At 30.8% G+C, this 72,089-nt stretch overlaps 7 protein-coding genes across 8 annotated transcripts; 4 read left to right on the forward strand and 3 right to left on the reverse strand.

The window, feature by feature from the left end:
- The first annotated feature begins 1,192 nt into the window (after nucleotides 1–1,192).
- On the forward strand, nucleotides 1,193–1,534 carry LOC130815670 (protein synthesis inhibitor I-like). The gene has a single exon (XM_057682179.1). It carries the CDS (start codon nucleotides 1,193–1,195, stop codon nucleotides 1,532–1,534), a length of 342 nt encoding a protein of 113 aa, XP_057538162.1.
- Nucleotides 1,535–4,517: 2,983 nt separating this feature from the next.
- Nucleotides 4,518–6,866, forward strand: LOC130799632 (repetitive proline-rich cell wall protein 2-like). Its single transcript, XM_057662795.1, has one exon. It carries the CDS (start codon nucleotides 4,548–4,550, stop codon nucleotides 6,735–6,737), a length of 2,190 nt encoding a protein of 729 aa, XP_057518778.1. The 5' UTR covers nucleotides 4,518–4,547; the 3' UTR covers nucleotides 6,738–6,866.
- Nucleotides 6,867–10,101: 3,235 nt separating this feature from the next.
- Nucleotides 10,102–20,501, forward strand: LOC130799646 (uncharacterized). 2 transcript variants are annotated; one of them, XM_057662816.1, is made up of 13 exons: nucleotides 10,102–10,321; nucleotides 11,236–11,385; nucleotides 11,456–11,579; nucleotides 11,753–11,834; nucleotides 13,597–13,693; nucleotides 13,854–13,956; nucleotides 14,045–14,178; nucleotides 16,778–16,955; nucleotides 17,557–17,711; nucleotides 18,234–18,443; nucleotides 18,958–19,305; nucleotides 19,439–19,565; nucleotides 19,996–20,501. In XM_057662816.1, exons 2-13 carry the CDS (start codon nucleotides 11,281–11,283, stop codon nucleotides 20,145–20,147), a joined length of 1,815 nt encoding a protein of 604 aa, XP_057518799.1. In that variant the 5' UTR covers nucleotides 10,102–10,321; nucleotides 11,236–11,280; the 3' UTR covers nucleotides 20,148–20,501. The 2 variants fall into 2 exon arrangements, with proteins under 2 accessions (XP_057518799.1, XP_057518806.1); XM_057662823.1 differs by lacking the exon at nucleotides 11,236–11,385.
- A 735-nt stretch (nucleotides 20,502–21,236) lies between these two features.
- Nucleotides 21,237–35,634, reverse strand: LOC130799638 (ABC transporter G family member 35-like). The gene is made up of 22 exons (XM_057662804.1): nucleotides 34,861–35,634; nucleotides 33,036–33,245; nucleotides 32,597–32,681; nucleotides 31,872–32,031; nucleotides 31,700–31,776; nucleotides 31,411–31,464; nucleotides 30,321–30,411; nucleotides 27,814–28,115; nucleotides 26,587–27,185; nucleotides 25,629–25,789; nucleotides 25,396–25,505; nucleotides 24,564–24,717; nucleotides 24,369–24,479; nucleotides 23,972–24,144; nucleotides 23,540–23,872; nucleotides 23,167–23,457; nucleotides 23,000–23,083; nucleotides 22,773–22,906; nucleotides 22,457–22,684; nucleotides 22,195–22,366; nucleotides 21,856–22,110; nucleotides 21,237–21,745 (listed from the first exon to the last, which is right to left on the reverse strand). Exons 1-22 carry the CDS (start codon nucleotides 35,211–35,213, stop codon nucleotides 21,473–21,475), a joined length of 4,410 nt encoding a protein of 1,469 aa, XP_057518787.1. The 5' UTR covers nucleotides 35,214–35,634; the 3' UTR covers nucleotides 21,237–21,472.
- A 16,786-nt stretch (nucleotides 35,635–52,420) lies between these two features.
- LOC130799659 (1-aminocyclopropane-1-carboxylate oxidase) lies at nucleotides 52,421–56,212 on the forward strand. Its single transcript, XM_057662835.1, has 3 exons — nucleotides 52,421–53,154; nucleotides 54,221–54,578; nucleotides 55,446–56,212. The coding sequence occupies exons 1-3, from the start codon at nucleotides 52,595–52,597 to the stop codon at nucleotides 55,704–55,706; spliced, it is 1,179 nt and encodes a 392-aa protein (XP_057518818.1). The 5' UTR covers nucleotides 52,421–52,594; the 3' UTR covers nucleotides 55,707–56,212.
- A 4,259-nt stretch (nucleotides 56,213–60,471) lies between these two features.
- Nucleotides 60,472–61,821, reverse strand: LOC130799668 (peroxidase 44-like). Its single transcript, XM_057662847.1, has 2 exons — nucleotides 61,535–61,821; nucleotides 60,472–61,411 (listed from the first exon to the last, which is right to left on the reverse strand). The coding sequence occupies exons 1-2, from the start codon at nucleotides 61,751–61,753 to the stop codon at nucleotides 60,659–60,661; spliced, it is 972 nt and encodes a 323-aa protein (XP_057518830.1). The 5' UTR covers nucleotides 61,754–61,821; the 3' UTR covers nucleotides 60,472–60,658.
- Nucleotides 61,822–65,439: 3,618 nt separating this feature from the next.
- Nucleotides 65,440–67,252, reverse strand: LOC130799676 (peroxidase 44-like). The gene is made up of 2 exons (XM_057662860.1): nucleotides 66,950–67,252; nucleotides 65,440–66,461 (listed from the first exon to the last, which is right to left on the reverse strand). Exons 1-2 carry the CDS (start codon nucleotides 67,175–67,177, stop codon nucleotides 65,709–65,711), a joined length of 981 nt encoding a protein of 326 aa, XP_057518843.1. The 5' UTR covers nucleotides 67,178–67,252; the 3' UTR covers nucleotides 65,440–65,708.
- Between the last annotated feature and the right edge of the window lie 4,837 nt (nucleotides 67,253–72,089).

Here is a 72,089-nt window from a genome sequence, read left to right on the forward strand (position 1 = left end):
ATTTTTTGTTAATTAAAATTAATTTATCATTAATTTATTTTCCTTAGATATATTTTTTTTTTTTCATAATTCACTGAATCTTGATTTTTTATTGAATGATACTGCTTGCTCTAGTAGAGACTAGGCATAAGCTAGATTTATAAAAATAAGGTGATTTTTAAAGAAAATATTATATGAAGTGTTTAATATTTTGTTTTTTAATGTAATGAATGTTTAATATTAAAGTAGAGATAGATTAATATTATTGGAGTTCCGATCCTTCTTATAATCAACAACTTGTAAAAAAATAAGTTTCGATTTGTTTTAGATCTATTACTATATATTTATTTTGATCAATTTTAGATTTAATTAGACCTTAAAAATATAAAAATATAGTGAAATATAAACAATTAATTAGAACTATACACATTTGGGACCTATATCCTAAAGTAAATCTAAGCCTAAGTTTAAAATTTTCCAGTTCAATAGATTATCTAGATGTACACAAAATGAATAGATAACCTAAACACAGTGGGTCGGTTCCAAGCCACTTAGCAGGCAAGGATAAAGTGGGCCGCATTATGTCGTCTCGTCATATCTAGGGTTAGTCTCACGTCTTGCTGTGGTGTTTAAAAATTTCCGACCCACTTGATTCTACCCGCCAACTCGCATTTTAATGGACTGGTTAATTTATTAAAAATAAAAAGATATGGGTCGGGTACCCGACTCGTCTTAACCGGTTCGTGTCATGGGCCACAATATACATTTAATCGGGTACCCGTCGACCCGTTATATTTGAGAAAAATTTATATTTCTAAAATATTAATGTTTCTTGCCATGTTACCAAATTTTAACTCTTTACTGATTGTGCGTCAGTCCCTCATTCCCTATTCATTTCATACTTTTTCGTTATCTTATTTTGGCTATATAAAAAAATTTATATAGCAAATGCTTATTGTGCTAGTTGTGTGACATATTAAAGTTATGCCTAAAAAAAATCTGACACAATTAATAATCGGGTATCCGGTGTTTCGACTCGACTTATTCGGGTATCCATTAAAAAGGTATCCGACTAACCCGGTAACCGCCTTTTCGGGTACTTGAAATGTCGGGTACCCGCTAATGAATACCTCTACTTGCTATGTGAGTCTTGCTTAAAATAACCTCTAAATAGATTTGACATATTCATACACTTGAAAATTAGGTTTGAGCAATGGCAAAAGGAACAATTACGTTAGACATTGCGCGAAGCGAACATGATTATAAAACCTTCATCCAAAAAATACGCGACAAAGCAAAGGACGGTAAGAGACATTCCCATGGTCGTCCAGTGTTACCACCAAGCAAAGGCGCGCCCGTCGAAGTTATCAATGTTCAATTACAATTCAACAATGACCATCAACTAATCGTGAGAATTAGACGCTACGTCTTATATGTGATGGGCTATTGCACGAAAAATGGTCAATGGTTCGAGTTTAAAAATGAAAATAACGTTCATACGATTTCAGGATCTCAATTCCTTGGCTTTACCGATAGCTACAATGATATGATTTAGAGGATTAGAATCAGAATTAAAAGTCGGTTACAACAAAATGATCGATGTAGTTGAGTACCTTTCAAATACAACAGTTACCCAAACAGATACGACTATTAAGTTTTCTATGTGGTTACTTTGTGTTATGATAAGTGAGGCTGCTAGGTTCGATAAACTATTAGATGTATTTTCAAATTGCATGCTAGAAAAGAAGGATGTACGTTTTGAATCATGGATGAATGATTTAGTACATCATTGGGGAAGTCTTTCGATGAGATTGCTACAAGATGATGCATATGCAAAAGGAGTTTCCTTCTTCCTGAGGCCGGAAATGGCAACTTAAACAAGCTCGTAGATCCACCACTGAATATACGTAGCAACGATGATGCTAGTCGTTGCCTAGGCATATTACGAGGAAAATATCCTCCTTCGCCTAGTGCCCAAGAATTTAAAGCAATATTGTACGGACCCTCAAGCTCTCTTCAGAGAAATGTCTCCAGAAAATGATGTCCAAATTAATGTACGAGTATATATACATTATCATAGGATGTTGTATTGCTAGTTAGTTGTTTTAGTTGATCCTATTATCTAAAAGGAAAATAAATTTAATATTCTATCATTATTAATATATGATTTTATATCTTTATTCATCTAAATAATTTTTGATCGCTTTTAATTGGATCTTTAAGTTTGTATAGCTGTATTAAAATCCTTTTTTTATTGCGTGACGTATTTGCATTAATAAAGGAGTCACATGAATCAATATTAACATGTATATTAGCTTTTTTTTCGTAAATTGGGAAATTTTATTAACAAGAAAGGCCTCTAAGAAGAGACCAACAACAATAAAGGGACATCAAAATGCACCTCTCCGGTATAAAAAACTCCATAGAGAAAAAGCCATTGAAAAAACATACAATGAAGGACGCCCTTTAAGAGAAAGTGGTCAAACCACTATACACACCAAGAGTGGTACAAAAAAAGGCCAAGGCCAAAAAGGACCTACACTTAAAGGTGAATCACAGCCCAACACACCAACAAAACTAAATTTCAAAGCAAAAAACGTCATACACCTTGAAAGAGCCGCAAGACGCCCCCCCCCCCCCCAAAAAAAAGTCTTGGACAAAATTACTAACATACACAAAGACACTAACCCTAGGGAGCCCTAACCCTAGATTCAGTACAAGACAAAAGTACTAACATACACAAAGACACTAACCCTAGGGAGCCATAAAACTCTGAAAATACTACCCACCGTCAGATCACCAAACCGTCCAAGCTCATCAACCAACTTTGAGTATAATAACTTAAAAGTACTTTGGATGAATAATGATATAAAGATTAGACTTTTGTATATTGATCAAAAGCTGCTATTTGTATTATCAAATAGGATAAATGAGAGATTTAAAATTTTAATTTTCGGATTTAAAACTTTCATTGTTAAAGAATATAGGTGGTAGACAAATATCCTCTTCGTTCCTCTCTGATGTTCCCATTTGATTTTTGCATGATTTTCAAAACATATGTTACATTTAGTCGTTTAAGGCTCAAAATCTATAAATGCATTTCACATGAACATATTTAAAATTTTATACGCCGAAACAAATTTAACAAGATGTCACATGAACATATTTTAACCCGTAAAAATCAATAAAAAAATATCCACAAGTTATCTCTCTCCTAAACCATAATATTCCTTATAGGAACTTTAATAGAAAATGATGAGAGTTACTCCTTGGCTTGTAATTAGCAAGCCACATGATGTAAGGAAGGTGCAAATACAATACACGATAAACACAACGTTGTTTAAATCTTATTCTCATGTCAAAGTTGAATTATGCATCAATTTGCATTAGGTTAAACGCTTGGTTATAAGTATATAAGTTATAGCTCTTTAATTGTAATTGTTTTAAAGTGTTATCTCATATAGGTCAAATTTTCATGTTAGTATGAAAATTTATAGTTTTCCTAAGAATCTTTTTTAAACTGAAAATTTTTTTTAGCTATATTTTTCTTTATAAATATGGGTTGTCTTTTTTTTCTCTTTCCATACTCTGACAAGTGCTATTTCATGAAAAGTGTTGTCAGATTACTTCTCTTACCTCATGTCATGCTTACTAGCTTATTGCGGGAATTCTGTCCCATTGAAATCATAGCATTATGTAAATTAATATAAGAACTTTTAAGAATAAATATTGCAATTCTAATCTGACAGAAATAGAAAGTACTTATTACCTATAGAGTTACAAGGAAAATCATCATGTACATCATTACTGAACACCCAATCCTTTATCCTTGGACCTTCGTAACTAGCATATGTGTTATTGCTCATCAACCTGCATATAATAAATAGATGTATTTGATAAATAATTTTTTTATTAATTTTGTAGTTGACTTTTAACTTTTAGTTTTTTTGTTGACTTTTAGGTTTGAGCTTTTTGGTTAGTCAAATAGTTAAAAAAATAACTTAAAAATATTTTTTAAGCCAGTAAAAATGACTTTTATTCCAAAATAAAAATATTTTTGTTGACTTTTGGGTTTGAGTTTTTTTATTAACTTTTGACTTTTAGACCTACTTTTTCTTAAATAAAGAGTCATCGACCAATAACTTTTTTTATCAAGCGTCTCCAACCATCACTCATTTACTAAACAAACTCAATATCGAATTAGACTATTGCCTATTGGCTTCACATAAGGTAAGGTAGTTGGGAATTTTGGCAAACATTAGACTATTGGCTTTAAATAATGAACCAAAAGTAATTTACTTTTCAAAGATGAAGTATAAACTATAAACGTACAACGAGTTTGTATTGGAACAAGACTTTGGATTCACGTTGTGATGTCGTGCGATCAAATACACAGCCGGACGTGAATACTTGTTATGAATATTAGTGGAACACACATTCTTAATTACCTTCTTCAAATTTTGAGATGGTCAAATTCTTATTCTTATCTTATATAAATCCATTCTCGACGTAATTCTTTCCACACTCATCCAACAACATATAAATCTCCTTGAATCATAGCCATTTCTATGAAAATGGCGGTCCAACGTTCCACTTTAATGTGTCTACTTCTATTATCAATGGTAGCTATCTCATCTGCTAGTGAATATCGTACCTATAGTCCATCACCCGAGTCACCCGAATACACACCATCTCCTGTTTACAGTCCACCTTCAGTTTACGAGTCTCCAAAATATGAAAAGTCCCAGGATTATAAATCACCTGAATATACACCATCTCCACCATATAAGTCTTCAGAATACAAGTCACCTGAATACGTAGCATCTCCACCATATAAGTCACCAAAATACACATCATCTCCACCATATGAGTCACCAAAATACAACTCACCGAAATACACACCTTCTCCAGAATATAAGTCACCTGAATACAAACCATCTCCAACGTATAAGTCACCTGAATACAAGTCACCAGAGTATACACCATCCCCTACATATAAGTCACCGGAGTACACACCATCTCCTAAGTATAAGTCGCCTGAATACAAATCATCTCCAACATATAAATCACCTGAATACAAGTCACCAGAGTATACACCATCCCCTACATATAAGTCACCGGAGTACACACCATCTCCTAAATATAAGTCGCCTGAATACAAACCATCTCCAACATATAAATCACCTGAATACAAGTCACCAAAGTATACACCATCCCCCACATATAAGTCACCAGAATACAAGTCACCAGAATACACCTCTTCTCCACCATACGAGTCACCAAAATACAAGTCGCCAAAATACACGCCATCTCCACTGTATGAGTCTCCAAAATACAATTCCCCAGAATATAAGTCACCAAAATATACACCATCTCCACTATACAAGTCACCTGAATACAACTCATCTCCAACATACAAATCACCAGAATACACATCATCTCCACCATATGAGTCACCAAAATATAAATCACCAGAATATAGGTCCCCAATTTATAGCCCATACCCAGTGTACAAGTCTCCAGAGTACAAAACTCCAACATATAGCCGATATCCAGTGTACAAGTCCCCACAATATACGCCTTGTGCATCATACATATCTCCAGAATACATCTCGTCTGAAGTCTATGAGCCTTTAAAACCACCCACCTATGTCTATGCCTCTACTCCAAAATATAATTCTCCATTATACCCATCATCTAATTATAAATCACCTGTCTATAATCCGACTCCAGTTTACAAATCTCCATCGTACCACTCAACACCGGTTCACAATCCGTCCCCAATTTACAAAACTCCTTCTCCAGTTTATAGTCCAACACCTGTCTATAAATCCCCAACTTATAGTCCTTCACCAATTTACAAATCTCCCGTTTACAAGTCACCATCTTACTCTCCTTCTCCAAAGTATGTTCCATCACCCGCCTACAAATCTCCAATTTATAGTCCTCAATTCTATAAGTCCCCGATTTACAACCCATCTCCGGCGTACAAGTCCCCTAAATACAAAACTCCGACTTATAGCCCATATCCAGTGTACGAGTCCCCACAATATGCCCCATGTGCACCATACATATCCCCAGACTATAACTCATCTAACGCGTATGAGCCTCTGAAACCACCTACCTATGTTTACGTCTCTTCTCCAAAATATGATTCTCCTTCATATTCATCGCCCATTAATAACCAGTCTCCAATGTACAAATCTCCAACTTATAGTCCATCATCTGTTTACAAATCTCCAGATTATAGCTCCTCACCAATTTACAAGTCCCCAACTTACAAGTCACCATCTTACTCTTCTTCTCTAGAGTATGTTCCATCACCAGCCTACAAATCTCCAGCTTATAAACCTACACCAGTCTACAAATCCCCTAGTTACAACCCATCCCCAATGTACAAATCTCCAGAATATAAATCTCCTTCTTATAGCTCTCCAATTGTTTATCAGTCGCCATCATACCCATCACAAGAGTATGTTCCATCACCGACATACAATCCTCTAAAACAGAATCCATCAATTGACTACAAATCTCCAACCTACAAACCTTCACCAATCCATAACTCTCCTGTATACATGTCTCCGTCGTACACCCTATCTCCGGAGCATGCTCCATTATCTGATTATAAGTCTCCTATCTATATACCATCACCGGTTTATAAATCTCCTGATTATGTCCCATCACCAACTTACAAATCCCCCAGTTATAGTCCATCTCCAGTTCCATCACCAGAGTATGTTGAATCACCAAAATATTAATATTCAGTGTACGCAATACAACCAACTTACTAATCACTTTTATTTTCTCTGTTTATTTACATCGGATTTTCGTTTTTTTCTAATTACTACTGGTTACTTTACTAGCATGGCTGTATTATGACTATGCATCAATGGTATTATATTTGTTGTAAAATCTTCACATATTTGAAAGAGTTTTACGTATAATTTACTTTTTTTCTATTTTAAATACAAATTACTATGTATTTATTTATCAAATAAATAGATGTTATAGGCTCATTTAAGATTCCTATATCATAGTTACTTTTCTTATACAAGGTTTTACATATAATAACATTATTCATAAGAAATATTTAACATAATTGTAGATCTAAATATTCACATGTAATGAAGCACATACAAGTAATTGGGTGATTATACCACTAAAAAGTGAATTGTACTAATTGAATAGTTTTAGGTGTGATACTAAGACACTAGGAGAACAAAGAGAAACAACACTATTGAGTTGTTCATAAAACTCAAATTGAACAGCTAGTCTTTTAAGAGATCGTTTTTTTTGAGAGACAAATCTCAAGCCCTGCTCATTAAAAGATTAATGCCTACTTACCCTATTCTTCTTAACTACTTACATTATCCTTGATGCTACTTACCGTATTCTTAATGCCTACTTTTAATATTTTACATGTCTACTTACATCATTCTTAATCCATACTTACAATATTTTAAAAAATATATAATAGGCTGGCCCAAATGAAAATGGTCTCTCAAAGAGACCGTCTCTCACAAGAATTTGAGTATTGAATTTATGGTTGTTTATATATTATTAAAAATCCTTTTTAGGAGTTTATTTAAACATTTTAGGAGCCTTAAACCAAGACTGAATTATGAGCTCTTAAGAAATGAATAAATGATCATTAAGTTACGTTTGACAAAACATTATTCTTTGATAAGACAAACACAAATAATCCAATCAATCGAGAAAATGCTATTAATCAACAATGCTAGTTATTTGAATTCAATCAAGAGTATAACCTATTTTAAACATATTTCAAATCTATTTATCTATAAATACTTGTACAATTACTAGTTGATATATATTTTTCTTTTTTTCATATTTGGTATAGAAACATTAATAAAAAAAATGATACATAAAAAAATAAGAGAGAAATTTCCCAAAATAAAAGTGTTGAATAAACATTATTAGTAAATGAAGTACAAAATATAATAAAAAAATATAAGAAAAGATTTAGAATCATTACACACAACTTAGAGACTATCTATTTATAAATATAATTGTAGCTATAATGTAATTCAATATCTATCTATAAATATAATATAATTGTAGCTATAATATAATTAAATCAATCACTATTAATTCACTTACAATTGCAAAATTAAATTTCGTAGTTTTTGGTTATCAATCATTTCCTTTTTTTACATCCTTGATTTTGACCTTTATTGATTTTATTTTTAAGTTTAAAATTTAAAATTTCAACATAATTTTATTTTAATGTATTGCTTAATTTTCTATTTTTCACTTTTTGTATGTTTTAATTTTTGACTTTTCTTTTTATAAAATCAATCAACAAATTATATTTAAGTCCATTATTTTCATTAAAAAATTATGCAAAGTGCTAACTAAACTTCACGTGGCAATGAGTTTTTGTTATACAGTTTATTATGATTTGATACTATGATGTTGACAAAATATATTAAGTTAAATTTTGTACTACTTTTATTTTATTTTATTTTATTTTTTGAGTTAAATCTGTAAATAGATATAGCTAGCTCAAATCAAGCTCAACCAAAATCTGGAGACAGGCGGAAAAGGAAGCATAAAAACTTTCTCGTGGGTAATATCAGTCTCCCATCGAGCAATTATATTAGCTACAATATTACCTCAATTCTCAAATTACTCATTTTACATCATCTCATATTTCATATTTAAAGTTTTATGTTTTCTCATATTTTAAATAATAATAATAATAATAATAATAATAATAATAATAAGAATAATTTGCAAAGAAATACCTTAAAAAACCAGTTTTTTTTTTTTTGTAAAAAAACACCTTAAAAATTTTTTTTTGTAAAAAAACACCTTTTAAGAGACTTTTTATTAAAAAAAACACCTTAAATCAGTTTTCGGTGACTTTTGTCAACTTTCAGGCGTTGACTTTTGAGATCAAATGGCATAGTCAACGCCTGAAAGTTGACAAAAGTCACCGGAAACTGATTTAAGGTGTTTTTTTTTATAAAAAGTGTCTTAAAAGGTGTTTTTTTACAAAAAATTTTAAAAGGTGTTTTTTTTTTTAAAAAAACAGATTTTATAAGGTGTTTCTTTGCAAATTTTCATAATAATAATAATAATAATGTAACTTATGAAAAAAAAGGAAAAGTAAAAACCCCTTTAAAAAAGGGTGTTGCTAAACTTCGCCACCCTTTTCATTTTTTCGCCACCCCTCTCCAAATGAAATTACGAATTTGCCCCTGATTTTTTAAAAATTACAATTTTACCACTCATTTCAAATTTTTTATTTATAATAATAATAATAATAATAATAATAATAATAAAAACAACAATAATAAAATTAAATAATAATAATTATTATTCAAAAAAAAAAAATTGAGTCGCCCAAAATTGGGCGACTGAACCATGGTCGAGTCGCCCAGATCTGGGCGACTCGACCATGGTTCAGTCGCCCAATTTTGGGCGACTCAATTTTTTTTTTTTTTTTTTTTTTTTCTTTTTTGGAAAATAATAATAATAATAATATTAATACTAATAATAATAATTTATAGATTAATGTGGTCTATTAGCTCAGTTGGTTAGAGCGTTGTACTATTATTATTATTATTAGTATTATTATTATTATTATTATTATTTTCCAAAAAGAAAAAAAAAAAAAAAAATTGAGTCGCCCAAAATTGGGCGACTGGACCATGGTTCAGTCGCCCAATTTTGGGCGACTCCACCATGGTCCAGTCGCCCAGATCTGGGCGACTCGACCATGGTTCAGTCGCCCAATTTTGGGCGACTCAACTTTTTTTTTTTTTTTTTTTGAATAATAATTATTATTATTTAATTTTATTATTGTTGTTTTTATTATTATTATTATTATTATTATTATTATTACTTTTATTATTATTATTAATTTTATTTATTATTATTATTTAATTTTATTATTGTTATTATTATTATTATTATTATTATTATTATAAATAAGAAATTTATAAGGAGTGGCATTTTTGTAATTTTTTAAACTACAGGGACAAATACGTAATTTTAGGGGGGAGGGGGGTGGCGAAAAAATGAAAAGGGGTGGCGAACTTTAAGGATTGGGTTAAAAAAAGCATTTTATATGTTAATGAGAGACCCATTTTCCCCCTCCTCTTATCTTCTCTCTTCCCTCTAGTGAGAACCCTAAACCCTTGCCATCACTTGCCAGCAACCCTGCCTTCTCTACCTCCACGTGAACCGCCAACCACCGCCATCATCACAGCGGCCTGTCAGCACCGTCAGCAAACACCAGCCACCGTCGGAAGCCTACCACCGCACTTAACGCAGCCATCCTTCACTACTTTATTCTTCCTCTTCCCATATTGAGGTATACCTCTTACTAAAATGAATTTTGAGTTTCAACTTCTTAAAGTGTATAATTTTAACTAAATTAGATATGTTGATTGTAATTGTGGTATGAGAATTGTTGTTGGGATTTTTTAGTTGAAAGGGGTCATTTTGCTAGGAATTTGTTTGAGTTTTGTAGAGGAGTAGTGGGAATTTCTTCTGGGTTGTTATGAAATTTACGGTGCTGCTGTTGGTGATTGGTTGGTTTCCGGCGGCCGTAGGTTCAGCGTGGTTACCGATAGGAGTGGATTAGTTTCTCAATAGGAATATTTTATTGTGTGGGGTTGATTATTAGGAGTAAATTTATTCGAGTTGATAGTTTATGGGGCTATCTTGTTTTGGAATTAGTAAGCATGTTAAGTGCTGTTCTAGGGTTATTTTGGAGGTGGTTTGCAGGTTGAAAGTGTGCAAGTTGAGGAGCAGGGACAGGGAAAAAAATGCTAATAATCTTTGAGCCCGCTTTATTTTACATCTTTATTGATAATTTGTTGGCCTAAAAATAAGTAATTTTTGGGCCTAATCCCTATAAAACAAGTAATTTTGGCCCAATATTTGTGGCCGTTAATTTAGGAGGCCTTGTTTAGTCTGGAACCCTGCACGTTCTAGAATCTCTTCTAGTTGAGATCCATGTTTTTCCCTGATTTGGAGTCTTTATCGAATGGTTTGATAGTGCTGTTAGAAAGTTTGTAGATGTCCAGGGTGTTGATGTGTTCTGATGTTCTTGGTGTCTTTGACCTATGTCATTAATGTTGCAGCTACTGTGCTGATCTTTTGTTGTATTTGTGTTGCTGTATTGTTGTTGACCCATTGTTCAGTGTACATTTGTCCCTTGGACTAAAAACTTCTTGCAAGTTATAAATTTTGATGGTGGGATTTGTGTATTTTGTTTATTAGGGAACAGAAGCACTGTTTTTTTGAGCCTTGAAAATTGCATTGGAGATGCCTGCATTTTCTGTGGCAAGTGCATGTAGAGCACCCACAACCTCTAGTGTCAGTCCTAGATTTCTTTATCCTTTTGCTTCTTCAAAGTCACGCTTTCAATCGGTAACAAAAACTCCTCTATTTTACACTACATATAGTTTTATGATTGCCTCTAATGTTGAACTCATTTTAGACTGTAGTAGTTTCATCTCATTGTGGATTGTTGGAACTCAAATTGAACTCTTTGCAAATTAAAGCTATGGCACTGTCTGAATCCATCTCTACTTCAGAATTGGAGTCTTCCTCTATTGCTTCAGGTGCTTAATGCTTTTACCTTTCTTTTGCAAGTGTGAATCTGCTTTGCTCTGTCTTTGGAGTTGTAACTTACTTTTAAAACAATTTTAAAAAATTATTAGTGATCATATATTTGAGTTTGGTAGTGGTTGTGATATGAAATTGTGCATATAAGTTGACATGCTTATTATATTAGGCTCAGGGATCAAACGAGCATTGATTTCCCTATCCGATAAGAGTGGTTTAGCTTTGCTTGGAAGCGGCTTGCAAAGTTTGGGGTTAGTGTTTCTTTGCCCCCTTTTTTTTTTTTTCTTTTTTTCTTTTTTTCTGTTTCCTCGTAGATTTAGTGTTTGTGTTGTGATTAGCATTGACTAGTGTTTCTCTATCCGTTTAAGTTGTTAGTGTTTCTGTTGGTAAAATAATACCGTTTCATGGTTCAGGTAATTAATTTACCAAATACCTTTTTGATCGCTAATATCTCACATTTGTTGTCTTACGGCACGCTTCATAATTCTTAGTGAAAATGGCTTATGTTACTTGGACTAAATTATTGTGTTGAAATTAGATACTGTGTATGACACAAATACATAAGTTTTTTTGCTTAGTTTTTTTTTGGTACTTTCGAAGGGTCACACTGAGGTGTGGTGCAGGTTTTAATCTTGTATCATTGTAGGTCAATTGATTTTAAGTATCGTGTAATGTAGATTGCTTTGTTTGCATGGTATGCCATATGCTAATATCTTTTCTCTTTTAATAATAGTCTACTAGTATTATTAATTCCAATTTGCCAACCTCTTATGCTGTAATTTTTCAACATCTTATTTAGTTGATTTCTTAGGATTGAACTTTTGGCATTGTCATTGTTATGTAATTGATTCATGAGTACTGGATAATTTTCAGTTGGTTTGACAAATAACATGAGTCCAAATTGATTTTCCTTTTTTGGTTTAAGATAAAACTGTTTTGGTTGGAAAGGAAAAATGGGTTGCCTTAGTTTTGGGAGGAAAATGAAATACATGATTGTGAAAAAATCTTGTCTCCTACATGTTTTTATATACCAAACTAAACTGTGGAAAGAGGGAAACAATAACTTTTCATGCAAAGCATAGCTTTAGGTCCTTAAAGTCAATGATCTCAATGCTTTGGAGGTGATTGACTAATTTATGTACTCTTCTATGCTAACTGATCCTTTTTTTTTAATTATTTTTTTTGAAGTTTAGAAAAATTAAAATAATGCAACTTTTATGTTAAAATCAATGCAAAATTTGGCACAGTTTACTTGGACACGATACATGTGGCAGCCGTATCCATGTTAGCGTGGAATACATGTTGGTGGACTTGATATCACACTACCTTACCTTATATTTTGATGATAAATGAGCGCTGGCTGTTGCTCTTTTTAGGCTTTGTTTCTTTCAAGTTTGAAAGTGGCACAATGAAAAGTTGGCTTATAATTCAAGTCTCAATCATTTATTTTTAAATAAATCATTGTTCATAACATACTAAACTTTTACATAAATATTTCTGTGTTTGTATTCATGTCCAAATTTTGACAGTGTTCTCGTGTCCCAAAACTTTACAAGCCCCACTCTCTGACACTTGGATATATGTCCAGTTAACTTAGATTTGTGGAATGAGAAGTGTCTTGTTTGTGGTTGAGAGTAATTGAGCAATTTAATCTGAAAATCAATCCAATTAACACCGACTACCTTATATGTGTATATACAAGTGGAATCCAGATGTATATATCTTTGAAATTTTTAAATGTGTAAATGTAACGCTTTCATGGTTTTATAGTCAAAGGTTTTGAGAAACACAAGTAACTTAAAATGTGTTGAAGATGGATCAATGGAATGAAAGACTAAAAATTGGGTCATCATTATTTCTATAATTGTTGGGGAAATTTTTGGCTGTATTCACGGAATCTACATCATTTTTTAGCAGTGTTTGTTTGTTAGCGAGACTTGAGTTACCCGGTATTTGATCTTTAGTTGAAACCTTCTGAGTAACTTGATCATGGCAATGTTTTATCTTCTGTAGATTCACAATTGTTTCAACCGGAGGAACTGCAACTTCTTTGGAAAATGGTGGGGTTTCTGTGACTAAAGTGGAGCAGCTAACATGTTTTCCTGAAATGGTGAGCCGCTTGTTTGTTTTGTGTGATGTTCTTATGCTTTTGGTTTTGACAATAATTTCTCGTCTTGCTACTTGCATGATTTGATTGATTTATGGGTCTGACAAGGTAGTATTACTACGTTTGAGATTATGATGAACAATTAATATATCTCTTTTTATAGCTTGATGGCCGTGTAAAAACTTTGCATCCTAACATACATGGTGGCATCCTTGCTCGACGAGACCTTAAGCATCACATGGATGCTCTGGATGAGCACGGAATTGGTAAGTTATTCTTTATTTCAAATGCTGACTATTTCCTTCCCTTTATTGTTTCCACAACTGACTTAGCGGAAACAAAAATTGTATGTAGGAACCTTTGATCTTGTTGTTGTCAATCTATACCCCTTTTATGATAAAGTAACTTCAGCTGGAGGTGTTCATTTTGAGGAGGGCATTGAGAATATTGATATTGGTGGACCTGCAATGATCAGAGCTGCTGCGAAGGTAATCATCCAACAACAACATTATTACATTGCTTTATCCCAATGTCATTGACTCCCGCTTAGGTAGAGTTTGGGGGTTAAATGTACGCAATATTACCCTTATTAGTGATAACAAAGAGTTTTCCGATTGACCTTTAGTATCAAACATTGTTTGCAACTTTAACTTGATAAGAAGTGCACATGATTTTATGATTAATTTTATATAGTCCATAATATTTGTGCCGAAAAACTATAACCTTTGTCTCACCAAAATTGAAATGAGGTCAAGCTTTTTCTGTAACTGTTGCTTAAATGCTTTGTACTTATTTTATGAAAATTATTGTTAATGATACCCAAACTCAACCACACCATAATACAAATTGCTGCACCACACATGATAACTCCCATCCAACAGAATGTGCCAGCTCACTCTCCTAACAACTTTCTGTTATGGCTGCATTGTACATTCATCTGTAGGATGATTTCTGTTTTTCCCTTTCTTGTTTTACAAGCTTTCATCATTGTATATATATATATATATATATATATATATATATATATATATATATAGTGTGCTTCTTTTATTTCGTATGTAATGTTCATTTACAAAACACTCAAAATTGTATTAAAGCTTCTGCTCATGTATGAATAAAAGTATGCACGGATTCTTATTTAGCCTTCTGTCCAAATTGATTCATTCGCAATATTCTTGATGTTGCTGGTTTAATTCACATTTTAACAATTATCAATGTTTTGTTGTAAACTGTTGGCTGTTGCTTAAATGCTTTAACTTATCTAATAAAAATATTTTAGATTAGTAAAAATTATTTCATGTCAGTTAAACGAAAGAGGGCCTTATATGCTCTATTGTAGGGTTAGAATGTAGGGCATTTAAAAACGAGCGCTATAAGAATATGGGAGTGATTCAGTTTGTTATGTCAAGATCAATGTGTGGGCATATGCTGAGGGATGGAAGGAAGTGAAGAGTTGCTGATAATATGAATGCTATTGACTCTGTTGGGTTAGGTATGTGCAAGGCAACCAGAAAATGCTCTAATAGGGAAAGTATGATTGACTATGAAAGAGGCCAAGAGAAACCAAAATGATTTGAATGGCATGGGTGAAGAAGAATTTGGCGAAACTATATAGAATTAGTTGCAGCATGAGTTGGTTTGTTTGGTTCATATAGCCGACACCATCTTTTGGGAATTCGAGATAGGCTTTGGCCTTGTTGTATGATGTTCACCCCTAGACCCTAGTTTTCCCTCCACGATCTTTTTGAAAAGAAATCACTATATTTACTTCATTTATTATTGGGAAATTATCAATGGTATCCTTGCGTTTTTGCACTTTATCTTTGGTACCCGTGTTTTTTCGATTATCATGGTACCCCTAGCATTTGATGCTAATTACAATGGTGACATTATTCAAGTTTTTGCCGTTATCTTGCCGTTAAATCCTTTTAAAAATAAACCATGGTCAGTTTGTTTGAACCTTCTTTGAACCTTGAATAATGTCAAGATAACGGCCAAAACTTGAATAATGTCACGGTTGTAATTAGCATGAAATGCTAGTGGTGCCATTGATAATTGAAAAAACACAGGGGTACCAAAGATAAAGTGCAAAAGCATAGGGGTACCATTGATAATTTTCCTTTATTATTTAGAGAAATGTATATACTGTCCAGTTCTTTGGGTGTGTCTTAACCTATTTCCCGGTTAATATATTATATTCTGCTTGTTTGTTGCTAACAATGTGCAGTGTCTGCTTGTGCGAGCAGGGTTTTCTTTGTAGTTTAAACTTTAAATTGCTGTCGACCTTTTTTAGTTTATTTTGTTTGCTAGAGAAGATAGTGAATCAATCAAAACACGTGTCCATCAGTGCATGAGCTGAGATTTCTTGAAGGCAATGCTTCTCAAAGATCCAAAAAAATTTCTATCTCTTTTCAAAATGCAAACAAAAGGGTCCCAAAATACTTTCTGTAAATCAAAACATCCTCAAAACATCTTAATATGTTATACTCGAAGCATAACAATTTGTATATTATTATTGATTTCATATTCTGGAAAGGTGTTGTTCACCAAGTATAACAATTTAAAATTTTGCGGAGTCATTCACATCGTATGTTTAGGAGACTAATTTTAGCTATTTTTGAGATCTTGCAGTGTGCCTTTGTAACCTCTCCATTTCAATAGTTATCATTTCGGATCCCGTATCTCAAAAATATTAATCGCTTACTGGTGTGAATAAAATGTCAGCTTTTATGTCTCTCTGGAGTCTCGAAGTTTAATAAAATCTCAAAACTCATGGCTCCTCCTCTAGCTTCGAGCAACGTCTTATCTGATCTGAATTTTTTATCATGTGCTATGTGGCCACCTTGGACTAGTGGTTTTAACCAAAATTTGCTCTAGTTATACTTATGCACTACTCTAAATGATGGTTTTGAGTGTTTTGAGCTGTCTTTGAAGCACCTATTGGAATTTTTAGGGCGAAGACATACCTTCACCTCTATTTGATGTTCTTTCTATATGCTTTTTAAATTTGTATAATTGTTCTTCTAAATTGCAATTTTCCTATAGACTTTGAGCACTGGTAATTTTGACTGCTGATACATTAAACAGAATCACAAGGATGTTTTGGTGGTGGTCGATCCGCAAGACTATCCTGCACTGTTAGATTACCTGAATGGGGGTCAGGATGATGTTCTGTTCCGTAGGAAGCTTGCCTGGAAGGCCTTTCAGCATGTAGCCGCTTATGATTCTGCTGTTTCCGAGTGGCTGTGGAAGCAGACTGGAGCAGGTTTGTACAATATCATTTTACCTCTTGCTGTCTGAACAACTCTTTCTCTTAAAAGAGCCATAAATGCAAAATTTTCAAGTTTCTAGTGAACTGTATCATTTTACCTCTTGTTGCCTGAGACTCTTTAACTTTGAAAGCAATCAGTTGCCTTCTCCAGGGTTTCAAGCAAAATAAGATTTTTTTCTATAATACGGTTAATACTGCTTGCATCTATCCCCTTAAACTGTCTATGTGGAGCTTCAGTAGAAGCATTGAGGGTATTGATACAGTGCTGTATAGAGAAGACTTTATGTTGATAAGTTTTCACATCTAGTTATTGATAATCTTATCTGTGCTCCTTATTCTAGATGTCTCTGATATCCTATTATACTAGGTAAATGGAAGAACATTTACAGAATTTTGAGACCCTTATGGAAAAACTTATGTGCTACTTTTGGCTAGCATTTAATTTTTATGATTTTAGTTTATTGATGATATATTTTCACATAGCATAAGCAGAATGCTTTAGTCATGCAAAATGTGTTATATGTTCGGATAGTAAAAGATTTGAGTCATCTTTTACTATCATTATGGACGAGACTGATGATTCTTTTCTTAACAGATAAATTTCCTCCCAGCTTTACCGTACCACTGTCCCTTAAAAGCTCTCTTAGGTATGGAGAGAATCCTCACCAAAAAGCTGCATTTTACGTTGACAAGAGTCTCGCTGAGGTTAATGCTGGGGGTATTGCTACAGCTGTTCAACATCATGGAAAGGTAAGATCACCAAAAAGCTGCATTTTGTTTCAGTGTCTTGAGATGATTTCCTCTTGACTAGCACCAAATTCCTTACAATGGGTGTCTTAAAGAATGAGATTCCACAGTGTTGAGTGTTTTGATAGACTAGTTAGCTACCTGGATGAAAGTAATATAACAAGTGATGCTGTAGTTGTCTTATCATCTAAAGAGTGCTTGGATATCATATAAAGAACAAGGAGGGGAGTGAAGGAAGGGGAAGGGATGGAAGAGGAGGGGAGTGAAGGAAGGGGAAGGGATGGAAGGGGAGGGGAAGGAAAGAAGGTGAGTGAAGACTGGAGAACTTTCTTCCAATTCTTTTCATTGTAGAGGGATACATTTCTTATAAAATTAATAACTTCACCCCTTCAATGTCTCTCCCTTGATTTCGTTTATATTCCCATTTGTTTTCCAAATGAAGTAGATATTACCCTTCCATTTCCTTTGCCTTCTTTTCGCTCGATTTCTTCACTCTATCTGCTCATGTATTGTTCCTTGGTGCAGGAGATGTCATATAATAACTACTTGGATGCTGATGCTGCTTGGAATTGCGTTTCTGAATTCAAGGATCCTACTTGTGTTGTGGTAAAGCATACAAATCCATGTGGAGTAGCTTCACGTGATGACATCATTGAAGCATACAGGCTAGCTGTCAAAGCAGATCCAGTTAGTGCCTTTGGTGGCATTGTAGCCTTCAATGTTGAAGTTGATGAGGTAATCACTATATATATGTTTCTGGTGATTGTGTACATCTTACTTAAGCACTGTCCAATGATTGTGTACATCTTACTTAAACACTGTTGGATGTAAGTTTCAAAATTCCTGCGGTCATGTGAATTGTGTCCAATCTGCTTTAAAGATTGGTTTTTTAGGTTAAGTAGTACAAAAAATTCTCTGAGTGAGAAAATCATCTCCACCTAGAAATAATAGGCCACATCTTTATTTTAACTAGGATGCTCCCAAAATAAAGTGGTTCAATTTCTGAACTTGGTAAACTTTGAATCGTTTTAAGGACACCCTTATGTAGTTTTTTTTCAAACATGTTTGTACACTACTTTTCCTGACTATTTTCGTGCTGTGTTAAAGTTGAATGGAGCAGCTTCTGTATTAGTACTAAACTCATTTGTAGTTACGTCTGTCTTGACTTCCCTGAAACTCTCAAAGCTGTATTTCTTGCTGTCCTGTACTTGTTCTTAATATCATTTGGATTTTTATGTTTACTCTGAAGGCTCTTGCAAAGGATATTCGCGAGTTTAGAAGCCCTACCGATGGTGAGACTCGGATGTTTTATGAAATTGTGGTTGCACCCAAGTACACAGAAAAGGGACTTGAGGTACTTCGTGGAAAGTCAAAGACCCTAAGAATCCTTGAGGCAAAGAAGAACGATGAAGGAAAACTTTCTTTACGGCAAGTTGGAGGTGGTTGGTTGGCTCAGGAATCTGATGATTTTACTCCAGAGAATATACAATTTAAAGTTGTCTCTGAGAAAACCCCGACAGAAAAGGAGTTAGGTGATGCACAATTTGCCTGGCTTTGTGTAAAACATGTAAAGAGCAATGCTATAGTGATTGCAAAGGTGAAAACCAATAATCTTTTTGTTGATTTATGCACTTTTTTTAACTGGATATTTTTCTAGAGTTGAGTTGCAGAACACTACAACTTTCAATTCATGGTAGCTTAACTTGTTCATTAATGGTTCCTTTCCACAGAACAAATGCATGCTAGGCATGGGTAGTGGGCAACCAAACCGTCTTGAAAGTTTAAGGATTGCTATGAGAAAGGCCGGAGATGAAGTCAAAGGAGCATCTTTGGCCAGTGATGCTTTCTTTCCATTTGGTAATTACCGCTTCATATGACTTCAATCCTGATTAAACATTCCTGGCTTCCTGCTAAGTTTGTTTTCAGTTTTAACTGCTACTACCTTGGTTATTATTACGTATAAGTGTTGATGATACATTACGGGCTTACTACTAGTATTTGGAAGTACAAGATCAATAATTTTCGGTCGGTAGATGATTTGAGTTTACGCCTTTCACCTAATGGGAATGTCAATTCGTATTTTTTAGACGAATCAAATAAAATCCCACTCAACTGTTTTGACTTATAAATTTAAGATCAAATACAAACCAAAAGTGATTAATTAATAGTGTCAAATTCAAAACGGGACATTTAGGAAGGATAGAAGGGAGTAAGAGTTACGCCTTATTGCCTTTGACGTAGTATGAATATCGGTTGTTTGGCTCAAATTGTGATGTTTTGTTGACAGCGTGGAAGGATGCAGTAGAAGAGGCTTGTGAGAGCGGTGTAAGCGTCATAGCAGAACCTGGTGGTAGCATTAGAGATAAGGATGCAGTCGACTGCTGCAATAAATATGGCGTCTCACTTCTTTTTACTGAAGTGAGGCACTTCCGACACTAACCGTGTATCTAGATGGTCTGTAGATGCGGTTGCGCTTTCTCGGCCCACAATCATTGAAGGTTGTCATGCCCGGCTAATAATCTTTTGAGCTACTTGGAGAAGTGTTGATGGACCAAAATATGATATTTGTCATTTGGTTCAAGACCGTATTGATTTTGGCTTCTTCAATTATAAAGGATGTGTTGTAGTCTATCCATCTCAACAATGAGATTGCTCTCTACCAAATTTTCTGTTCCTAAAGTATAAATTATAGAGCATGAATCGGATTCCAACAGAAATAAGGTATTTATACTTCCTCTGTATTTAAACGTATTATTTCTCAAAAAATTAAGTATTATTCGCAAAATCATTATATTTAGTTTTTTGGTGATTGATTTTCTTAGATTATGATGCTAAAGATTTATAATTTTTAATTTTGGATTGTTATGAATGTTAAAATGATTAATCATAGTCTGTGCAATTATTTATAGTTATAGATTGTTAGCTACTAATAGCCGATTAAGAACATCTTTATTATCATTAATAAAAAAATATTGCATACATTTGACTCATATCTTGGTTAGTTGGTAGCTTCTCTGTAGTAATGGAATAGAATTCGTGGTGACTTGATTTTAGTCTAATTTCGTTGGAAAATTGGAATTGAAATTGCTTTGCAATATGCATGAAGTTGTAGGATTAAATTGCTAAAATGAGAATTATGAGCCCTAATTTGCATATACAATAGAGTACAATCTTTTTAAACTATTGCAATTCTATGATGTTCAATAATTTGTCAGAGAAGGTCTCATTTTGAGATGTGCTTCATGCATGGGTTGTTGAATACAAATAAGCTTTTGTATGAAATTGTTTCAACAACTCGAATATGTCAAAATACTAACTTTTCATATGTTTTAACACCAGCTTTAAATATCTTAAGCACAGGTAATGAAGCAAGTGTTTATTAATTTTCTTTTTTTTAATAATTATTGGGCCGGCCCAAACAGACGTGTCTCTCAAAGAGATCGTCTCCCCCATTAATTTATTTGATCAATGATATTTGTAACTTTTGTGGCTCTATAAATGTAGTAACAATTTTTGATCCAAAAATGATATCAAATAATCATTTACAATTTCACAATACATAATGCAACACTACTAAATCATAAAATAGGGAAATCCATACATATAATTTCTATATTTCCCTACACCATTTTCTTCAAACTATAGGCTATATAATACTACAAGATTCTCTGCATATTTACAACTTTCTCTCTTGAAAATATATTATACTTCAATTAGGCTAACAAGTAATAGTGTTATTTTATACATTTATTGTCTAACACCCTCTACCTCATTTGGAAGTTAAGTGTCCTAATGCAGTAGGCATACAAGAAGGCAAAGAACACTGTGAAACCCACCAAAACCACAGCAACTGGACCCATAAAATCTGGATCATACCCAAAATGAACTTGAATATAATCCTTTATCATTGGATCTTGTGGAAATCCCGTACCTTTAAGCGTTTGCGTTAGATCACCGTATTGCGACACAATCAACCCGTAAACTGTCCACGCTACAGGGCAGATCCAGTAGTACCATACCCACCATTTCGGTATTTTCTGAAAATTCGTAACCAATCAAACCGATACTTATACTTAGTAACACACTTTATTAAAAATTTCAAATTTTTTTTTGCGATGTTTCATAGAATGTCGATTAAAGGACTTACCGGTCTAGGAATGAAAAAACCCGAAAAGAGGTTGAAGAGAGCGTAGAAAGCAGCCGCAAAGACGGAAGCAACTTGGTGATTCGGTGTGATCGAGACCGTCATCATTCCGTAGTATGTAAAGTATAGGAAGGAGAATAATGTTATGAAGAAGAACCAAAAGAATTTTCCAGCAGTCCATTGGAAACTCATCATAGCATAAACTATGATCGAATAATATGCTGCTTGAATGAATATGTAAGGAACTTCAACAACCACCTGCAGGATTCGGAGCACCAGATTCACATCAGTAAAACTATATTTGTCTCGAATGATCATCGAAAATTTTGTCGAAATTCAGACCTGTGAGATAGCATATGGCAACGCAGAATACATTCCTGCAGCTCGCTCTCTGTAAAACACGGTTCTTTCGACAGCAACGACTGGCTGAACTGTTCCACAGTTGCAGATTCCGACAAAGAGTACAGCAGCATACATGGCTCCGATAACTATGTTTAGACTATTCGCATTATCCCTGTCAATTTTACGAATAAGTATAAGTGATCAATATTCGTCACATGAATATGATCCAATCCTAAAGACAAATACCGAAAAGAACACTTACAAGTTAGTTCCAACTTTCCAAAAGATAGCTCCAACGATTAGAGCAGCGGACAAAGTGAAGAAGTATCGGACAAGATTGTAACTCGGACTTCTCCAATAAGTCATCCATTGTTTCCAAAGACACGACTTGAATTGACCCCATGTCGATTGTGCATATTGAGTCGGGAAATACAAGTCCTTTGCTCCTGGTGGCGGTACGCTTAGTTCCTTTACGAGAGCCTTGTTTCTTCTGCTCGAAAGTAAAAAATACAGGGTTAACAAATATATTCATCGATCAGTTTAAACTAGACATATTTCTGAATGATTGATGAGCTTACTGGTAAAGCGATGATGACTTATAATGCTCTGCGAAGTCCATTTCTAGCCTTACTTCAGCAGCAATGGAGCTCACTTCTAGCATCCATGTCGCGGGGTTGTACTGATCGGTAATCTTAGGAACTCCAGGAATCGACTGCAATCATTCGAACCATTTATAGCTTAGAACTTATTCACCTCAAATATTCGACAATTTCCCGTTTGAGTTAAAGGGCAAGAACTTATTCACCTCAAAATACTCGACAACTTTGTGTGAGTTTCGACCTAATGGCCCCGAGTAGATAACTTGTCCTCCTCTTTTCATCAAAAGTAGCTGAGAAATAAAAAACGTACATGTTTAACACGAGAGCGTAAGAAGAATAAATTTTTTCCTGTCAAACAAACGAGAGAAATTACCTCATCAAAAGCTTCGAATATATCAATACTAGGTTGATGAATCGTACAAACAACAGTTCTTCCTGTATCGACTGTGTTTCGTACTGTCCTCATCACAATGGCAGCGGCCCTAGCATCAAGACCAGAAGTTGGCTCATCCATAAATATGATTGAAGGGTTTGCTACAAGTTCAACAGCTATTGTCAGCCGCTTTCTTTGTTCGGTTGATAATCCTGTTACTCCCGGTAACCCTACAATCGCATCTTTAAGGCCGTCCAGCTCTACCAACTCCATTACCTCCTCGACAAAAATCTACAAATAGAAGAACAATTTTACGAGTTTTTATCTGTGAAATCAAAGTGAAGAGGACTGGGTCCTATGCACGAGTTCTTACGAGTTTTTCTTCATTGGAGACTTCTTTTGGGAGCCTGAGGAAAGCCGAGTAAATCAAAGATTCTTTAACTGTGACTTGAGGAGAATGGATATCAGTTTGTTCACAATAACCCGAAACTCGAGCAAATGTTTCTTGAATCTTGGGAAAACCGGAGATTCTTATATCGCCTTCAATGTATCCCCCAGTCTTTCTTCCAGCTAAAACATCCATCAAAGTGGTCTTTCCAGCTCCACTAACACCCATTAGAGCTGTCAAAACTCCTGGCCTAAATGCACCGGTCACTTCTCGAAGAAGTTGAAGCCTATCTTCTGATACACCTTGTTCCTTCATTTCCTATTAGTACATAGAATTAAATTAGAGAAAGTTTAGAAACACTATAACTGAGTGTATATATACTTCATACAAGTCACGATACCGTAAACGATCACTCACCGGAGGCATATCAACGAAGTAGCTCACATCATCGAAGGACATAGCAAGTGGCGTAAATGGGAGAACCATTCCTCTCTTAGGAGCGACACCATTTGCAGCTTCGACAGATGAATCGTTTCTACTGAATCCATTGGGATTAGATCGACTCATGATTCTTTGAAGTGCCAACTCCCCTGTAAAAATTTTTGAAATACAACACAATTATATCAATACAAGCCCGTCTTGATTGCAAACTGTCTAGGAATCAGCTCAACCAAAAACTTAAGCTAATGGTTAGGACCCTATAACACGTTGCCTTAACACGAGAGCCCTTGGGCCATCAGTGTGGATAGAACACAAAGCTACAAACCCTCTTACTCGTAGGATTCTCTCTAGAGTATGTAGTTGATGATCTTACTCGTATTATTTCCATCAGCAGAGGATAATTTCTTGGATCTTTTCTCTGGGTGGTCATCTTCCATATCATTTTCATCATCTTTGGAAATGATTGCTTGTGGCTTTCCAAGTGCTATTACATATTCACGCGAAAAACATTTAGCTAACGAATGATGAAACTATGTTTACGAAAGTATTCGAGTAACGAGACTCTTACGATTTAGGTAAGTAAGTGCAACAGTGAAAATCAGATTGGAAAGAACTATAAACCCAACAAGGCCTCCAGCTCCTATCCAATACCAATAACTATATGGGAACACATTGAAGCTCTTCAATACTTGTACACCTAAAGGAGTTACACCATCTGATGCCTGCAAATTATTAAGAATGAGATAACATTTAGTTCCTCCGAGTCTTAAGTTGAAAGTTTTACACTAGCACTTAGGACGTGTTTGGAAAATCAGTTTGGCTTTGTCTGCTTTTTGATTGGTCAAACTGTAAAAAAAAGTGTTTGATAAAAAACTTCTAACCAACTGAATGAAGTTGATGTGCGTAGCTTTCTTATTAACTTTTGACTCTAATCCACTTTTTCTTTAATCTAACCGTCAACAACCAAAATTAATTTTTACCAAACATCACCATAACTTGTGATCTATCGTAATCAAACAACTGACTTGTTAACTTGCTAATACTGTTAGAGTATATAACATATCCTGGGGCCTCAACCATCAGTATAAGCTTTTGGTTGAGTTGGTTTCTTAACATGGTATCAGAGCCAACGTGAAAAGAGGTCACGGAATCGAATTTCAACCACATCTCAAATTCAAGTGGAATATTTCGCACCAGGTATGAAAATCGGAGTGTCTGTGTTGTATCCACACATCTAACCCAAATGGCTCTCGTATGAGGGGGGTGTTAGCTTGGGGCCTCAACCATCAACTTATGCTTTTGGTTAAGTTGGTTCCTTGACAAATGCTTCCAGCCGGTCAAACCAGCCAATGACCATTCGCCAACCAGATAAAGGAAGACAATGTTGCAAGAAAATTTACCAATTTGTTCATCCAACGAGGAGCAAACATCTCATTGACAGCAAGTGCGTTAAATGCATAGGACAAAGGTGACACCCAATATCCCCATTGCAACCAATTGGGAATTTGACCTGAATTAATATGCAAATACACAAGATAATGTGAGAATTAATTAGCATGTTATTAACCAATAATGAGTTGTTAAAACACAAGATTAATTAGAAAATTGTGATGATTAAGAGTTGAAAACTGACTTTTAGGAAGGATGAAACCACCAAGCATGAACATAAGGAGAACAGAAAGAGCTCCTCCTGTATTTGCAATGATCATAGTCCTACACAAACCAGCTGTAACACGAAACAATCCAGCAGCCATTTGTTGGATAAGGAACACCAATAGCAGTTGCTTGAAATACCTATAACATAAGTATATCACATCTTCAGTTTTGTTAATCCATGTTTTCAATGCCACTAAACAATATATACCAGCTAAACAGCCTGTCAAAACAATCCGCCGTGGGGTTTGAGTCACATCATTTCAAATCTGGTTAGTTTCGAGTCTTGTCGTGTCGGGTTTAGTCGATCCAACAAGTCAATTTTCAAAAAAACTTCAATATTTTTTTGTTTTTATAGAAAAGATTTCTTATAAAAATAGATCAATATGCCGATTTCAGACTAGAATAAAGAAATGTTGACTAAAAATACAACAAATAAAGGAAAATTAGTAAATAATACTCTCAACTGTTGTTTATTGACTCAAAATACCCCAACTATTATTTATCCCTATATACCTCCAAACTTAACTTTGCATACCTTGAACTATTGATTGACTCAAAATACCCTAAAACAGTCGTTTGAAAATAATGTGCATAGTGTTCAATGTTAATTATCTCAATACTTGGGATTACAAAGTTAAATAATAATTGGGGGTATTTTGACTTATTGATCAATAATTAAGAGTATTATTTACAAATTTTCCAAAATTAAATAGAAATATTGCGGTCATGGAACTAAATAGTTGACAAAATTAAGAAATCAAGTTAAAATAGTAGTGTTTGACCTAGTTTTATCAATATTTTCAGGTCAGATCATTTTTGTATCATGGGTCAAAAGTTCAAAGTTATAACGGAAAAATTTAGTGCATTTTGGGGTCAAAATTTGACAGGACTAATGTTATATGAAAAGAAACAAAAGCAGGAAAAGTAAAAAGTACCTGCTAGCTTCAGGAGCAAATCCAATGGAATAGTAGGTAACAGAAGTCCAAACAATAGATTCAAAAATAGAAATAGGAATCCCAAGACAAAAACTTGGTAACGTAAAAGTCCAAGCAGGATGAAAAAGAAGATCCCTATGTTTATAAAACACAGGAAGTCTCTGCATGATCACAGCCATTTCAGCAAACCCATTAAACATGTTTATAATCAGTGTAAATATCAATGCTCCCATGTACAAAGCTCCATCAGCTTCATTCCTAGTATGCATCCTTGATCTAATAAACACCGTTGATGTAATCGCCGCCACGATCATGATTTGTATAGCCTTAAAGATGTACACAAATGGGTTCCTCTTAATAAGCATCCATTCCTTATCAAAGGATGCTTTTAGGAGTTCTTTGTATGGGACTGAGTATCTGTCGTACACTAATGCTGCCTTGTGGGATTGGGCCTTGTCGTATGGGACTGAAAGCTCGTTGTCTTGTCTTAGCCCAACATGGAAGCGTTTGAATCGGGTCACGAACTCGGATACGGGTATGTACTTATAGGGCTTGGTTTTATCGGCCCAATATTGTTCTTGATCCTTCTTTGAAGTTACCTATATATATAAATAATTAAATACATATACACCAATTTTTTCTTAATTTCGTTCAAATTGCCATAATCAATCAATACTAATATACTAAACACAAATTCTTAAATTAGATGGTTTTTTTGTGAGACCCTCATTCTTGGGCTGACTCTTGTACATTTAGTGTGTTGAAGTTATTACTTATAATTTTAAAATGATCATTTAGAAAAATGAATTAATTTTAAATGAAAATAATGTCTTTATCAAAATTTTAGTATATATTTTATTAAATTCTTGAATTTAATTAAATTCGTTTGCACGGGGAATAATTTCGAGTTTTTTTCAACTCAAAAGTTTTTTTGGAGAATCGGGTTAGGTCTCAATTGGAATCGCATCTAGCCCTTTAACTTATCTCAGCCTATCCAATAATAAGAAAACACAAATTCTCAAATGAGACGGTTTTATGATGAGACCATTTCTGTTGGGCAGAACCAATATATACTTATAGTTGATCTTAAAGTGATCACTTCTATTTCTAAAGTGGTCAATTAGCAAAACGAACTGATTATATGGGATCCTCTCATGATGAGACTGTGTAATTTGAGAATTTGTTAAAAAAAAGTAATTGGGATATGGGCCTTGGAATATGAGGTACCTCTTGAAGGAAATCAGCAGTACCCTTTCTTTCAGGGCAACGGAAACCACAAGATTCAAAGAATTCAACAACATGTTCTCTTGGGCCTTGATAAACAATCTGGCCTTCTGATAATAACATGATATCATCAAAGAGTTCAAAGGTCTCAGGAGCAGGCTGAAGTAAAGACATTAAGATTGTTGCATCTGATAAATGGGCTATTTGTTGCAAACACTTTACTATTTGGAATGTTGTGGAACTATCCAGCCCAGTTGATATTTCGTCCATGAATAATGTCTTTGTTGGCCCCACTATCATTTCACCTGCCATTAAATATTTTGGATTTAGAAAAAACCCGATTTCTCCGAAAAACGCATTAGATATATGAGTTAAATAGCCTAATTAATACAAAATAAAAAGAAAATAAAAATATAGGCTTCTTGGTTTGAGGTCATCTCTTTGAGAGACGGTCTCTATCACAAGAGTAATTGAGGAAAAATTGTTAATACTACTCCATTAGTTTTTATTTTTTATTTTTATTTTTATTTTTTATCATAGGTTTGGCGAAGGGAATGTGAGATTTGATTCTTGATTCTAGGACCTTATCTGCGAAAAATGATACTCCCTCCGTTCTTTTTTTATCTTCCACTTTGGATTTTTCACACATATTAAGGAAGACAGAATCTTTGGGTTGTAGTGGGTATTATTTTAATCAAATAGTAGTGTGAAGTAATGATTGTATTGAAAGTATGAGGTTGTAGTGGGTATTATTTTAATTAAATAGTAGTGTGAAGTAATGATTGTATTGAAAGTATGAGAGAGAAAATAATTATAAATAAAAGAAAAGGGGTACATTAAAAGAAAAGGGGGGGTTTTAAGAGGTAAAAGTGGGATAATAACTTTTTAAAAATAGAAAGTATTCTAAAGTGGAAAAACTTTTGAAACTACCCGTTATAGTAATGTGAAAGATAAAAAAAAAACGGAGGGAGTATATATTTTAATTGAGACAAGATATGATTCTCACTACTCTATTAGTTTATAGGACTATATTTGTAAACTAATTGAAACAAACTTAAATGGAAATAAGTAAAATTTTATAGGAATAAAGGGAATAGTATTTTTGTTTTCATTTGTTATAATTGTATCAATATTAGAGTATTTGACAAAATTACATATTAATTTTTATAATTTACTACTAATACTTATTTATTCCTATTTTACTTGTTATAAATAACTCTCAAGTTTGTATATACTTCTTTTCTTTCTCTACTACATATTAGAAAACGTTAAACATAAAAAAAAAATGAATTCAAAAAGCATTTGTAATTAAAGAGAAAATAATTTATTATTTTAATATAGACTAAACAAATTAATTAATCAAATATGTTCAAAAAGTCAAATTAAACTATATTATTTTCATATGAAAAAGTAATTATTCCATCTATTGGTTTTGGACAACCTAACTCAATTAGCTATAGGAGCAAATGTATATATCAACCACCCCAACTTTTTTGTTATTGCTATAAGAGAGCTACTTAATAAATATTCAATTTTGAACTAGTAAGATTTGAGTACCTAATTAATACCACTAGCCTTTAATTATTCATATTTTTATCCATAAAAAGAACCAAATAAAAGTAGCTACTTTTATCTAAACAATGTTAACTATTTTTCTTAATTAATTAGTAATGGAGATTTACAATCAACTTTTCTTTAATTAACAAAACAAAATTAATAAATAAAATTTATGTCTTTATTTTTGTGCTTCTAATTAAATGATTATCCAAATGTGGACAAACATAAAGTTTGGCATTGGGATAGAATTAGTGTTATCATCATTTTCAATTTTTCATAGAAATGGTTGTTGAGAGTTTAATATTACAAGAAGTTGATTACCAACGTCATATTCTTATAAACTAATAAGATTAAATTTCATGTGCAACAATTTCTTGTTAATCAATTGGTGATAAAAGACATAATAATTTTTTAATCTTTTGTGGCTTAAAAATTAAATTTTATTGGCTAAGCCGAGTTTGGTATTGAGTAATAAATAATTAAATATATACTATTTATCACTAGCGAATAATATTAGTATTTTCGCACTTTCTTTTATTGCATCTGAACCAAAAGCGCTTGTAACTCAATGAATAGAGCATCTGCATGTTGAGTAGAAGGTTTGAGGTTCGACCCCTATTGGATGCAGGTATTAGCTGAGAGGGTTTATCGACTGCGCACATTCTCTTTACTCCTTCCTTAAGATGAATATGTATGATTTGTCGGCATCTTTCAGAAAAAAAAAAAAAACCATTCACCCGAACTCTCTCTTGTTCGGGATACAAAAAGTGTACTTTACCTTTTTTTTATCCTATCTAAATGGTCAAGGGTTTAGGTTGTCCATAAATTTAATTATAAAATTTAATTCTCATTGATATCAATTATTTGCTAGGTTAATTTTATTGTAATGAAAAACAATCAATAAAAGTGTGAAATAGAAGGGTGTATTAGTACTAGTAAGTAAAAAAGAGAACCTGTAGTAACACGTTTCTTCTGTCCACCAGAAATACCACGTTGCATTTCATCACCAACAAGTGTGTCACGACATATATCCAGCCCTAATATCTGTTCCATTGATTAATTAAATTATTAAAGAGTATAAATTCCCCATTATCCAAATTATATTACTAATTAGTTGCATAAAAATCATTCATAATCATCTTTAATAATACTATATATTTTCATTTAGACTTTTAGGTTTATGCTAAGGACCTACTACTTGTTCACAATTGACATTCAAACGGTACAATTATCATGATAAATTATAAGGTGTATATTAAAATATATAATAATATGTTGTTAGAATATATATTATTTATTTGAATATGCGACTTCTTGTTACATTGGCTTTTAATATTAATAAAATGTCTAGAAATTAACTCAATCTAAAATTTAAATTGATGATTGAAGTTTTAAAATATGTTAATTATTAAAAGAATTTTTAAAATATACTCCTATGAAGGATAATGATATTAATGAGATTAATTTGAACTTATATATTCTAAATGCATGGCAATTATTAGAATTATTAGTTTGATATTAGGCAAAGTTACGTAGATCTATGATCAATAAGTTTAATAAATAAAATAGATTTATTTAGTAAATAATTATACTACAAAAAAAATTTAAACTAATAATTTTCATAAATAAAATATTTATAAAAAAGTTTAATAGTTTAACTGAGACAAGATTCAATAATTTAAATTATTAAGGTTGAGAAAGACGTGGATTTGGTGGCTACCACTCCAACTTGCATGAAGAAGTTAAGTGAAAAAGAGTTGTTTACCAACCCAATATTAGAAACTGAAATGAAATTGTGTACATAACACCTACTTAAATATAAGACCAGTGGAAAATATACTGAACATGCAAATCCATATCTAGCCACATATAATAAGATAGTAGGTAAAGTACTATTTTTGACGATTTTGGTCAAAAACATTATTACTTTTATGTTGATTTTGTCGACCTAAATTTTTGGATTTTCTATTAAATGGGACCATTTATATTTAATTACCAAACAATATTATCCACCAAAATTTTAATTTATAACTGAGCCCTTACTCTAAGTGTATAGTCCACAATAAGATTGCTTTCTACACCTTCCATTGCAGTTGCCTGAAAAAGATGTAAAACCACTACGCATTAATAAATTTAATATGAATTAAGGAAAAAAAAAATGCAACAATAATATATATAACATATTTTAGAACTTTAATTATTAATTGTATTTAATAAAGTTGATGACTTAATATGGTATCAGGGTACTTTTGATTGAGTTAATTCCTTTAAAAAAATAAATAAACTTGAAATATTTCAATTAAATAATAATCAAATATGTTAGAGAATATACCTTCATAAAAAGGTCGACTTCAGGATCGGGTTTTAACCCATGTTGTTTTTCTCTCCTTGCAAGTTCAGATAGGAGTTCTACGTACAAAAAAGTTTATAAATTTTTGAAAGAATATTAAAATAATGAATTAAATTTTATAGAAATGAGAAGTTAAGAGTTAAGGAGAAATTACCATATCGAGAACCAACTCCTTGGCAACGAGCTGAAAAATCCAAGGTTTCTTTGACAGTCATAGATCCAATGTGGACATCATTTTGACTAATGTAAGCTGATGTCTTTTGTGGTACAAATTCATCTAATCTATGTCCATTGTAGGTCACCTCTCCTTGCACCTGTTCCAATTCAAAAGAGTCGTGTTACTTTTCTTTCTTTTTTGATTTTGAAATCTTTCTTTGGAGTATATGATTAATTAGTTTTAGCAGTCCATCTGTTAGGAATCAAGAATTTTAATAGGAAATATTAAATAAAGGATTATTAAGTAATATTTCTCACACCATCCAACTAATTTATTTACTCAACTTCCAATGATTTGTCACTTAATAATATATGTACAATATTCTATATCAAGAATATGATATTGTGACCTGATTTTTAAATTGTATTGATGTTGGTTTGACTAAAATTTTATTTATTAAAAACATTTAATAATACATACGCATAATATTGTACATTAAATTTAAGAATATTATATAAGAAAGCGTAATAAAACATATTATTAATATATCTCTAAAACTAAAACTGTTCAAATATCTAAGTATTTAAATTTTGATGTATATGTCAATCACAAGTTACTGTTTAGAAAGCTGCAAGATGGAATTGCATGTTAAAGAAACTTCCAATTAGAAAGCAAAGAATAGTATATATAATAAAAAAAAAAATGGTCATGAAAATATGTACCTTTAGAGATGGGTCCAGCTTTCCAGCAAGAGCTAGCAAGAGAGTGGTCTTTCCTGAGGACGGTGGCCCTAACAATAAGCACATCCTGTATCCAAGTATAGCAAACTTTTTTCAATATCCTCAAAAAACTTTTTGTTTACTGCTCACTTTAAATTAAATTTAAATAATTTGTAAATTACAATCTTAAAGTTTAGGCATTTTGCAAATTACAGTTATAATTTACTTTTACAAATTATAGCCTTAAAATTTAGACGTTTTGCGAATTACAGCCAATAAAGTATCAATGTCTACAGCGTTCAAGTCAAATTATAGAATTACGATCACTTAATTTAAAATTCCGACTACTAAAATGCTCGAAACCCTGTGATATGGTTGATGCTTTAGTAAAGTTTGTAAGAAAGGTAATTTTCATGATCAATTTGTGACCTCTCTAGTATACCTTGATGGTTTGACTATGCCTGATATATCTTTGAGGATGGTGAGTTTTTTCCTCTCAGCTAATTTAATACCAATCATACCAATGATTGCTTCTGCGAAATTTCTAGCTGCATTTGGTAGGGTGGGAAGAGCTCTTGTACCCACATAACAATCTGCTTCAATTGTCAAATGTTCGAATCTTACTTCAACCGTTGGCAATACTATCCCTACCCTGTAAAAAATATTTTATTATTAATAAATATAATTTCAAATAAATATTAAAAAATAAAAATAAAACATAAATCGTCCGCTCATCAGAATCCGATTAATACCATTAATATCATCATACTCATTATTATATTCTACTCATAAAAACTATAATTAAAATGAATACAAAAAACAATATATTTTGCTTTTAGGAAAAACATTAAAAACTTTCTAGTGTTCCTACTACAAATGCTTTTTCCAAATAAATGATATGAATGAGAGTCGATTTCAATTTTTAATTTTAATTATATAAACAACTTAATTTAATCAATTAATAAGTTGCTACCAACTTATGAAAATTTTAGGTAGTCTCAAGTTTTTATGATATGAGTTTAATTCTCACCAATTATAAAAAAATTATTTTAAAATTTTCATTATTTTTAAAAATTCTCTAGGTAGCCTATTTCGAAACATACAAAAAATTTAATTGATTAAATTGATGGAAGTTGTAGTAAGTGAGTAGTACAAACAACAAAGTGTAAACAACCGCCAGCTAAATGTATAAGTGAAAACGGTACGCGGAAAGCAATATAAGAAGCAGACAATAAGAAAGCGTAAGACGGATTCCTTGAACATGCATAAAATCTTGATAAATTTAAAAAGAAACATACAAATCTTTTAATTATTAGTTGGTATTTTTATAAGATTAATAATCATGATAACTACAAGTCGTATAAACGTCAATGACATTGGTCCACCATATATGTATTATTTACAACTTAATCATGTTTATCATTTTATATTATGTAATATATTATCTTATTGATAGTGCATTATCTGTAATTAACCCTTAGCTTAAGCTAATGATTCAGGTTCTTTGATTTAGACGTGTAGATGCAACACCAATTGGGATGGGTGAGATTCGAACGTGTGACCTCTTCTCACGTTGGACTTTGATACCATGTCAAGAAACCATCATAGCCAGAATATTAGTTAAATACTCTAACACATATTCATTATAGATTTATCATAATATAATCAATGTGTACTTATAGATTTACACTACATTATGGATTGACATTATATAATTTAAATAGAATTGAACTAAATTCTCATTTACTATTGAGAATACTTTTTGACTCATGAATAAGGGTACTCTAAATTACTAAACCATAATTTAATAAAATATTGTATAAAATCAATAAATTTTTTCAGGGGTGAAAATCATTATCCTCTATCATAATATTTAATAAATTAATAGGCCAATTTATAATTCTCTAACATCTTAAATTTCTAGGATTAATTAATATTAAATTTAGAAAATTTAATAAAATAAAAAAAATTAACATTAATTCAATTTTTCACACATCTCTTTACATAATCCCATTTTAAAATTAATTTTAATAATTTAACCTTTGTCATATATTTGCCCACTATATATCTAATTACTAATAATAGATAATAATAATAATAATAGGATATGCCGCTAGCAAATTAAAATAAAGGTTGTGTTATTCGATCATAGCGAACTAAGGGCAAATGTTAAATTATTGGAAAATAATCTAAATATAAAATTATTCACAATAAACAAGCATAAAGATTGGATTATTAATATCAATTTTTCCTTTAATAAAACTTACTTATCAATTCTATCTTTGAGCTTTTTAAGGAACTTTTCATTATCTTCCTCAGCAACTCTGAACAATCTATCAATGAACTGAATTCTATCATTGACATCAAGTTTCCTAACATCAACTTCCTTAAGTTGATTTTGAGTATCAGCACCATAAGATTTAAGGACACTAGTCCTTAACCTATTATAAGTGGGTAGTTTTTCTAAGGCAGCCCATTTTAAAGCTTCTTCATCTTCTTCATGTGCTCTTGTACTTCCTCTTGTTTGACTCCCAAATACATCTTCAACCCCCCAACTTGAACTCATTTTCCTACTCAAATTTCTCCCCCAACCTCTACTATTCTGCCTATTTCCCTCCATTTTTATTAATTTCCTGCTCAAATACCTTAAATTAAATTGTAAAATAAGATAAAAAAGAGAAAATTAATTAATTAAATATTAAAATCATGTAAGAAAAAAATGATGGGTATATATATTTGTTCTAGCGGACGGATTAATTTATTTGCTTAAAGGTGTCACCGGATAATAACAATGGCGTTATATATATAGTCAAGTTAGGATGGGAGTTGTTGGGGAGTAAAAGTAAGCTATTTCTGGGAAAGAGTAGAGATAATTTGTTGTTAATTAGAAGAGGTAAGTAAGAAAAAGTGAGTGGAAAATAAGAGGATCGTAAGCATATTTATGCCTTACGTAATTTCTCCATACAATTATCGTGTGTACGTGCCCCTATGGGGATATAACATTATTTATTAATGAAAACGATTCTATATTAGAGTTCGAATAATGTATTTCAAACTTTAATATTGTCAAGATCGAAAGTATGAGGTTTTGTGACAAACAAATTAAGCTATCAATGATATCGATGTTTGTAGGAGAAAGTAAAGCAATAAAACAACACAAAAATTTAACGAGGTTCACCCAACTTAGGTTACGTCCTTCGGTGTGTAGTATCTCTTATATTATCAAAGGAGTTCAAAGAACGATCAAATATGGAGAATTACAATAGAGAAGAGATATAGGCTAGTGTTTGGCTTAGATGTATTTTGTGGATGATTACAATGTGTGAATGATAGCTCTCTATTTATAGGAGAGAACTCACTAAGTAACATTAAGTACATTAAAACTATGAATAAATGATAATGAAACATCCCCAAGTACTTGAAGAGTCAAAAACAGCATACTAGGAGCATCAGAGACATCGCTCGGTCGAGCAACCTGGTCGAGCGGGCTACATGAAATTTCTGGTTACATTCTGTATGCTCGCTCGACCTATTCTGAAGCTCGCTCAATCGAGTGAGCTGGTCGAGCTGCACTTCAGTGAGTTTTTGACAGTTTTGCTTGACTTTGCATTGTAGAGCATCTTGAATTAAACCTTTGCACTTCTTCATTAAGTCCCATAACTCCCATGAATAACTCATACTTCATTACCTCATTAAATCCATACTCTTAATCACTATCATAAACCACAATCATCAAGACTCAACTTAATACACCTACATTAACATACTCATTGGATTCCGAACCCAAGAGTCACACATGAATGCACACACCAAATGTGCACTCAAGTCACACCATTCATAACAATTAATAATAATACTTTTATATATATATATATATATATATATATATATATATATATATATATATATATATATATATATATATATATATATATATATATATATATATATATATATATATATATATATATATATATATATATATATATACATATATATATATATATATATATATATATATATATATATATATATATATATATACATATATATATATATATAGATATATATATATATATATATATACATATACATATATATATATATATACATATACATATATATATATATATATATATACATATACATATACATATATATACATATACATATACATACATATACATATATATATATATATATATATATATATATATATATATATATATATATATATATATATATATACATATATATATATATATATATATATATATATATATATATATATATATACATATATATATATATATATATATACATATATATATATATATATATATATATATATATATATATACATATATATATATATATACATATATATATATATATATATACATATATATATATATATATATATATATATATATATATATATATATATATATATATATATATATATATATATATATATATATATATATATATATATATATAAAATGTACTTTACAAAACACCGTCTATGAGTTGATTATTTTGTGTATTTTATAGTAATTGTCTTTAAAATGGTTAACTTTAGCGTCAATTACTGTAACAAATTAAATTTAGATAAACAAACTTTTTAAATATTAATATTAATATTAAATTTGTATATATTATTGATGATAATCAGAAAATATATATTGATTCATGTAAAAAAAAATATATTTGTTTAGAAGTCATTGGTAAATAGAACTTTATATGTTTAACGAAATAAACAGATACAGTAGAAACTTGAAATACTCAGGAACCTAACTTTTTATAATAATTTATATAAGCGGTAAAAATCATACATATGTCGTAATACTATAAATAAAATCTTTAATTATTAAATTAACTCAAAATTTTCGATTTTAAGAAATATAATTTTAAACCTATCATGTATCATGTTTAAAAAAAATAATAAACGTATCTTTTTGAAATTGTGTGAACTCGAGTAATTTATGGAGTCCGTTCCGTTAAACTTAAAATACAATAATTTATTTTTTGTTAAAATAAAACGCTCAGTATATATTAAGATCATCAAACTTATCTAAATTATGGGTAGCCGACAATGGAAACGCAAGATGGCAACAATGATTGAGAAAGAATGAAATTGATAGCAAAGAAGTATAAATGTACTCTTCTATACTGTGGCGGATTCAGAAAAAGAAAAAAAAATGTTAAAAGAAATTTAAGTAAATGTATTTTATGAGTTTCAAATTTTGGTCACTCACATGAACGAACAATAAACATTAACCAGCTCATTTAGGATATATTTACATAGTATTACTTGATTTTATTTTGAATTTAAGTGATGTCAATTGACTTTAATGACTATACACTAATCCGTCCATGCTTCTATCACCAAACTTTAATTTAATTTTTCATTTTAAATTTGTAATATTTTTAATTAACGTGGTATTTTTATCACTTTTTAATTTCTATTTTTAGTTTTTATTTTTTAATTTTTATTTTACTTGTATAATGTAATGATTCATACTACTTTCTTAATATTTATGTCAATTATTGATATAATGATATATCTTTCAACTACATAAAGAGTATCTCGGTTGAGTTCAAATTTGACGGTCCCCCAAATTATGAAGTCCATACTTCGTAGTCCATACTATCTCTATCTTAATGAAATCACATCCTGGTCTTAATTATTTTAGAGTGGCTTTATTTCCTATAACTCAATTTAATACTTTGTGGTATTTACTTTTTGAGATTAATTATTAATTAGTTTTAATTTTTATTTTAGGCTTTGAATTTTAATTTGAATATAGTGAAGTGAGATCTTGTTTGATTTATTTTCATGAAAAATTTTTAATATTAATTTTTATTTTTCATTTTGATAATTTAGAGATATTAAGTCTTAGATAAGTGCATTATATGTGTATAAAATAAAATGAGGCAACTAAGTTGAATTGAAGAGAGTATTATTAATAAAACAAAATACAACGAATATGATAAATAATAGTCAATATGAAAAGAAAAAATAAATTTATAAATCTGAAAATTGAATTTTATTTTAATTAAAACAGGTACCCGTTTCCTCATTTTTACAGTTTTTTTAATTATATGTATTTTATTTATTTATATATATTTATAAATAATAGACACAATTCATACGTTGTTCTATTTTAAGAGGTCTAACTACATAATTTTATATCAAAGGTTTCTTTTACAAATTAAAAATCAAAAATAACATGCTTAGAGTATTTTTAAATGTTAATTTATTTTTCAATTATTTTTTATTAAAATTAAAATATTTATTAAAAATATAAGATAGTAAATTTATATTATAAGTTTGAGTGTGTTCAAAGTAACTATTAGTGATTTTATGATGTCAAAAAGTTACTTAAAAAATTATTAGAGTTTAAAAGCGGTCCATTTTAAAGGTTTGTGTCTTTTTTTATGACAAAAATTTTCGTTAAAAAACTAAATTTAAAAAGACACAATTTGTGCATAAAAAAAAATATAGGAAATGATGGAAAAGATTATAGGAAATTATTCAAATAAAAGGCCACGAAACAATTTGTTCAAATAAAGACGGCTCTAAAAAGAGAGATATCCTTTGCCATTTGCCAGGCTGCCTTTAGTTTTAAGAAGAAACTGCTTCGTTGGCTCCTTCTTAGGCCCTTTTGCTGTCGTGTCTCTTTATATGCCTAACTTTTTTTTGCTAATTTTATTTTAATCATTATTCTCTCTACTTTATTATTGTTATTATAATAATAATGCCTAATTTGATACTATCACCAAATTTTAAATATTTTTAATTATTTGATTATATTAGTGTTGGCTGCTGCATGTGCACCAGAATCATAACTTAGACTATAATTAATCAACAATATATTAATTAATTAATTTAATATTATTATTTTGGATGATATTTGATCATGAGTTATTTTTGTCCTATTGTTATTTGCACCTACCAGACCAATATTCTTATTTTATTTTTATGGATTATAGATATTGTCAAGAAAAAGAGAGGATTCAGTGAGATTCGATCTCAAGACTTTGCCTGAAACCTGGTGGTTATTATTATCATCTCAATGAGTCCCGTCTAAGTAAAGTTTTGAAAGGGTGGAAAGAAACTGATACCCTCATTATGACAGCTCTTTAACTGATTGAGTATCGCCTGACATATAAAGCCCCTACAAAAGCTTGCAAAAGAAAGCAAATAATGGAACATAGAAAACACAAAAAATACAAACACAACAACATTTAGAAAGACAAAACTAACTAAATTGCAAACAGACAAAAAAGACTAGACACGACACTAAAAAAACTATTAAGGCTCATGTGTTGACTAACAATGTGGAAACTGACGGTACTTGTTTCAATTGAGAAAATATCCAGATTTTTAATAATTAATCCTATTAAATTATTTATTTTCTTTTTGTGTAATTATTATGAGTGATTTAATTTGGATAATACAAACAATTTAATAACTCGAAATGTTGACTCCCTTGATTGGCATCTTATGATTTTATCCATTTTATTTCTGCATCCATTTTTTTTTAATAATACTACGGAAATTTTGTTTCTTCTATTGGTGGCCTGGAATATTCATTAGTTGGTAATTGCGGCTTCTGTTAATTTTAAGGAAAAAAATATGGATGTAGTCATGTGATTCAGACAAGAATTATGCATTAATCAAGCAAATGATCACTACTGACACAAGTCAAACTAAATACTAATCTTTGAAATTAATTAAGCTAATAACAAGACAAATACGTATATAATACATATGTATTTTTTTTTTAAGGAAATTAAACATATAAAGGGTTACTTACGGGTGAAACTAGGAATATCAATTGGGGGCCAAAATATGCGATATGCTACATAAAATTAAAGTTGACGATATACTAACGAAAAAATTATAAATGGACGACTGATATATTAGTAAAAAGTAATTAGTAAAATAAGTTGAAAAAATATAGTCAAATGACTGAAAATAATTATATAAAAACAAACTAAAAGTCTAACTTTTTGTTTTTAAATGGAAATATTTATTATTAGACAATATGAAGATTTGGACCGTGAACCTCAAATTTTATTTCTACTTCTAAATTGTTAGTTATTACTTGATTTTGTAATTTTTTTATTATAATGTTGTGATATTTAATCAGCAATATACAATGTATAAAAATTAGCAAAGAGGCTGAATTAAAATACAATAAATCGCATTTTTAAACCAGAAGATTTGGTCTTCCGGCTCTCTCCATGTAGCTTCACCCTTGATTTTTTTTTTGTTGATTTTTTTTTTTGGAATAAAGCTTCACCCTTGGTTACTTATAACTTCATGAGTTATATAGTTATTATTTTATGGTCTAGTTACTCTAATATGTATTATGTAAATTAGTAAATGCATTTTTATACTTTACATATCAGATCATAATTATTTCTTATTAACAATTTTCCATCTTAAAAATAGCGTTATCTTGATGAGCTCACCATCATCATCAGATAAACTGTATACAATTTAACGGTCTTTAATGTTAGACGGTCGGATATATGTTAGATTACCCTTGTTACCACATGTGGATGCACTGTCTAACTATGGGTAGTGATAAGTACAATTATTTGCACTTATTTATATCATTTTATACTCCTTAATGATGGTCGTTGCTAGTAATTTCGTGCGTATTTTGAAGATTTATGCTATATTACTCATTTTGGTTATTCATGTTGATTTTGAGTGGTTTTGATTGTTTTAAGCATAATTCTTATGATTTTAATGATGACAGGGTTTACTAAGGGGAATTTAGCTTGGTTGAAGACGTTTTACAAAGAAAATGAGCAAAAGGGTAGAAGAGCGTTCATAATGCAAAAGTTTTAAGGTGAAATTTAACACATATCTACTGTTTTAGTCATAACTTTTTATAGGAAGATCTTATTAATGCAAGGTTTGTGGCATTGGAAACTATACTTTAAGAGCTTTCCAACGGTATATTATATGTTCAATTTCAACAACCGAGCAAGAAATGACGATCGTTTGAAGTTGCTGCGATTTTCCAGCACAAACACCGACTCGGCTTTCATTTTTTTTGGTGCAGCCGACTCGATTTTGAGTCTCTGTTTTGCTGCACGGGATTTTCATCCCTTTAATCTTTGAATTAGCTTTTAGGGTTAAGTCTTTATTAGTATAAATAGGCTCTAAAAAACTTATTAGGGCTTCCTTTCTTCTCTTCTTCCATCTCTTAGACTCTATTTTACTCTTTTCCATTAGTTTACTCTTAAATTCCTTTAATTTATTTTTTCATTAAGTCTACCATTAATCTTCCTTTGAGCATTGTAAGTTTTCTTTAGCATTTAATTTTTCTTGTCTTTAATTTCCTTGTATTAGTATTAAATCTCACATTAGTGAACTTTAGTTATCATTATTAATTATCCTTTAATTAAAACTAGTTTTGTTCTTCATTTATTGTTCTTTGAATTAATTGTTGTGTTCTTTGGTATTCATTATTGCTTCTCTTGAATTTGTCATTATTGTCATATTCATCAATGTCTAGTATCATCCTAGGATTTGTGTTTATTGCTTTCACCATGATTAGTAAGAAGATTCATTTTCTAGGGTTAGAGTTTGAACCTAAAAGTTAAGTATGTTTTAATGATTTAAAATGTCTATGAAATTAGGATTAAAGTGGTTAAATTGTGCAAACAACCCTAAATTAAATATTCTTTGTCGGACTAGTCAATAGAGCTAGCGTGTGAGATTAGCATCGACTTTGCTTTAAGGTGAATTTTAGTTAAATTCTTATCAATTCGTTCAATAAAACTAGTGTGTGAGAATTGAATTAGTAGGGTCTAAATCTAATAGTTAATCAACAGAGCGAGAGTTTGAGATTAACAAGATTATGTTTAACCACGTAATTAATCCGACATGTCATAGACACTAATGAGAGTTTGATTGTACAAGACTTTAGAGGATTTTCGACACCCTAGATCTCTTCATTATATAGTTTAAACCAATTTCGTATTGCATTTTTAGTTTATTAGTCAAAAACCAATCAAACATATTTTTTTCTCTTTAAGCAATATAATTAATCGAAATTAGCAAGTTTTTTGTCCTAACTTCCTTGTGTTCGACCCGCGACTACACGTACACCGTGCGCGTACGGTTAAATAAAATTTGCACATCAGGTAGCATAGGCTACCCATGTTTTTTTTAAAAAAAAATTAGTTTTTTTTGTTAACTTGTACTTCCTTTGTTCCACTATTTTTGCTACGTTTGTCTTTTTCTGTAATTCAATATGTTATTTTAATTATTTATATTTTGAAATATGCACATATAAAAATTATAAGAAGTTAAATTTTATGAAAGTATGCGATTAGACGATTCAAACAAGATCTTAATTGCATATATTTTTTCTTACATATAAGGCGAAAGCTATAAAATAAGCTTGAACTACGAAAAGTGCCAATAATCGTAATGTAGCGAGTCTTTTAGAACGGAACAAGTATTTTACTATGTCAAACTTTGATCTCGTTGTAACTTGTAACTTGTAACTTTCACTAATAATTTGTACAATGCATTGTGGGTGACATATATTGCCAATGCAATTTCATTTTATAGTGTCAGTAACATGAGATTATTATTGCAATATTTTACTTATAGGTTAATTTGGAGTAATGAAAAAATTTTGGGCTCTTCATTTTACAAACAAAAATTTTGCAGAATTTTTTATTAATTATTTCAACACGTTGGTGCTACCAATGATTTTGAGTTCTAGATCCACCAATGCTTGTTGCTAAATAACACTAACAAAGAGATTGTTTCAAATCGACCTTTAATAGCAAATAACATATATAACTTCGCATAAATAAAAAGTGCATATAATTTAATAAGTTGCTATAATCCATTATAATCTAAAATTGAAGAAATATAAATTTTGTCCCTCCGAAGTAACAGACGTACATATGCTTATTTTAATTAAATTGTCAATAATCAATAACATCAATTATAAATTAAATCTATTATGAAACGTGAATGTTAACGTAAATGTTAGAGTATATAATATATATATTGGCCGGAGTCTTAATCATCAGTTTAAGTTTTTGGTTGAAGCCTCAAGATATGTTATATATATATATATATATATATACTGTAACACAACTCTCACAAGATAATTTTTTGGGCTAAAAATGTAGATGCAACATAAGCCCTCCTCATACCAAATGCGAAATATTCCATTTTATTTTGAAGAGTGATTGAGAATCGAACGTGTGGCCTACTATCACGCTGACTTCTAATAACATATCAAAAAACCTACTCAACTAAAAACTTAAACTTATAATTAAGAGATCAAATATATTATATATAACAGTATATACATGAACTTGTCTTGTACATGTCAATTTTTAACTATTGCTTTCATAATGACTTCTATTTCAATAATTTTATATGTTGAGTAATCCAAACCACACTTGGTGGACTAATGTTTTTGTGGAAGTCTTATTATTTGAAATAAAAAATCAGTACGTAGATGTCCTAAAACTTCTTTTCAATTGATATTAATAAAATTTAGGGGAAATTTTACATGGTAATCTTGAGGTATTGGGTTTTCTACGTGGTAACCAAAGCTTTATAAAAAATTTACGCGGTAACTCTAAGGTTTACTAATTTCTTTCTCCATGACCTTTTTACACAGAAAACGTTAATTACAAAGCTTAAATCTTGTTGTACGCCTATTTATTCGTTTCACAGGATCAAATTATATCAGTTTTATAAATTTCGCCCAAAACATAAACCCTAATTCTACCATCTTTCCTTCAAATCACATTTTTTCCGCCAAATTCAAGCTCTAGTTTTTCTCAATTCTCTTCTACTATCAAATTATGAGACTATTGCAATTTAATCAGGTGAAACGAATAAATAGGCATACAACAAGGTTTTAGCTTTGTAATTATCGTTTTCAAACGTTTTCAGTGTAAAAAGGTCACGGAGAAAAAATTTGGTAAACTTTAGAGTTACCGCGTGAATTTTTAAAACGCTTTGATTACCACGTGGAAAACCCTATATCTCAAGGATACTATTTGAAATTTCCCAAAAGATAAGTTAAATAGAGTTTCACTCGACTATATATTAACTTTATTCCAAACGAAAATAGAAAGCAAATTATAAAGGAGAGCATTATTTTTCTGAAGAACTTACGTTCAGAATTTCCCTTAAAAGAGAATTAATTAGCTATTAATATATTAGCTTAATTGGTCTCTATGTTTAGACTTTTGCCTCATATTAGGTTAACGAAGAATGAGATAATAATCAAAACACAGTTGAATCTCAGTCAAGTTTTTTAATAATAAAAAAATGAACAGAATTGATCAATTCTCAGCATTGAATTATAGAAGAAAATGGTGATTTTTTTTTAAGTTATCTTTTCTATTTCATGAGAATAAATCCACACAAGTGTTAAAGAACGCTGACCTAATACAACTTAGTGTAATGCATTAATGAGTTTTATTTTAATTAGAATAAGTACACATGGTAAACGAAGTTTATATGTGTAAATGAGATAAAAGAAAATTGTAAAATCTATTCCAAAACGAAGATAATATAAAATAAATAAGACAATAAAGAATCTAGGAAAAAAGTATGAGCAACCCAAACAAGAAAAAAGGTAAACCATATATAAAACCAAAAGAGGTTCATTAATAAAACCAACAGTTCATCTTATGAGACTGTTTTATGGTAAGACGATCTCAAAACAAAAAACTCATAAGCTAAAAGTTTTTATTATTAAGCTATTTAACCCAAATATGAGGCATGTCTCACAGTGAGACCGTCTCGTATAAGAATTTGTGTAAAACCAATTAGTTCTTAATTTATTAAATGATATATACTTTGTTTTCTTTGACAAAGAAACTTCAACACAATCCAAAATATCATTATTTTTTTATTTTTTTATTTTTTTATTTTTTTATTTTTTTATTTTTTACAAATTAAAAGGTACATGGGTGTACACACTAGTATGTATGATAGTTTATTAGGTTGTATTGTGAGTGTTGGACTTGTGGTATATAAAAAGTAGTAAAAAAGGGAAGTTGAGTCAACCATTCACCAACCTCAATGGCTGAATTGTTCAGAGTAGTTGATATCTACCAAAAGTAAATTAATTGATGTTGTTTCATTTCATATAGTGTAAAACCTAAGATACTTTGCTTGCCATTCTATAATATTATGGTAGGTCAAAATTACTTGGTAATCACTAATCACTAATGACTAATGTAATGACCTTGACATGAATAATAAAGCACTAATTGGTACCTTCTCCTTTTGATTTGAAATTTGCCATTCCCATTTACTCCTACCTCATACATTCCGTTAATATTATTAAACTATTAATCATATTTGTTGACAATTAAAAGTATCCCAAACCATCCCACGGTTTAGTTATGTATCAGATCATTTTCAAAAGAAATTATAAAATACGACTAAAAATTTAAGGTGTTGATTATAATTTCAAAGTATATATTATTTATTTGGTTAAAAAGTAGACTATTTTATTATATTTTATAATGTTATGCTATGATTTATTTAATTGAAAAGGTACATTTCAACCATAAATATGTGTTAGAGCAAGCACCAAATCACCCTCGTGTGGAGGGTCTTCGGAGTGCCATGATGAGAGTGCGACAAAGAACAAGTATATGGTGCATAAGGGATGCATTGATCAAGGCTTGAGTAGAGGGGAGAACTGCCCAAGCACGAGGCAGCAACTCAAGATGATCAGGAAGCTTGGATGAAGGTTGCTCAACTGGTCGAGCGGGGCTGACTCGGTTGAACGGTTCACCTGCAGCAAGTCAGTGTGTTCTGGAGTATGGCTCGATTGGTCGAGCGGATCATGCTCGGTCAAGCGGCTTTTTAGAAGCCCAAATATCGCGTGTTCTATTTTATTGCGGGATTTCCTTGGGCTTCAAGGGTTTGGTACTAGGGCTTCTAATATGTGCTAGGCTATATAAGGGAGCCTTAGAACATCACTAGAAGTAAGAGGAGAGGCAAATACATTAGAGAAGCTAGGGCATTGACCATTAGAGGGTTTTGTTTGTATTAGTGCCATTTGTGGAGTTTCACCAATAAAGGTACCTTTATGGATTAATAGTGAGCTTTTGACTATTGTAAGTTGAGTCATTAGTGTAATTGTGATTATATTAATGATAAGATACTTTTTTAAAAGGGAGGTATCATTAGATACCTCATAAACACATTGTGTTGCTTGTTTGATTGTCTCTTGTTTATGCTCTGTTTTTCACTCATCTTCTAACCATTATTCTACCACTGTTGGGGTCCGAGTCATTCTCTTTCAATATGTTAATTTCATTATTCACTAATTTCATTCTACGATGATTAATTTAACAGCCCGTGTGGTAATCGGTTCTAAATGGGGGCAATGAAAATGATTCATTATGTAAATTTTCATAATATTTATCATTTCACTCCCATGGTAATGAAAGTTTAATCATTAAAAAGTTTTTTGTTCACAATTTTCCATTACCAAGTAACATGTTCAAATGCTAATGCATATGAATAAATTTTGTGAAGAAAATGAGATTGTTGAAGGAGTATAATCATGACCATTAAACTTGTTAAGAGATATTCTTACCAAAATTACACTTACTTTTTATTACTTATCCTCCATTTAATACCGTTTACCAAACAGGCTAGTCCATTTCATTTATCTATTTCACTTGATTGAGAATTTTTTTGTAGAAAAATAGGTAAAGCTAAATGTAAAACATTTGTCCCAAGGGACAATAGGTATATTACCTTAAAGAACTTCAAAGAAAGGTATGAAGAAAACACTTTAAATGGCAATTACCATAAAAGAGACCTACAATGTAAAGTTTTTAGTTAATTTCTAATTTGAAAAGGTGAGGACTCAAAACTTTTTTTTTTTTTTTTCAAAGAACGAATCATTGATGGTCAAATATGTCAAGCACAAACCAACCCTCAGCTATTTTGCACATTTTTTAATTATCATCAACAAGAATAAAATGTGTTCAACTACTTGTTGACTTTATTCGAGTATTATACTTTACGTCTATACCGTCCTACGTACTTACCACCTTTGTAGTTTGTATAAGTACACCCTCGGTCGCATAATTCTTGCTATATGTACATATTTTGTGCAAACCAAATATTATTTGAATGTGATGCGAAAATAATTTAAATGAGTAACCAAATTTATAGGCCGAATCAAAATAGCAAAATCAATAAAATAGAGGGATTAAGTCTTTTACTTTATTTCGTAATATATATTTTATGTCTCGCTTTAAATTTGTCACAATTTCTTTTTAGCACATTTCTTTTAATATGTCACATTTTTTTTATAGAAATATATGTCTGGTACTTTTTTAACTTTCATCCATGAGTTTTTTTTTATCTAATTTCATATATATTATCTACTCAATTCAAATGTTTCAATTATTTTACTTCGTCACATTTTCTTATATAGAAGTATCTACAATTTTTTTCCTTTTTTAACATCATCTATAAAAGATTTTTAAATAGATCTTTTTTGTATGTAGTAGGAATTAAACCTTTATCACAAAGTTGAAAGAGAAAACATTCAACTACTAGATTAACTCAAAATTTATTTACTTTTACGTCTGTCCCATATAGTTTAAAAGGAAAAGAGAAAAGCAACAAAATTGCAAATATATATACAAGAAATTCACCATCAAAAGTCGTTGGGATGAATTAATACTTATATGACAAATTCTTTGTTAAGATTATCACAAATCATCAATTTAAGGCTACGAATAATCACGTTAAGATTATCACACACAACTTTAAAATGAATACTTATAAGTAGTTACTAATCAAATAAATAATATAAGTCATCACTTTATGGGAATAAGTTATCACTTTAAGATCATCACATACAACCTTAAATTGAGTATTTATATGCACTAGGTAAGCAATTTAACCATATAAGTTATCAATTTAAGGTGATAAGTCATTACTTTAAGGGGGTAAGTCTTCACTTTAAGACTAAAAGTAATCACATTAAGGTCATCACATACAATCTCAAAATCAGTACTCATAAGCAATAAGGTAAGCAATTTACAAGTCACTATTTTAAGTCTATGTTGTGCGACAGTGGAAGCAAGTTCGATGAACAATATTGAAACAATAAGAAATTCAATGCAAACAATAAGAAAATGACACAAGAGATTTAATGTGGTTCACTATCAATGTGATAGCTACGTCCACTGGCACCGAGATCAAATATTTTCACTATGATCGCAAAGAATTTACAAGATGAATCTCAATCACACTCACAAATTAATGGCTCTCTTGTGATATCTCTCAATTTGTGAATTATTATTATTAATCCTAAAATGGGAGTTTATATACTAATGCCCAATAAAAGGAAGTTATTACATATTAACACAAAGTAACCGTCCCAAAAGACACCTCCCGTGAAAAGAAACCGCCATTTAGTGAGTCGTGTACAACTAAGCGAGCCGCGAAATGGAGACAGAACGCACTCTGCGCCCTGTGGACTGAGGCAGCAGCTTCTCCGCGCCCCGCGGACCTCCTCTTTGACCCATACTCATTTCTTCAATGGTGCTTGCTAGTTTGAGTCACCATTAATCAATAGTCTACAAATAATCATTTTAAGTTCATTACATAAAATCTTAAATTGAGTGTTTTAGAAGCAGTAAGCAATTTAACAAGACAAATCATCACTTTAAATGGGCAAGTCATCATGTTAAGGCTATTAGCAGCGTGTTTAATTTTAATTGCAAAGATTATTAATGGCGTGAGATTTCCAAATGCAGTTATTAGTTAATATTATTTTGATAAATCAAGGCAGTTATTACTTAAGCCATTTCCTTACATATTATTAATAAATCAAGGCGGTTACTTTAAGCCAATTTTTGACATGTTACGTTAGTTATACATATATATATATATATATATGTATATATATATATATATGGTAGAGATCCAATAAGAACGGGTGTGATAATAGGAAGGATAGGAAGGATTAGCTACCGTTGATTATTTAAGATCTAACGGTTTAAAAAACGCTGTCTCAACAGAAGATCTAGTAACACATGTTTATGAAGAAAGCATCACACATTAATTTAGAAAACATTACATTTTCAAGTGACACATGTTTATATAGAAAGTATTACATATTAATTAAGAAAACATCACATTATTTTCTTTTCTGAACCGCGTGCAAGATGGACTATTGATCTAAAAATCTAACAGATAAAATTCCTTCTTATCCTTCTTAATTTCAAACCCCTTCTTATTATATCCAATATATATATATATATATATATATATATATATATATATATATATATATATATATATATATATATATATATATATATATATATATATATATATATATATATATATATATACATATATACATATATACATATATACATATATATATATATATATATATATATATATATATATATATATTGATTTATTAAATTAAAAAACAATTATTTTTTAGATGAATTATTTGTGTTGTTTGTATGGGCCCGTCTCACGGTGAGACGGTGGCATACAAGACTTGTTGTACTTATATTGTATGCATATACACCAGACCATCCAATCTGGGCCGGATCAAATAGCAAGACCCTGATCCAGCAGGCCTATAAGAGCGTACTAATGGATGATTGGGGAATGGGCCTTGATTGGATATACTCCTTATAGAGGCCTATAATTAAAAACAAGGGTTAAACCTACCTTACCCTCCTTGGTTGTTACTTGTTAGACAAGTTGCTCAAGGAATGGGATATGAAATCAGTTAATTAAGAAGGTGCTCTAAAATCTATCTATCTATAACTATTATTAAAATAAAACACTATTGATATTATCACCTTTTAAAATTGTTTATATGCCACTTTCGTAATAAAAATTTCCCCTCTAAAACTTAATAACGATATCATTATTATTATGACTAATATTTATATTTTTGACTTTTCTACTTTTCTACAAAGTGTAATCTTAAGTAAAGTTCATTACCCTAGCCTTTATATGCATCGCGTAAATTTTATTAACTTAATTAATTAATATAGAAAAAAATTAAAATATATTTATAAATAAAATTAGTTTTGTTGAACTTTATATTGAACATCATTTTTAGTTTGAGACGAAACAAACAAATTATACGTTAAAATTCACTCCCCTATAAAAATTTAGTAATCTCCCCATTTTTGCACATAGAGCATTATACATTCATATAAACGTGCATTCTTCATATGGATCTCCCACTCACCTACTAAAATTGCCGACATACCAACCGACTTGATATTAAATCCTAAACCTCACGAGACTTTCCAGAGTAAATCATCTAATACAAACCCTATTTTGAAGCGAAATACTAAATTAATGATGATGGTACAAGAAGCTCAAAATTAAAAAGCAAATATTAATATTTAAAATGGATATTTTAAATAATTTAAATGTATTATTTAGTATAATTTGAAACCATCTTATAATAAGATTGTCCTATTGAAAATTTTCTGATTATGAAAATAATTTTATTAAAAAAAATTATAAATAAATTGTCAAGGAACTAACTTAGTACTCATTTTATTCAAGATTTAAGATGATGAGTGTAGTCTAATGGTATATATACTCTATTATATTATATCCATGGTTATTAAAATCACGATTTTGATTTACGATTCTACGATTTTACAATCCAAAAATAAGCGAGCAATTTGAATCATAGGTAGAATCGTATGTTGGTAGAATCTTATGATTCTAATTGAAATAAAATTTGTAAAGATAGAATCACAACACGATTCTACAATCCTACGATTTAACGATTCGATTCTACAAATTTATTCGTAAGTTTTAAAAATTAATTTCTTAATCAGTATGAAGATTTAAACTACTTATTATATATTTTTCTATTTCATTCTTAAAAATAAAGTGAATGAACCTTTAAGTATTAAACTTAAACTTTTGAGGTGAATAATTATGACTAGATAGCAAATTTAAGTTTATTGTAGAATCTTATGATTCTACAATTTGATTCCACCGATTCGATTCTACAGGTTTGAACGATTTCAAGTAGAATCCCAATTTTAACAACTTTGATTATATCCTTTCTTGCTTACTTAACATGTGGTATCCCAAACTAACATAAGAAAATATCATGAGTTTGAATATAATTAATTTCTCATTTAGTAAAATATTTAATATCAGATATAAAATCGATATATGATGTAATCACATTCTACAATATATTTTAAGATATAATCATCGAATAAAATTTTTGTTTGAATTGGTTAATTTTAAAAAATAATTATCAAAACATAAAATATATAAATACTAATACAAATAATGGTTTGGCGCTAACTGTGATTGAAATATCTCTGTCCCAGAACTCAGCTTTTCTTTACCAATCAAATTAATCCTAATACCCCACCAAACGACCAATTTAAAGCTGTAAAGCTTATATGAACAACCAAAGCAAACTTTAAATCAATTTCATCAATTTATATTTATCGGAATCAACTAAATAAAAAATTTAAGTTAATAATAGAGGTTTTAAAATATGTTATATATTCTAACACGACATTTCACCCGAAAGCTCTTTGGACTAGAAGTGTGAATGCAGTACATGCCTTTCTTATGACTAACGCTGAATATTTAAGTGAAGGGTGAATGAGATTCGAACACTGATCTTTTGTCATACTAATTTCTGATATCATGTCAAAGTAACCAATTCAAAAAAAAAGGACACTAATATTTAAAGCAATCCGATAAAAAGTATGATTACTGATTAATATTTGGGACATCACCATCATTACTGTCTAATTTCACCCAAAAATGAAAAAGTTTCTTAATTAATCCCAAATTATAACATATAATGATCAAATTTTAAAACAATTCTACTCCAATAAAGAAATTAGTTCTAGCTTCTTCCAGCTTTTTCTTTACTAATCCAATTATAAACCTAAGAACCAAAAAAAAAGAATATGTTAGCAAATTCCCCTCTAAATTTAATATCAAAACAAGAAAATGAAAATCATGCATTCGATTTCCGAGCACCGCCTCCGTCTCCGATTGGATCGAGTCGGCGAGCTTCATCGGTGGCGAACGACGAGGTTTTAACAGAGTTTCTAGAGCACTCACTTCGGGTACCCGATCTTATACTTCCGGATCGGATTTTCCCACGGCAAAATTCTTTTAGAGAAATCACAACGGTTGATTTTAAGTTAATAAGTTCTAATGATGATGGTATAATTGAGAAGATCCAGGATACTTTCTCGGAAATTGGGTGTTTTCAGGTGATCAATCACGGGATTTCCCGGGAGTTGATCAAGTCGGTGGTAAGGCGGGCAGGCCGGGTTTTTCGATTGTCCTCGGAGAAGAAGAGAATGGCGGTTAAATTGCCAGAAATCGGGTTCGGGTTTGAGGAGGTGAGTGGGGAAGTAGAAGATGTTAGTGAAATTGGTGAAGAATTTGTTTGGGGCAAGAGTTCTGAATTTAAGTTGAAAATGGAGGGAATTTGGCCAACTAAATTTTCAAAATTCAGGTATTTAACGGTCAACTCCTTATTGCATAATTAACTTTGTTCGTCTATGTTTTGTCAGTTTTCATATTATTTTGTTGTTTATGATTAAAGACATAGAATTATATATACCACTAATGACATAATTAATGATATTTGTGCATAAGAATAATTTAATAAAATTTAGTCACCGTTAATTGATTAATTTTGGTATGTAGTGTGTAGCAAACAACTAATATCCAATTGGAGTGACATATTAGTATGATAATTTCGAATATATTTATATGAGCAACTTATTATAAAAAGTTATTTCAACCATCTAATTTACTAAACTCTAGCATTAGATGATTCAACCACCTAACTATTTATTCGTAATAAAATAAGGTAAAAAATCTATACAGTTCTCTAAACTATTTTACCAAACATTATATGAGTATGAAAATTACAACAAATCGTTACAAGTTTTCGTTTGTCTTTCATTCTCATAATAGAGTAGAAGTTGTATTTATAATATTTGTATTCATGTATGGAAGTACATTTTGGTTTCATTATGATATATTTTTCGGTTTAATAGATAACATACATAGCAATAGTTTGTAGGACAGTCTACAAAACTCGTTTTTCTCCATGTTATAAAACAAAATTTTAAGTTTTTGTATTGAGATTCAGAGCACATGCCTATCTCGCCTTGATAGATATATATATATATATATATATATATATATATATATATATATATATATATATATATATATATATATATATATATATATATATATATATATATATATATATATATATATATATATATATATATATATATATATATATATATATATATATATATATATGTGTATATATATGTGTGTGTGTGTGTTGCATTATTGCAACATATACACATATAAGATGTAGATTTGCGAGTTGCATGTTGCAGAAAAAACTTTTTCGGAGTATCTATTCTGACCCAGGGGACTCTTTGACCACATCTTTCTACGTTGGTATAGGTTGCCGTCTTTCTTATCTCTAGATCTTGCTCATATTCTTATGAGCGAGATATATTAGGTATGATGATGATGTTGCATTATTGCAGTGATAAAATGGAGAGCCTAGCATCTTTAATTGAGAAGATTGGAAAGGAGATTGTGTTGAAATTGATTGATGATGAGAATGATTCAGCGAAAAATGGTAAATTGTCAAATGATGATAATAAGAATGGTTGTGTATGCCACATGTACAAGCATCCTCATGATGTAACAGCTGATGAATGCATAAGCTCCCTTAGATATGATGTAATAAGGATGATGATCAATGGATCAGATTATTCACATGCATTATCATTGCATATTTGTGATGCTTCTTCTGAGTTTCATGTTTACTCCAAGAAAGGATGGATTTCTTTCACTCCATTACAAAATGCTTTGGTTGTCACTGCTGGGGATCAAATTCAGGTAACATGTTTAGAATTTTAGTCTCATTTTCTATTATTTTTACATCAATTAGGTAAATGACAGATTTAGATTGTGAGTTAGTAGGGACTGATTTATTATACGAATAAAATTAGGCGCTAAGATTTAAAGTTTAATAATTTTTGAGAAACCTAGGTGAATTTTTTTTTTGAGGAAGTCATAAAGAACACTAGTTTCTACTAGTATAAGTAAATAAAATCAAATGATCTATATTAAATGATGATAAATAGTAAAATCTAACGAAGTTGAACAAAATATATACTTATGAGAAAACTAAGAACAAACCAATTAAATTTGACAAATAAAAATTATTGTAAGTCAATCGATGTAATACTTTTCAATAATTTTACTTTTAGCTTTTTATATAAATACTCATATTCCATATAATCTTTAGATTGCATTTCGTAATTTTTTTTATGACAGAATATAATTTTCATCGTCTATAGCACTGTCATTATCCGTATTAAATGGTAAATATTTAAATCATCATCATTATATTAAGTGTATTCCGCTTATAAAAACTACGATTAGACTCTAAAAAGGAATGTAAAAAACAACCCATATAAAAAAAAGAGCATGGCCAAATAGACGACGAAACGCGACAAGGTAAAAATTTAGATGTTGGTGCTAATGATGCCCAACAAATTATAGAAATAGAAGGCCCCTCGTGTTGTTTGATTCATAATCATGACCAAAGGTTGTTTCTTTTTTTTTAATTATTACCCTTTATAGCTGTCAACCTTTTTGTGTTTCCTCTTCTTTGAGCTACCTAACTGGGGATCAAAAATATTAATTATTTCATTACAATTTACTAATTATATGTTTTAATATGGGTATGTATTGCTACAGACTTGGAGTGGTGGACGATATAAGCAAGTGATTGGGAAACCAATATATACAAGCAAAACTAAAGATTGTGTATCTCTGGCTTTCCTTTACTCTCCTACTAATACTACTACTACAAGTACAAAATCTACAGTTAGGAATGTGCACTGCCATGAGAAAGGAGAAAAGACTATTTCATTGCGACAACAAGCACTTTTTGCCATAGTTTTCACCATTGCATGTCAGTTTTTGCTTCATATTTACACAAGATTATCACATCCTTAACTAATCCCTTGGATATGTGTATGGTATTTATGAGAATTATGGGTTAGGCGAGTAAGAACTTTTCTTTAATCTTTGTGATAGGTGTTTGATTCTCACCACTTACAGTCATATTGATCAAATCCCTCTTCCTCACTTGTTGGGATTCTTTAGCTTACTCCCCAAGAAGTTTATAATATTTATGAGAATCATAGGTTATCTTATTGGTTAAGAGCTTTCCTTTTACCCTTGTAATAGGGGTTTGATTCTCACTGCTCATAGTTGGATTGAATCCCTCTGCCTCGATCACCGATAGGGATTCTTTATTTTACTTCCGAATAAAAGAAAGTTTATGATATTTATGATGATTCCTTCATTCACTAACCAATCTTTTGTTTTTATAGTTTGAGTATTGGAAAGTGTATTTGTGGACTTGCAATTTTGTTTCAATTTGTTAAGTGTTACTATTGCAGCGTTATGGAACATGGATTGTAGTATGATGGAGAATTATATATGGTTGTTTGGATGGCATAATGAAATTTTTTTAAATGATTTTATTTCTTGTTGTAGTACTTAATTATTATTAGTGAAATAAGCTTGTAAGCTAACTTAAATAATTTTAAAAATATATCTCAAAAAAAAATTCTAAAAATAAATTTCTATTAATTTTGCAATAAAGTCGTTATCTGAAATAACTATTTTATAATGAAGTGAAAATGATGTTACAATAACTTTATTTTGCTTTTCACTAATTTTTGATTGAGACTGTCTCATCGTGAGACGGCCTCAATTGGGTCAACCCAATTTTTTTTAAAAAAAATTGCTACCCTATACAATTTAAATTTTATTGTTTTTTAATATTTTTTTACTAATGGGTTATTTATACGAGCTCATTTCACAATAAGACGGTCTCATATAAGACTTTCGTGATTATATATGGTATAGTCTCAAGTCTGATACAACAAGTTCTACAGGTGCAAAATTGCCCACTTATTTTTTCTTTATTTTTTTGCAATTAATTTTTTTTTCTCAAATTTAATAACTTAAAATTAATAATTAATGACCAATAAAACCTAATTCAGTGATATGTAAACATAAACTTCAAACAAAACATAAACGGCCTTTTTATAATACTCACAATTTGAGAATCCGGTTTCGTCGGCATGTAGCCATGTACTAATTTCCTCCTGATTCTGGATTCAATTTTTCAATACAAAAGGTGCAATTTTCTATTTTTTCTTAAAAAATTCTTAGTGCTTATTTGTTTTTTGTTTTTTTTTTTTTGTCGAAGCGCTTGTATTGATTATATATATTCACGATTGATGGACATTTATTGGTAATATTTGTTTTCTTGTTTTGATTGCAAACCTAAATTTATTAGAAAGCTGTTCATTTGATTGTCTTGAATGAAGAAAGATGATAGAATAGTGATGAAATTGAATTTCCTTTTATATTGTTGTATTTGTAATTGTTTGTCCCGGCCGGCGAGATGTGTGAGGCCTGATTGTAGGGTTGATTTTGGTGGTGATGTTGTTAGGATGTTAGTTTTATTCTCCTTTGGGGCGTTGTGTGGATGGCTGCCCATTGCAGGTGTTTTGGGATGTTGCTGGGGTATTCTGTTTAGTCCTTGGCTAGCTATATACTCATCTTCAGTCTTCACCATACCATATATACCATAGACTTAGATTCAAAAGGAAAATACCACAAAACAAAAGTGTTGAGAGAGCGTAATTTTAAACAAGGGCACAGTAACTTTCTGATATGATATGTTTCCTCAGGATTTTCACCATCAAATCTACTAACATTTTCATCCTAAAGATTTCGGAATTGGAGTCTTTTAGCTATGACTTTGATATTGGTGTCTGTAGATGCACATGTGCTGCTCACAAAACTCATTCTAGTGCATTTAAAAGATTTGCTTTGGATGACGATTGACATAGATGGATGTGGGTATCAGTCTTAGGCATAGTTACATGGAACGTGGAACGTAGCTACGTTCCGCGATCCGGGAACAGTCGACTCCAATCACCACGAAACGCGATCTAAATCGCTCAAGGCATCATCCAGGTTTAGAAGACCATTTTTAAAAGTAATTTTGGCCAAGAAAGGGAGAAAAAGCCAAGATGAAACCAAAAAATCTAAAAAATTTCCACTGGAAAATAATTTCTTAAAGCAAATTAATCATTTTAGTTTAATTTTGTTTTCAAATATATATCTTATACATAATGGATCTCGTATTCAATCGTTCCTGAGTCAATCTAGGTTGCGTTCCGTGTTTTCGTTTTCGTTTCTCATTCCAGGTAACAATGGTCTTAGGGGAGAAAATTTACAACTTGGGTGAGGTCAAACATTTTAAGAAGTGATTATGTCCAAAGCTAAGTGTTAGAATTTAGAAAATGGAGCTGGACAATCCAAATAAGGAGAAGAAGAGATAACCCACGTACAAATCAAAGGCGGTTCACTGCTAAAACCAATTGGCTGGTAGTAGTAGAATCACTCTTCACGTTTACAAAGTAACTTATCCTCATCTCTTTCTCCAATGTTAGACAACCCACATGTGGGTAATAATGGGCACTTTAACACTAAGTATCCAACGGTCACGTGGGCGTAATTACCAACTTTGTATACACCAGTAGGCTCCCAGGCCCTGAACAAGTCTTATTTGCTGCTAGTGCCACTGACTTACCTTAGTCCTTTGCTGCTTCAAACCTCCTGTGGAAGTCTAGTCTGAGAGTGACATTCATTACTGCAACGGTTAGAAGTGTGCTGGTGGTGTAGCAGATACTATCTGATCTTAGGACATAGGAAGCCACTTAGGGTAGCTAATTCTTCTTGTTAGGCATAGAGTTGAGAATAAGAAGACTGACCAAAACGATCTTCTAAATCTTTCCATATTTCACTGGCTGTGCAATAATACATGATACTCTTCGCAAGATTTCGATCAAGGGAAGCGATTAACCAGCCAATGACCATATTATTGCAACGTTCCCAAGCACGCGAAGAACAGGATCATCTGTGGGTTTAGGAAGAGAATTATCAATAAAACTCAGTTTATTTTTAGCTGTTAAACCAATAATGACCGATCTCTTCCAATCACCATATCCAGAACCATCAAAGAGGTTTGAAACAAGTTTAGTGTTAGCATGGTCGAAAGGATGCAAGTAATATAAACTTGTTGGATCTTGTGTAGGATCTGCTGTAGGTGTAGCAAGGGAAGGTGAGGAATCAGTAGAGATTTCCGCCATTAATGCTATTGTACATGAGGCTGTACAGTATGTATATCAACACTTATAGAAGTGGTGTTAAAGATTCAACTGGTGACTTGAAAAGCGTCATAAAAAGGGTTACAAATGATGAACTCATTACTTTTTTATTTTTTTGTGAATGAAAATGATATAAGCTGGCTCTGAAAAGTGTCGCAAACTTAATGGCAACTTATAGAAGTCGTGTCAAAGATCCAAATGGTGACTTGAAAAGCGTCATAAAATTGCATTATATAATGTGACACCTCTTCGTGTCTGCAAATGCCAAAAAAAAAAGCATGGTGAAAATACCTTGATGACATACTATCTTTCCTTATACAACTTGGTTCTAGGCCAAACTCTTCCTTATCCTTAACCATGTTAGAGAATATCAACTGTTGTAATTATCTCACATTAAAGAGTCAGAGAAGGTGTGACTAATATATAATCTTGTAGGCGGGTTGAAAATCAATCAAATTTATGTGATCATACTCTTCTCTTGTGCAAGTCTAAATACGTAAGCCCAATAAATTTAACATAGAATTAGAGCGTGTGATGTATCATGTATGTTTGAGTTTGACAATGCATAGTAAGATTACTTGGAGAAGTTTATTCCACAGCACATTATGACACTATTTTTGGTGTCTTTAATAAGATTAATTATAGGGAAATTTCACATGGTAACATCTAGTTTTCATGAAACGACAGTGGTTGCACTTTTATAAGATTTTTCCACATGGTAGCATCCAGTTTATGCACTATCTAACTGCCGTAGCATTTTTCGTTAAATTCTTGTTAATTTCTATTTAATTCATCATTTTGTAAGATTATTCCACATGGTAGCATCCACTTTTGCTCTCAAATGTTTAATTCACCATTTGACGTTTAATTCACCGATTAATTAATCAAAGCCCTTAAATGTTGTAAATTTTTTGTCATTCAAATTATTGGCATTATAAAGTTCAAAAGGTGCATTATAAACACTAATAAATAATTCAAAAGACGCATTTTATAAGCTCAAAAGGTTTATTTCATAAGTTCAAAAGGTGCATACTAAGCCCTAATACATATCTACTTAATTGTTACAACATTTAAGGGCGTTGATAAATTAATCGGTGAATTAAACATTTGAGAGCAAAAACTGGATACTATCATGTGGAAAAATCTTACAAAATGATGAATTAAATGGAAATAACAAGAATTTAACGAAAAATGCTACGACAGTTAGATAGTGCATAAACTGGATACTATCATGAGGAAAAATCTTACAAAAGAGCTATCACTGGTGTTTCATGAAAATTAGATGCTACCATGTGGAATTTCCCTTAATTATATGACAAATCTATGTGAGGCAAAAGTCTTATATAGACTTAGTCGATGCTCTATTATGAACCAATTTAAAAATAGTAAATATTTAACCTATTATTGTACTTGATTATATATGTTACGTGGAAAATACATTATTTTATATGGTATGTTAATGCACAGTAAAATAGCGTGTATCAAGTTCATACAAAACTTTCTTCTATACGAGATGTTTAAAACAGATAGGATTAAGATGGTGACTAAAAGTACGTAGTTGCATATATAATCACAAATACGAATGAAGTTCATCACAATAATTGTTACAATTTTGTTCTTACATAGAGTATGTATGATGATTAGATGAAAGGAGAAATAAAGAAAAAGAAAAGGGCTTCTAATATCTTAATTAGATGGTCCTAAATTTTCTTTTTAGTTTTTTCTCCTACAATTTTTCCTAATTTCTCCACCACCACTTCCTTTGATGTTCCCCATTTTGATAATGGCATTAACAAAGCTTTTTCTAAATTGGTTATTATTAGTAGCAATACTTGAAACCATTGAAGAACTTAAAGGGTCTAGTGCAAGCTCTTGATCAATTTGCAATATCCCTTTGTTCTTTTTAATTTGATTGTAGTATTCATTATCAAACACAAACGATGTGTTTTGGTCAAGGAATGTACTAGGATTTGCGTTTGGGTTTGATGCACAAAGTTTCCTTAGCTTGCTTGCCAAAGTCTTATCCATGGTACGATCTGGGGCTCCGGTGTTTTGAAAGTTGGTTACTCGATTTTGGAAGAAATTGCAGTGAGCTACTCCAATAGTATGACCACCTCCCAGTAAGACGACCATATCATTTAGGGTTAACCCACGAGCACTAAAAGATTGACGGGCTTGAGCAACAGTAAAGCTCGGGCTCGGAAGGTTTACTTCACTGGCCCGAGATATAAGCCCATCCAGCCTACCTGTTGGGACACTATACACTGGCCCACCAGATAGGGCAACAGCGTCTCTTGTAGCAAGTGTAATGATATCGGCACAAGAAACAGTTTTAGGACATGCACGTTCAAGAGCAGCCTTTATTTGATCGATGAGAGCATACTCTCTAACAGATCCATTAGCTCCCGCATCTTTCTCTGCTTGGTTGTTTGTTGTTGAGTCTATCAATATGGACGCATCACATCCCTACATCGTAATAATCATATTACATCATTAGATTTTTGATTAGGACATGAATAGCTAATGCATACAATTAATTAACTTATAATTAATTAAGCGATGAGCCGATGATATATACAAAAAGCTTACCCTAACAAAGCAATCATGAAAATGCATACGAAGCAAAGCAGCAGCGACACTTCTATCAGCTTTGAAGCGTTGCTGAACGATTTGTTTAACGATGTTTTCAGCATTTGGACATGAATAACTGTAGTAATTTTGTTGAAGGGCTAACGTGTGAGAAAACGCGACTATAAATAAGAACATTATTAATGCAGTTAACTTCAACTGCTTTGGAAAATTGTCCATTTTAGCAGGGACTGATATAATGATGAAGATGAGTATATATGTGGTTTACTCTTAGTTTTTGGGTGTGCATAAATGAATACAAAAATGTGAGTATATAAAGACAAGCTAATTCAGGTTATGAGTTGGAAAAGGATATAGTTGACTAGACCTTTTAATTTTTTTATCCAACCTGAAATTAATTCGATAGTTAATTAAAAAATAGGGGTGTTAATAGCCCAAAATATTTGATCAAGAATGTGAAAATGGCCTGATAATTTGAAAAACTAAGTTAAATTCAATCGTAATTCAAGCCTGATCGTTATAACTCATTTTCTCAATTTCTTAATTTTATCCCTTTTTCGGTTTCACATCTTCATTTTCGATGGAATTTATTATATATCTACTCATTTTTTGAATTTTGAGTTTTTCTTTCTTTGTTGAAACTTTACAATTTCCAAACGATGTTCTGTTTATAAGTATTAATTATAAAAACAAAAAGTATTTTGATTTGATAGTGATAAGAAAATATTTTCATAAAAAACCTTGACCCGATAACTTGAAGGAAAACGATTTAAGATCTGAAAAACATCTAACTGACCATTTTTTCTTTAATTCAGGGGTAGTTCAAAAATCTATTATATATCTACTTATTTTTTGAATTTTGAGTTTTTGTTTCTTTGTTTGAAACTTTACAATTGACAAACGATGTTCTTTTTGTAAGTATTAATTATAAAAACAAAAAAAAATTGTTTTTTTGATTTGATAGTGATAAGAAAATAACTTTTTAAAAAAACCTTGACCCGATAATTTGAAGGAAAACAATTCAATGACCCAAAAAACATCTAACGGATTTTTTTTTCTTTAATTTAGGGGTAGTTAGAGAAGCTCTTCAAACAAGAAAAGACGAAAGTATTTTAAAATTTTAATAAACCTAAAGGTGACTAATTGAAAGTCAAAAAAAGTGTTATTATATGATTTAGATATTGGTATCAACAACTTAATAATTTGTTTGGTACTAATTAATTGAACTATAAAGCCATAAATAATTTATCTGTTAGGGTTTCTTTAACAATAAACTTTAGAAGATGATACCATTGTAATTTGTAATTTTGTATGCATTAGATCATTTATGCGATATTGCCTTGAACCCGAATGATTATATTCCATGCATTATGATTATTTATTGATCAGCCTCTGCCCTTTTCTTTTTTGTATTCAATTTTAAATATATAATTTGTTGTTTTTTTGGACTTTAACTTAAACAGAAGGCCGCCAATTTTCTAGAATCTTCCCCTTTTTTTGAATAATTTCAGAATCTTCACTTACATACATACAAACATCTAAGTGATTTTTTTTTAAATAATACAAATAAAAGAACCTTCTAAAATTATTCAGTTAAACAAAAAATATACTCCCTCTTATTCACCTTAGGTGTCCCATTTATTTTTGAGACATTATTTATTTATCACTTTTAAATTGCATTTTATTGTTAATCTATAAGTTAAAACATAGTCATATAGAATTTTATTTGATTCGTTTTGATAGAATCTTATTTGATTCGTTTTGATGTAAAGATTATTAATATCAATTTTTTATAATTTTAATTATACATAACTCGATATATTAAAGATTGAATAAGTGCATTGGATAGAGTGCATAAAGTAAATGGGACACTTAAAATGAATAGGAGGGAGTATATTTTTTGCATGTGACTACATAATCATTAACACAGCAAAATTAAAAAGATCGATGCTTCTAATTAATATTTTACCCGTTTTATTTGGTGAAAATTTGTTCTAATAAAATTGCAAGCTAAGCCAAGAAAATAAAAGAATTAAAGTAAAAGGCAACGAGAGTACGAACTCAGATTTTCATGCTTTTAGTGAGACAAGATCCCATTTTCTATGAAACGCGTTTAAGTACTCCTTATAAATTTGTCTCTTGGATTAAGGATAGGAGTTCAGGTGTATACTATTTCATATTTGTGTATTTATATGTATTTCTCTATTTTATGCCTAATTTGTGCTGGTTTACGCGGGTAATTTTTTTCATTGCCTACTTGGCATCACTCATCACTTTGCTTTTTGTATTTGAGAGTCTGTTAGAGTATATAACATATCTTAGGGCTTCAACCATCAGCTTAAGTTTTTGGTTGAGTTGGTTCCTTGACATAGTATCAGAGCCAATGTGACAAGAGGTTACGGGTTCGAATCTCAACCACCCCTCATTTAAAGTGGAATATTTAGTGCCAGTTATGAGAAGGGCATGTGTTGCATCCACACTTCTAGCCCATAGGGCTCTTGTGTGAGGGGGCGTGTTAGAGTATATAACATATCCTGGGGCTTCAACCATCAGCTTAAGCTTTTGGTTGAGTTGGTTCCTTGACAGAGTCTCTTTGATCACCGATCGCTTTTCTCTAGTACGGATTTAGATAATCCTTCACCTTCCTCAACCAAATCTGCTTTCGGGTGAAATATTGATATGATGATGATGAGAGTCTCTTTAATCATATTGCTCGTGCCTTATCTTTTGGGAGGGAAAATGGGTAGGGCTTGTGTCTTTTATCCCCAAATCCTACTACTTAGTAGGATTTAGTGAGTATGATGGTATAGTAGCAAAGACCAATACACTCAAACCAATTAACCTAAGCTCTGATCAAAAGTTTTAATTTTCAAAAACAATATCATAAAACATTTGAAAATACAAAAAATAAAGTAGAAACAACTTATCAGATACCACCTTTAATAAAAATTCTTAAATTTTCAACCCTTTATATGAAATCAAAATTTTAAATTGTAGAAAGAAATTCTAGTGTTACAAATAATGTGATTGTAAAATAAAGACATTCTTCACAAGGCTAAGGCCAAAAGAAGGGAGCAAGCAAAGTGAGGCTCTATTCATGCCGCACAAACAATAGCATAGCTAAAGCAAAACTAAATGGCCCTCTTGCAGTTAACCTTTTTTATTTGATATTATCTTGACTTTTGCCTTGATCAAAAAGCTAAAAAGCATTTGATGCATAATTTTAAACTAGTTAAAAAACTAACTTTTAAACTAAAATAAATAAATAAATATAATCGCCTTTTTCATTGGCTTTTGGCTTTTAGACTAATTCTCTAATAAACAATTAACAGCCAACAAATAATTTAACAAACATCTTTCTAACATTTGGCTTAATTAAATAGTTAGCTTAACAAGCTGACTTATTAGCTAATACTTTCAGCTGGTCAAACCAGCCAATTGCGTTCACTTAAGATCATTTGACAAACATGCCCCAACTGTGTGGTTGATCTAGCTAGCGGCTTTAAGTACAATTTGTTATGCTACAATTTGACAAACATGTTTCGACCATGTGGAATAGGGATCTGGTTTAGCACAACGATTTGGTTTTGAGACCACCAGTTGATTTTTTATGGACGCTCTATGGTCCATCACTAGCGCTATTTGCCCTTTGATATATGCTCTTGAACCACTAAATCTAAAAGCCTATCCATGTAATGTTTATGCTTTGTAGAACATTCTTGTTGGAAAAAAACTTACATGTCACATGAGTTAGGATGAACTACTCTTTTTATCAAATGGTATTAGAATGAAATATAAACCTCATACGTTGAATATGTATCTAGATTCATAGACCAAAGACCCATGTCTATCCCCAATTATATATTTTAGTTTTAGCAATCAATATTTGGTTAAAAATACGTATAAATTCTCGTATAAACGAAGCAATAAACATGCATATAATCATTAATGTGATTGAAGTTCAACGTACATAATAATTGTTACAATATTGTACTTACATATAGTACGTACATGCATGAAATGAATCAACAAAATAAACATTAAATACAACTATACAGGATTCCCTCAATAGGGACCATATAGCATTACATAACTTGAAGGTTCATGAAAGGGTGAGGAAAGGAAAGGATGACAAGGGCTTCCAATATCTTAATTCCCATCATAAATTTTCTTTTTAGTTTTTTCTCCTACAATTTTTTCTAATTTCTCCACCACCACTTCCCTTGATGTTTCCCATTTTGATAATGGCATTAACAAAGCTTTTTCTAAATTGGTTATTATTAGTAGCAAGACTTGAAACCATTGAAGAACTTAAAGGGTCTAGTGCAAGCTCTTGATCAATTTGCAATATCCCTTTGTTCTTTTTAATTTGATTGTAGTATTCATTATCAAACACAAACGATGTGTTTTGGTCAAGGAATGTACTAGGATTTGCGTTTGGGTTTGATGCACAAAGATTCCTAAGCTTGCTTGCCAAAGTCTTATCCATGGTACGATCTGGGGCTCCGGTGTTTTGAAAGTTTGTTACTCGATTTTGGAAGAAATTGCAGTGAGCTACTCCAATAGTATGACCACCTCCCAGTAAGACGACCATATCATTTAGGGTTAACCCACGAGCACTAAAAGATTGACGGGCTTGAGCAACAGTAAAGCTCGGGCTCGGAAGATTTACTTCACTGGCCCGAGATATAAGCCCATCCATCCTACCTGTTGGGACACTATACATTGGACCACCAGATAGGGCAACAGAGTCTCTTGTAGCAAGTGCAATGATATCGGCACAAGAAACAGTTTTAGGGCATGCACGTTCAAGAGCAGCCTTTATTTGATCGATGAGAGCATACTCTCTAACAGATCCATTAGCTCCCGCGTCTTTCTCTGCTTGGTTGTTTGTTGTTGAGTCTATCAATATGGACGCATCACATCCCTACATTATAATAATAATGAACATAAGTGAAAGAACGTAATAAAGTATTTAACATATGATTATGTATTTATTTATAATAATTAATCATATATAGTTGACCTTGATTTTTTAGTCAAATAATACACACTTCTACCTCTGAATTATATTGCAATATAAAAAAAATAGTGTATATGATATCAATACTGACTTCGATCACGTCTAATTTTGAGAGTAAATATTGAATTATTGATATTAGTTTATATATATTAAGCAATCATAAATAATTTAGCAAAATTAAACTAATGAGCTGGAAGAAAATAAAGTTAATAAGCTGTTATTTAGTGATTAATTGGTTAATATACTTTTTTTTTACATTTTTACGAATAATACACCATTTTTCTAAAAAATTATTAAATTAACATATTTTTTAAAGTGTTAAAACACTTAAAAATAAAAGTAAATTATAAAATTCATACTTATTATAAAATTATAGTTAACAATGAACTTACCCTAACAAAACAATCATGAAAATGCATACGTAGCAAGGCAGCAGGGATAGTTCTATCAGCTTTAACACGTCGCTGAACAATTTGTCGAACAATATTTTCAGCATTTGGACATGATTTACTATAAAAATTGAATTGAAGAGCTAACGTGTAAGGAAGGGTAGTGATGACTACAAATAAGAACATGATTATTAATGCACTTAATCTCAATTGCTTCTTAAAGCTCTCCATATTAATTAGCAAGAATCGATACCGACTATGATTATGATGTTAATTATGTGTAAATTAAGATTAATTTTTGGGTGTGAAGAATGTATCGAAAATTGTGAGTATATATAGAGAAGGTGGTGAACTGGGAAGATTAGTTGCGTTTAATTTAAAGTCAAAATACATTTTTTTAGTGATTTATAGATAGACATCAAACATTTAATAATGTGTTTGGTATTAATTTCTTCTATTTATTAATATGCAATTGTATTGAGTTATACTTTTTTGATTTACGTTCTTTTTTGTTCTTCTCATTTATTTTATGTATAATAGTAAATTTTAAATCTCAATATCTCTAAATACACTTAATAAAAAATAATAAAAAGTACATAATTAAAAAAAATATATTATGATGAAATTAACGAAATTTCACATAAATATATTTTATCTTCTAAATATATTTCAAAAACATTAATCAAATTTATCTCTCCTTAAGATGAAATATTCCAAATGGTACGAAAATTAGAGAATAGAGAGACTATATTTTACATTATTAAGATTAAGATGAATATGCTTTCATAGAAATGATATAGAATAATTTATGAAACTATAGATGATATAATTGTATATTGTATTTTCAATTTTATATGCATGATGCATGGCGGTTATGAGATATTTCCTTGAACGTCAAAAATTTTATTCCCATGCAATGAGTAGACTTGCATGTGGTTGTGGATTAGATTATTTTTAAGTTGGATTGTCTTATCTGAGTTTGATTACTCTACATTGTTGAATGAGATTATTTTTGGGTCAAATTGTTTTTGGTATGATTAAATTTGAGTTTATTAAATAGATGAAGGGTTTAATGGTTTTATTAGCATTAAGGTTTCTTATATAAAAAAACTTGATTATGTAATTTTATTTTATAACATCAATTTTATGTTTAATAATAGAATAATATTCATATTATAAGGCTTCAAAAAGAAAATATTAATTTAAAAAAAACTTATTGACATGTGTGAAATTCATAAAATTAACTCAATACAAAAATAAACCAAAATTAATCGAGTTTTTCTTGCTTTTCATATATATTTGTTTGTTAGATACTTAGATTATTTTTAATCAAGGGTTAAAATATTTTCAAATTATGACCAATTAATGGTCTTCTATATTTTGAGTAGATATATTACATCAAATTCAACAAAGATTGATTATCACTTAAATATTTTCTTTTGTATTTAGTTTTAAATATTTTTTATTGGGAAAACATCCAAATAAAGTGAAGTCCTTAAATAATTCTCAGAATCTTCATTTAAGTGATAATTCTTTCTTTTTTTTTTGTAGAAGATAATACAAATAGACTTTGAAAATAATTGACGGTTGAAAAAAAAAATGTATATTTTGCATGTGGTTGTATGCCTCAGCAATCCGCAAAACAGCAAAAAAGATGGATATTTTAGCCATTTGTATTGGTGGAAAGCATCTATATATAATCTATAATAAATTCAAACAGTTCCTTTTAGTTTGTCTCTACTCTTTAATTATAGTGACATTTTAATTATTTGTTTACCAATATGTTGACAGCCATAGAGAGAATAGTCAACATACTTATTAAGCTTAAGTATGGATATGCCCTCCTCAAATAAGTTGTTCCTTTTTTACTTTTCTAACTTAAAATTTCTTCTTTCTTTCTTGTATGTAAGGTTCTGAGTATGTTCAACATGTTCGGTTGAATATGAACGAAAAAAATAAGGGCTTTAATATTAATTACGTAATGTATATCATTATATTAAGTGTTTAAAAATATAAATTAAATTGTTAGAAAAATATCATAATTTGAAGCCTTCAAATAATTAACTACTCAATCCCTTATAGAATGAATCAAAGAAAAATTTAATATTTTTTAAGAAAGAGATGAATAATGTTAATAAATGAGGAGAGAAAATGAATTGTGTGGATAGAATTAAAAGAGAGTTAAAATGTATGGATGAGATTAAAAGAAAATAGTAGGTCATTGTCTAAAAATAGAAATGATGCAAATTAAGTAGGACAGACCAAAATTACAAATGCTGCAAATTCAATGGAACGGAGGGAGTATCAATTTTTAGTCTGTCTCTGCTTGCTTACGTTCATAAACTTTCACTAATATAAGGATATATTTAAAGGTTTATGTACGATTCATGACCAAATCAAATCAAAATGAACATAATCGAGGTATTAGATCGAAAATGTCTCATTAATATATATATATATATATATATATATATATATATATATATATATATATATATATATATATATATATATATATATATATATAAAATACAGCATGAACATGATCAAAAGGGTCCACGCTCTTTTGGCACATAAAAACTTGTTTTCTCCTAGGCCCTAGCTAGCTTGTTATTCGACTCATCGTTTTACATATTTTTCTCATCATTATCATCTAATAAATTCCGTCTAAAGCAGGTTTGGAAAGAGTAAAAAACAAGGTAATACCCTCATCATAAGGAGCTTGCGATTAAAGAGAGTCTCTCAACTCGAGTATTGCTTGACATATGAAGTCTTTACAAAAAAAAAAAACTACAAAAGAAAAACATAAACGCATAAACATAGGAACACAATACCATCCAGGAAAATAAAATTAACCAGATTACAAGCAGACAAAAACAACTAAGACAATACTAGGTAGCGAGAAAAATAATGAGACTCACGTATACGAATCTGAAGTCTCCATCAACTCTTATCTCAAGTCAAATCCTCTAAGAGGTACAACTCACCCATATCTTTCTAATTTGTTGCTCTCATATTTTCTTAGGTTTTACATATTTTGCTAAATGTTAGAATATATAACATATTTCGAAGCCTCAACCATTAGCTTAAGCTTTTGATTTAGTTAGTTCCTTGACATGGTATCAAAAGCCAACGTAACAAGAGGTCACGGGTTTGAAACGCAACCACCCCTTATTTAAAGTGGAATATTCAGCGCCTATGCGCATCCACACTTCTAGGCCGATGGGATCTCGTGTGAGAGGGCGTGTTCGAGTATCTAACATATTCCAGAGCCTTAACCATTAACTTAAGCTTTTGGCTGAGTTGGTTCCTTGACTCTAAATGAAATAATCTTAACAGAAGGAATTGAGTTGATATAAATATAAATCATCATCAGCATACCAAATATATCCCGCTCATAGAAAACTATGGTTAGGGTCTGAGGAGGGAAGAACGACGGCAGCTCATACCCATAAAAGAGAGTGCGGTCAATAAGTCCCTCAGCTCGAGAAAGATCTTTAAAGAGAAAAACCTACAACTTACAAATAGAATAAATAGAATAGGTAAAAAAAATAAAAAAAACCTAGGAAGAATAAACTTTGAACAATGGTAAAAATGATTTAATTAAAAGAAAATAAGCTAAGTGATATAATCACTCAGTAATTTTCTAAAACGTTTAAAATTAGAGGACGAAAGCTGGAGCTGGCAAATAAGAATCAAATTTGTCCCTGTTTACGAGCTAATTGTTGGACAACAATTATTGAAATTCTACAAGCTGTCATATTTTTAAAGCTTTAATTTGAAATATTCTTTTTGTTAATTTGAATCATCTTTGAGCTTCTAATTTTTCCATATAGTAGACAAATATTTAAAATTAGTGGACTAAAACCGGAGCTGGCAAATAAGAATCAAATAAGCTCATTGTATGAATGGTATTAAATAAAAGGGAAATTTCACGTGATAATTATGTGTTTTTGGCTTTTTCACAAATGCTTTTTGAATTCGCGTGATGACTTTGGAGCTTCTAAATTTTCCATATGGTAGACAAAATGTTAAGTTTTGATGATTAAGTACTTATTTTGATTAGATATCGAAATATATGATCAATTAGGGTGAGCATGACATTTTTTTATTTGAAAAAGATGTCATTTCGTTGGGTAAAAATAACGTAAAGTCAACGAAAAAACTTCTCTTTTGTCTAGCATTATAAAAGTTGGAAGGTCAAGATCATTACGTAGATTAAAAAATATTTGTCTACCATGTGGAAAAGTCGATAGTTCAGAGTTACCACATAAAATTTTCAAAAATAATATAATAAATTAAATTAAATTAATAATTTAAAAATTTAAAATAAAAAAGATAATATAAAAAGTATCAGTAATATAGGCATAGTCATATCTGAAAATAGAAATAAGAAAAATTTATCAAAAGAAAATTCAAGTCAAATTAAATGAAAGATGAGAGTAACAAGTAACAACCTCTCATTATTTTTGATAGAAATAATATTTTATTTGATGATTTGTCCAAATTTAACCTCTTGCTAGTTGCTACGCGGGTATTGTTGACATGAGAATTGGAACAATTATCAAGATACTACTATACTAGTAGTTGGTAATTAAAATATGATAATTATATATGTACCAATTATTATGTCTTTGACCTACATTTTATTAATCACAAATTATTTGGTATAAAATTGGTCTTGTATGAAATTCTTGCGTAACTACATATTAATTCATATATTATATTAATATAGGCCGTGTAAATTTTAAATTTAAAGAATACGAGTTAGAGAATATAAAATAGTAGAATGAAAGTGAAAAGTGTTGCCTAATGAACGACCATATAATAGAGTGGTGCATAATAAATATTGTGTACTAAATCCATATTAAACTTATTCGAAAATAAAAATGGTAAGAGACATGATTGTGGTGTGGCGCCCTTCGACTTTTTCCTCGAAAATACAACAATTAAATGTGTATGATTGAATTTATGCTAAAATTAATATTTTTATAGTTAAGTGGTCATATATTTAAATCTTTGTGCCCACTTAAATTTTAACGCAATTTTAAAGTTTATAATCTAAAATTTTTAACCATAAGTTTCATCACTGTATGCCATCAAATTTATTATATTTTTCTATATATTTAACTTGTGACATGAA

Source organism: Amaranthus tricolor, chromosome 1 (assembly GCF_026212465.1).
Source record: "Amaranthus tricolor cultivar Red isolate AtriRed21 chromosome 1, ASM2621246v1, whole genome shotgun sequence".
NCBI lineage: Eukaryota > Viridiplantae > Streptophyta > Magnoliopsida > Caryophyllales > Amaranthaceae > Amaranthus > Amaranthus tricolor.

Coding starts and splice junctions, on each gene's coding strand:
- LOC130799676 (XM_057662860.1), bottom strand. CDS start 67,177: ATGGAGAGCTTTAAGAAGCAATTGAGATTAAGTGCATTAATAATCATG. Junction 66,462..66,949: donor TTCATGATTGTTTTGTTAGG/GTAAGTTCATTG, acceptor ATTATAATGTAG/GGATGTGATGCGTCCATATT.
- LOC130799632 (XM_057662795.1), top strand. CDS start 4,548: ATGAAAATGGCGGTCCAACGTTCCACTTTAATGTGTCTACTTCTATTA.
- LOC130799659 (XM_057662835.1), top strand. CDS start 52,595: ATGTTAGCAAATTCCCCTCTAAATTTAATATCAAAACAAGAAAATGAA. Junction 53,155..54,220: donor ACTAAATTTTCAAAATTCAG/GTATTTAACGGT, acceptor GCATTATTGCAG/TGATAAAATGGAGAGCCTAG. Junction 54,579..55,445: donor CTGCTGGGGATCAAATTCAG/GTAACATGTTTA, acceptor GTATTGCTACAG/ACTTGGAGTGGTGGACGATA.
- LOC130799668 (XM_057662847.1), bottom strand. CDS start 61,753: ATGGACAATTTTCCAAAGCAGTTGAAGTTAACTGCATTAATAATGTTC. Junction 61,412..61,534: donor TTCATGATTGCTTTGTTAGG/GTAAGCTTTTTG, acceptor ATTACGATGTAG/GGATGTGATGCGTCCATATT.
- LOC130815670 (XM_057682179.1), top strand. CDS start 1,193: ATGGCAAAAGGAACAATTACGTTAGACATTGCGCGAAGCGAACATGAT.
- LOC130799638 (XM_057662804.1), bottom strand. CDS start 35,213: ATGGAGGGAAATAGGCAGAATAGTAGAGGTTGGGGGAGAAATTTGAGT. Junction 25,506..25,628: donor TGGTTTCATCCTTCCTAAAA/GTCAGTTTTCAA, acceptor ATATTAATTCAG/GTCAAATTCCCAATTGGTTG. Junction 22,907..22,999: donor AAGTTGTCGAGTATTTTGAG/GTGAATAAGTTC, acceptor GAATGATTGCAG/TCGATTCCTGGAGTTCCTAA.
- LOC130799646 (XM_057662816.1), top strand. CDS start 11,281: ATGCCTGCATTTTCTGTGGCAAGTGCATGTAGAGCACCCACAACCTCT. Junction 11,835..13,596: donor AGCGGCTTGCAAAGTTTGGG/GTTAGTGTTTCT, acceptor TATCTTCTGTAG/ATTCACAATTGTTTCAACCG. Junction 13,957..14,044: donor TCTGGATGAGCACGGAATTG/GTAAGTTATTCT, acceptor AATTGTATGTAG/GAACCTTTGATCTTGTTGTT.